General features: G+C 32.5%; 1 protein-coding gene across 4 annotated transcripts; it reads right to left on the reverse strand.

Annotated features, from left to right (window-relative positions):
* Positions 1–4205: 4205 nt before the first annotated feature.
* Positions 4206–42303, reverse strand: LOC113403877 (gamma-aminobutyric acid receptor subunit beta). 4 transcript variants are annotated; one of them, XM_064220421.1, is made up of 10 exons: positions 42169–42303; positions 14144–14244; positions 11031–11098; positions 9182–9408; positions 8239–8321; positions 6889–7026; positions 5846–6130; positions 5466–5644; positions 4880–5011; positions 4206–4520 (listed from the first exon to the last, which is right to left on the reverse strand). In XM_064220421.1, exons 1-10 carry the CDS (start codon positions 42246–42248, stop codon positions 4356–4358), a joined length of 1458 nt encoding a protein of 485 aa, XP_064076491.1. In that variant the 5' UTR covers positions 42249–42303; the 3' UTR covers positions 4206–4355. The 4 variants fall into 4 exon arrangements, with proteins under 4 accessions (XP_064076491.1, XP_064076490.1, XP_026500286.1 ...); XM_064220420.1 differs by lacking the exon at positions 11031–11098 and adding an exon at positions 11399–11466 and having other exon boundaries at positions 4207–4520; XM_026644501.2 differs by lacking the exon at positions 6889–7026 and adding an exon at positions 6491–6628 and having other exon boundaries at positions 4209–4520.
* Positions 42304–72089: the final 29786 nt, after the last annotated feature.

Consider the following 72089-nt stretch of genomic DNA (forward strand, 5'->3'; position numbering starts at 1 on the left):
CACTTATTAAACAGACTGTATGATATTATATTTACCTAATAGGTACATCAAGATATTCGTTAAAAATCCTTTAAGTAATAACTTTGCGCTATGGACTTATAATCATAATACGTCACCTTAATAATATGACATTAAACGATTATTATTAGCCTTATAAAAGTAGACTGTTAATTATGTCGTTTTACAATGGAATGGTCATATCGAATTGAAATTTAGATACTTATACGCTGGTACAGGTAGTTTTTGGTTGATTTTTATGTATTTTTTTTTTTACGCCTATCCTAAATTATAGCTGTAATCGTACTACCTGATGATAAATATTTGTGCTTTTATTTAATGTAAAGTTTTAAAGTGAGGTATTCGCAAGAAATAAATGATTTTAACGACTATCGACTTTATCGTTTGATTAATGTTTAGAGTTCGATCAGTTAAACAAAAAGTCCCTCATCTTCCTTCGAATGTCAAAGGAAGCTAGTAACGTCACTATTAACCTAAACACCCATAAACGTTTTTTACTAATAGAGCCGATAGTATCTATACTAAATGCATTTTATAGTGAAATGTTAAATTTTCCTTATTTAAGTTTTATTTATCTAACTATACGAGTATACACATTCAGAATTATAATTCATAGCTCAGATTTAATTATATATTAAATACTTGAGTGACATTGGATGTTATCACCAATATGCCAAGTAATTACAAAGGTTATTTAATTACTCACTCGATCATGATCAATGAATTTTGAATTTCGAATATTCTTATTTAACACAGATGTCCAATGAATTTCGTTATAATTTCAATTTATATACACAGTTTGTCTTACACGTACCTTATTCAGAATAAATTCACATCGATTCTAATTTAACTTCTTACAATGTCTAATAAATATTAATTATTAATATATATAAAGACCATTTAGTTACCATGTATCAATAATATAATGAATTTATTACAATGAAAAGGTTTTATTTTTGCTGAAGTGTGTTAGATCATAATGGTCTGTATATTAAAAGTATCAACCAATCACTTAAATACTAATCACTAAATGTTTATTTTAGAATTTCGTTTCAGATAATATTATTAAAACTACCACTTAGTACTCTAACGATATAATATAATTCATATAAGCGAATGTGATCTAATGTCCGGTTTCTGAAATTAACGAATCGTTACCACAATAACGTTATGTACCAGTCGTTATTGAGTTACGACCCGTTGATCAGTTTCTTTAAATCGCATACCCGACTTTGGATTCAGAATTTCGCTTCATACGAAATCCGGCATTTCTTAAGCGAAACTAATACTTTCTTGAATATAGTAACCGGACATAAATTGATTCACATTAATTACCAAGTACATTTACGATTATATTGTAATGACAAAATATTACAATATAATCGTAATACGAATTCAGTTATTCTACGAGTATTAACATGTTTTGTGATGGTATTTGTTTCAAACTTATTAATTGGACATCAATTTTGAAGAAAAAACTGATAAACATTATCAAAAAATATAATATATATGTGCTATTTAATTAGTCCGTTTCTATAAATGCAGAACATATTAAGCTATTTCACGTGACATTGCCATAAACGCAACGTTTTTACGCAAGTCAAGTTTAGATATAGTTTTAATTGCACTACATTTTCTAATATAGATATTTTTAATTTTGTCTTCTGCACTTATAGAAAAAAACTGATATTTCAGTCATTTAAAAAATTAACTTCTATAAAATTGTTATAAACATCTACATGTTTTGATAAACAACGAATCGTTAAACAAATGTATAAATAGTTAAATATTTATTAAATTTTTAAAATGACCGTGAACCTCCCTGCGGGTTCCGTAAGGTTACAGACATACTTAACGTTAATAAACATTTTAATTCAATACATAATAAATAATATCGCTTCTCTAATAAACTTATTTTTTAATATCGTGTCATCGATTATGAATAAAACTGTTCAATGCATTCTTATTTGTATCTACATTCCTACTCCTTAAGGAACCCATTTATTCAATATATCATTGAATTTTGTGTTGACACTGTCGTAGCTGATGACAGGAGTTCTGCATCTCAGATAATCGAGGGACAAGAGCGGTTGTTAAAATAGGGAGTGTTATACATAGTTCTAAAATTTTGAATTATTCAAAATAAAAGAAACTAGTTGCTAACATCCGAAAACGTCAATTGACAATATTATGTGATCGTGAATCACATATTGTCGACAAAAATGTATGTGTAGTGACAGCTAGTTTAATTGCGTTTTTAAGCCGCTATAGAAAAAAACGCTGCGGTCGCCGTTATCGTATGATAACAACCTCATGTATTTTGCTCCCCATATTAACAACTAAGGATCTAATGCTCAAATTGCGGAGTAACTACTAGAGCATTTGTAAGTAGGGCCAACAAAATAAGCTTAATTGTCTAATTTGAGAAGCCTTGCATGATCTACGTAACTGTGCAGTACTATTCTATTCAAACAATTAACTTCTTAACCAGTATCTCATCTACTGCACAATTGCATTATTTATAGGTAAATATTTACGACTAACTTTATATCTAATATTAATATTAAAATCACTAAATATTTTTAAAATATTTGCAAAATAATATTTTGACTAGAACAAGCAAGGAAAAATGAAACTAATAGAATTAGAAATTAAAAATAATTTTACAATGAGTGGATGTATGCCGGGATGATTTAAAATGCTATTTATTTTTTTTCGTTTTTTATTTTATTTAGAGAAGATACTACGTCGTCCATTCATTAAAGATCAGATATTTGGAGAGGAATGTGTATTCTATAGCTGTTCTAATATATATGTACATTGATTATACAGAGTGTTTTTATTATTATGTGTAATAAAAACAGATCGTACATGCTAGAGGCTTTGCAATCGTTCTTCGCTCATGCAAGCTAAAGTATGAAATGAAGATCATATTTAGACATAATTTATGAATCTCGTAGTGAGTTCGTCATCGTAGTCGTAGATCTTTATATGTATATACATTATCATTAACTAATTAAATGCATATGACAATATAGACGCAATCATTGTTACATCTATAAAACTTTTTCACTTGTCTAAGGCTTGCAAAAATCCTATTCTTAAACAGATAAAGTTATATTTATTTTATATGATATGCATCTATTGTGCATTATCATATTCTTAATTTAAATTTTTTTATTGAAGAATCAATTTCGAATGTATTGACTATAGCCGCCTAGAATAGGATGAGAGCAAACCCAGATAGTTGAAATATTATAGTATGAAAATATCATGCATATTTCCAATGAGAAGCAGTATCGATCGCTTAATCAAAACATTAAATTTATAACATACAAAATAACATATACTCGTAATAAAGCTACGATAAGAAATTATTAAATATAAATGTTTCTGAAATGATTTGCGACAGAAATTAAAAATAATAATACCTAGTGACATAATAACAATAGTATAGAATTTGCAAAACAATAAACAAGTCGCTAATTATTTAACAAAAGTACATACATTTCTACTAATTAATAATAATAATAATTTAAGCGAAAAAGTTGAGCATCAGACTTATAATTAATTTGATTTAAGCTCCACTCGTTTAACCGCTTTTATAATATATTTGAAACGTGTTATGTTAACGTTTTTTAAGAACTATTTTATCTGTGATAGTCTTAAATTCAATATCTTGGATGATTTTTGTATTAGGATACATTTTAAGCTTGGATACAAGGATGTTATGTCTCTTGTGCATGTTTACTCACCCTTCAAACCGGAACATAACAATATTAAGTATTGAGGTGTTACGGGCTTGCATAAAGCCTACCAAGTGATATTCATAGTTGCATATTTATAGTATAACTGGTATTTAAAAAAAAAGTGTCTTGAATACATTTTTAATTTTGGAATTATATCCAAAGGCGTGACGCTTCAGTACATTGTCAGCTTATTCTGTTCAAAGTTTAGTACTGTAACATGCTAAAGGACTACCTTCGAAAAATTTTAAAAATATTTTAGTATTTTCAAATATCTCCAAGTTTGTTAGCGAACTCGTATTAATGAAATGTTTTTTATTATTAGCGAAAATAAATCGTTATTTATATTTTTGATAATTTAAAATAATAAATAAAATAAAATTATCATTATTAAATAATAATTTTATTTCTGCTCATTAATTTTACCAAGTTATTGTATTTAAGACAAAACGATCAGAACAATAGCATCTTATAACGTTTATCTTTAAACTTATTAACATAAAACCATTACGTTAAAACATTGTTATAGTTTCAAATATACTATACGATTTTTAATCTGTGGCCAAACAAGTGGGCTTTAATAAGCCCCCTCTATTTATCCTCTTCCAGAAGAACCAGATCGTCAGCCACGACGTCGGATACATGAAGGTATATAATCCAGTACATAAGATTAAAGCAGACGAAGCAGACGGGAAATACTATGCGCGAGTATTTGTCGATATCGGATGGCGTCATGCCCAACAGCTTGCTTATGTCCTGAAATTAAGCACGTGACCATTAACTGGTATAATAAAATAGGGTGGCTGCCATAAATAAGTACATTCGCGTTTATAAATCATTTGATAACATCAGTTAGTTTTAACACGAAACCAATTATGGAAGTAACCTTCGTCATAGTAACAAGTAAGTCCTATTACAATTTAGTACTTAAGTAATTCGAGACCCTTTCGCGTGAATATATTATATGAAATAATATGGACTTAAATAATTTATTTTATCGGAAGCAACACGCAACAGTTAGTTCGCAGACCATTACACAAACGCAAGCATAAATGATCGCCCAGCAAATTATTTATAAGAGTAAGAAAACCTTGTTAAGGATTAGCGAATTTTACCTTTCCCGGGTGGATAAGATGAGAAGGGGGCCCAGGATTGTCTTCCTCTGCACCTCTGCCGCCATTAATGGTATTTTCCAGAGTTCCCCCCTTTGAGTGAGCTTTTGGGTCATGTACCTTGAATCGGACTTCCTGTAAAGTTAAAATGTTAATTCAAATAAAATGTTATCGCTCCGGTTTTACACGGGTGCATTTATTAATAAATAAAATGAGTAATAGGGATATTTATTTTACAACGCTCCTCTATTTATTAACTTATATAATTGTCAAGATCAAAATATTATTGTTACAGTCAAGTTACCGACCACCTGTTTAACAGAAAACGTTTTTTTTCACGTAATATGGAATCAGTGATATCTTCTAAAGTATTAATTCAAAGTGTAAATGTCCAACTTTAATTGACCAAGGTAACATATATCTGGTAAAATAAGGATTAATAATGAGTTAGAGAAAAATACTTCATAAATAACCTTTAGATAAACTCACTCTTCAAACTGGAACAAAACAATATTAAGTGCATTGCTGTGCACCAGCAAGAGTAGGAATAGAATTGATATAAATGAGAATTATTCCTTTTTCGACTTACTGATGGTCTTGGTGGAGGACACCTTCCCAAAGTTCCCATCTTAGATAGGGTATGAGAATCTCCAACTGAAGGACAATCCACGGGCATTTTTTTGTTCTCCGAAGCAATTTTCTGAATGGCTACAAATCTTTGTTTCCTCATCTGAATCCTCTTTGCCATATATCCAACCGTTGCGTATTCTGTAAAAATGTAGAACTCCGTTCATATTAAAGAGTTCCATTACATATAATTTTTCTTCGCCTTAAATTATTATTATATACATTATTCGCTTTGCTGCTATGAAATAACGCACATTTTCATATTGGCACATTGCTATATTGACATAAAAATTGAATGTATACAAACATTCGCTTAGCAAAAGTATTCAGTGAAATAATTACCCAGTAAACTGGCGAAGACCATCACGAAGCAAGTGCCAAGGTAAACGTCGATCGATTTTACGTAAGAGATTTTAGGTAAAGCAGCGTTTGTTGAGGACATAAGAGTAGTCATCGTCAAGACAGTTGTCACGCCCAAAGCAACTCGAGCGGGAGTCGCATTCCGGTTCAACCAGAAAGATACCCAGGATATAATGACAATCAAACCAGATGGTATATATATTTGAATCAGATAGTATCCCATAGAACGAACAAATTGTATTTCACAAGCCAGTCTCGAGTAATTTCCTGTAAAATTATTCATATTTTTTAATTTTCTGGCAAAAAATGCTTAAATAACAATATTTTGTAAACTTATCAGTGAATCGTTTTAACTAGTACTTCTAAACAACTCAATACGTGTAGGACAACAAATTTTAAATTTACTTGTGAAAGGATTTTTATTTAGTGTTAATTAATTAATTATTAATAGGGAATCACTTATAATAAATTGACATTACTAAAACAAACAACTCAGTGTTGTTAGTGCAAAAATACAAAAGCAGGACGTGAAAAGAATCGTGGCTGTTTATGTTCAGTGTTTCACGTTTTGTAAATTTGTATTAAGTTTTTCAGTCGCCTACTTTTTGACTTCCCCGTTTATAGTACCTGTTGTGAGTGAGATCTCCATGGCTCGCTGACGATGGCCGAGCACCTTGAACTGTGGTAGCGACACCTCGCTCGATACACCAACAGAATTGGGCCCCTCGTTCCATTTGTATCGGATGTCCCGCATGGTGTAGCCGACTGTGCGCAGCGGATACATAAATGAAAAAAACCCCAGGCCCATCGCAATGGGTTTTGTAACTCGAGTCGTTATTCGGTCGGGGTAAGAGCGGGGAGTCGCGAGCTCGGCGTCGCGCGTCTTGTCGTGCGGTTGTCATGTCGTATTTAGCGTGTGTGCTAGTGTCGCGGGTCGAACGTCTGCACACGGGCTGAGGGAGACGGGGTCGGATGCAGAGCATGGATGGACAATGCTTGGACAGCAGGCATTGCAAATTATTTACCTGTAGTGAGAGTTACAACGGTTGCGCTCTGGCGATGTCCCAGCACTCGAAATTGGGGTAGTTGCACCTCATTGCTCATGCCGACACTCAATAGCCCGTCCTTCCAGTGATACCGAATGTCTCTCATTGTGTATCCGACTCCGGAGACATGCCAAACACACAAAACGCTATCACTTACGCTGAGAAGCATCGCGTACCCTCACGCGGCTGGTGTCGGTGGGACTCGCGGGATCATAGGGCGAGACTTATTGAGCTGAACCGAGTTGAGTTTATAATATAGCTTCCAAACTCGAATCGGCTCGGTATGGATGATAGAAAAATATAAATCTACTAGTTCTATCTATAGGTGTCATAACACAAAAGAAAAATTCTAATATTAAAAATAGGTGTTAAATCTTATAAACATATAATATCGAGAAAATAAAGCAGTCAGATGTGAGAGGCATGCAAGGAAGATCGGTCAGTGTACTGTGATAAAAAGCGTGCGTAAAGCGATGTTTTGCGGTGCGTGTCGCGTGTTGCGTGGAAGGGATTTCTGGCGGGTGCGGATGGTGAGGAGTGCGGGGGTGCGGGGGTGCGCGGGTGCGCGGGTATAGTAGGGTCGGTCGCGTGCGTTCCGCGTCTGCGGCACGGCTCTCGGTGGTTGAGCAGACCCCGCGGTTGCCGTACCCCGCCTCCTTCGGCCCGCTCAGCTATCGCAGCGTCGATGTCTTGATATCAGTTCTTTCGCTTAATGCACGTGAGGACAAAGGCTTACTATTTTACGAGTCTGCCTTCTGCGGGTGCTGTATGCGAGAAGGAGACATTCCAATTTATGAGAACACGAGGGTAATCACAGCACGTGTCGACGATTAGGTTGTACGCTTGTGCTCACAGGGTATCCCTGAGTAGCATCTGTGATACAAGAAAGTGGTCACAACACAATATCGGTAAGCCTAGTGATAATTTGCATTGTGGTAAGAATCAAATCAATGATTGCTTTAGGTGAACACACACGCATCTCTTAAATAGAATTAATTATTATTTTTCTATCATCATAAATTCTCTTTAGCCTCGCATTTCGAACGAGTTTTCAAATATTATTTAAACGTTCTGATTTAATTTACACGCGACGGAGACTCCACAGCCTTACATTAGTTAATATTAGACATTTGCACGATACATATTATATTAAGCGTGTTATTAATCACTTTTATTGAACAGCATATATAAAAATACGATAACAAACATTAAAAAATCACAGTATATATTAAATTTAATAAATATTGTGTTATTTATATAATTAATATGGTTTTTGTTGCATATTATACACAATATCATAGTTATTCAAACTATTGTCCAAATACTTACAACTCTCGATTTCAATATGGCAAAGCTGCCGATCCATTGGGAAATATTGAAGATTCATTGGGCATGAAGCGGTGATAGTTAATCTGAAAGAAAAATCAAATCGAATGATATAAAAAATATTTTATTAACTTTTCAGCATAAAATTCTTCACTTTCCAATAAAATTAATACGTAAATTAATTGCCGTCATCTACACTTTTGTCAAATAAAAAACCGCGATAAACATAAAAACAAAAGCTGGTATATTCAAGTAATAAAAAAAAGAACATAAAAACCACAAGATAAAAAATTAAACATTTTAAACAAATGCTATCTACAACTATTTTGATTTGTTTGAATACTAAATTATTTTTGAAGAATCTACGAACACGTACGACTGAACTGGTTTCTTAGTGGAGTTGGCATATCGTATCGAAGCACTGATGGATCGGTCCGAGGTATACGCACGCTTTTTATCGTTGTTTTATATTAATAGCGTATTTTCAAGCCGCTAATTGCTAATGCTAATTGATTAAATATACTTGTTATTTATTTTATAAATAGACGTTATATTAATATATTGAAATTAATCCATTAATCTGTTTTAAACAAAGTGAATTATTAGCCGACCTGATGTATTTACAGGCTTGTTTGTATGTAAGTGTATTTAATTTTATATCGAATACAAAATGAGACAAACCGCAACCTGGTTTAACAGCACTTCATATTTATTGTATTACATATTATTATGAGAATATTTAATGTAATTAAATATATCTGCGCACATATTAATATTTAGTAATATATTATAACGTATGTTATTTTTTAATAAAATATTATTGAGTTAAAATTTTATTCAATACTGCTAGTATTTTGACATCATTTCAAGTGTGTTTATGCGATAATTTAAAATTCGTTTGTGATATTTTTTAGAGAATATTTAATATAATTAAGTTCGATATTACCTGATGCTTCTAGTGATAGACCCTGAATAATGTATACGAATAAATTCGTTGCTGGTAGTCGCAATGTGGAAATACGATTGCTTTTCATTTACGAAGAACGTATCTGGTACCCATATGTTCTTTATAAATTCGGAGCCAACCGATAATGTCTCAACACCAGGTCTCTTTTTGTATGCCAATCTAGGGTCAGTCCAAAATTGTCTGAAGTAAAAATCCAGCGTGAAATCCTGAAGGAAAAATACACAAACGTGATATAAATCGTTGAAAATAAATAAATAATGAAAATGTTATTAGTACATAGCGATCAAAACACAGATCTCACTGATTAATGTAATTGATTAATGATATTTCAATGATAGGATAATTAAAGTATCTGATGTGAGAACTATGAATTTAGTAGCGACAGTTATAATGGGTTGAATAATATAAAATTAATATATATAATATAAAAACATCTAACACTTGCATGCTTTGATTTGGTAGCTGATACCCTACGTGAACCAGTAAAGAGCATTTGTGGGTTTGCTAATACCGTCAAATCTAAAAACAATCCCGATGCTAGTGTTGGAACTTCAGTAGATATTTTACAATTAATACAAAAACACGCACCTCGTATAGTCTTACTACATTGAATTGACAAATTGAGCGAAGCTTGGAACGATAAAAAAGTGCAGTGTTGTGTGTGACACGAAGCCTAAGTAAAATTGGTGTGGTCTAATAATGAAATGGGTGCTTGGTGGTGGGATAGGGCGAGGTGAGTGGGCGGTGGCGCAGGCACCCACGGCTCGATAAAGGTTATCTCTTAATCGAAGCTAACAAGCCGACAAATACACAAATTGCCACGTGTAAATAATTGGATAATGTTTGAAGAATAAAATATCATTTATTGGTGATATCGGCTTATTGAGATTTATGTAACAAAATAGACAACCTCTCCATGGCCATGGGTCACGTCTTACTGTGACCTTCTGAGCTTTGATTTGGTTTCCACTTCGGGGTCTTTACCCAAACGCCTAGCAGCTCGTAAAATTCCATATTTTGGAAGACCGGATAAAGTGGATTTACGAGTATTATTGTTAGTATCTACATTAAACTAATATACAAAATATTAAAATTAATTTAAGCGAATAGAAAAATTAGGACTATATCAACCGGTGTTCCAAATTACTTGAGAGCGTGAAAGGTAACGAATATTTAGGCAATTTCAGTAGATACACACATACGTACATACACATCAAACTACGAAATGAGTTACGAAGAATTAAACAGTCGTCGCAAATCCATAGAGTATCTTTCGTTTGCACCGATGTTGTATTAAAGTTATTGGTGCATTGCTGTAGTAGATACAAAAAGCTATTTACGAACGAAGTGTTGATGTTACTTTAGTATTAAAACTTTAAATTTATTTTAACGCGTTATAGAATGATAAAATCGTTACCTTAAGCGTTCCGTACCTAAAGCCTGTTTAAGAATCTAGCTTAATGTTGTACTTTAAGCTACATTCTTAACCTTATAACCTTAAGCTTAATGTATAATCTGAGGACCACCATCACCACTTCGCGTTAAATAGATTGATTTGTCTTTGGAATTACGAATACTGCTGGACACACAACCTGATAACTTGTAAGGTTAAAACGGATTGCTGTTCTTATTATGACGTCATAAAGCAATTTTTGCTTAACACAAGTTATAGGGTCTGGGGACACACAATAAGAAAGCAGGTTGGCTGACAAAGGGCGTTTGCTCCACGAAACGCGGACATGCTCGCAGCCTCGTATCTGGGGCTGCTCGGTCGCAGCGGCCGTGGCCGGAGAGACCGAGTCAAGCGTGAGCTGACAGTGGCGAGTACCATGAGCACTTCGGAGACGGAGCTGATAGAGAGCACATACATGGTGACGCCCACCTCCACTGGCGGACCTGCAATCAAGCCCAATTGTGAGTCGCGCGCGCGCCTCGCGCCGTGAAAACCAAACCAGAGGACAATGACGTGCCCCATTGCCGGAGCGGGGCGAGAGGCGCGGGTTGCGTGCGGAAAGGAACGCGTCGATATCGCGTCGATGCGATCGCAACCTGGTCGTGATCGCATCGTACCGCGCCTATAGCGATCGAACCGTGGACACGGGTGCTACGATGAACGGTAATGCTGGTGATTATACTAAAGGACAAATTTTGCTATGTATGCGCTGTGTCTTTAATATTGCTTTGAGTATGAGATACCATTTTCACTTCAGAGAGAGAGCTGATGGAGAGCACGTACATGGTAACCCCCACTTCCACGGGTGGTCCTGAAAACGACACAATACACACATGACAAGTGGTTCTGTCGGGTGGACGTCGCTATAATTTCCGTGACTGACGAATAAACTAGATGTTATTGTATTTTTGTTGTATCGGTTCGAATTATATCTAATATTACTGATGTAAAATAACTAAAGGAAGAAGTTTCAAATTTGATCTTATTTTTAAACAGAAATTCGTACACGGTATATTAAAGTTAGCTTATCATTGATTATTATTGTGATAATTACAGATGATGTTAGTCAGCGTAAATTGCTAATGATTTATGAAAACGGATACCTTCGTGCACGTAGCTTAAACAAAGACTAGACTGAAATTAATTGGACCGAATTCACTCTACGAAAATTGTGAAAATTAAATGAAATTCGAATTTCAAATTTGTTTATTTGATTATTAAAACGATGCCAGTTCCAAACGGAATATAAATTGAAATTAATTCAGATTTTCTCTTATTACGTTTTATAAAAAATCTTATCTGTTTTTTTATATCTTTTACTATTTCTGAGTTGTTTATATAAATGTGAATAATAAATTATTTAAAACAATAGCCTACACTAACAATGTTCAAAAGACAACGGCACCTTTTGTATATTTTAGGCTGCACTGAGACTATAAACGAGTTAACTAATTACTTTTTGAGCTGCTTTTTCATTTTATAGTCGAATAATATGTTTTGCATAATGGCCTACCGTTTTAAAGCATGATGTTATATTGTTGTGTAAGAAGAAAAGATTTTATAATGAATGTAATTGAAATTAATAATAAATTTGAATAGACATAAAGAAGATAAAAAAAAAAAAATAGGTACGGCGAACATGAAACGCACGACAAACAAACCCGTACACCGCATTTTAAAAAATCAAGGTTTATATTAAAGAGCCGAAAATTTGAAAGATAAACTAACTACGTATTGCAGGTAATTTAATTGGTGCTCATATTTTAAGAGACTGAGTAACAAAGAAAATGATGTCGTTTCTATATCTATATAATAAATTATATATGTATATAACTTATGAGATTAGTTGGAGCCTTAATTGCAAGTGTGGGCATTTTAGTCACGATGCAAATGAAACTCCAAGAGATATTAAAAGTGAAATTACGTTTAAGAATGTAATCAACAGTTTCAGAGATGATTTTTATTAAATTATATATATCATATATTGTAACTGGTTAGATGAGTCGAGATGGCCCAGTGGTTAGAATGCGTGCATCTTAACCGATGATTTCGGGTTCAAACCCAGGCAGGGACCACTGAATTTCCACGTGCTTAATTTGTGTTTATAATTCATCTCGTGCTCGGCGGTGAAGGAAAACATCGTGAAGAAACCTGCATGTGTCTAATTTCAACGATATTCTGCCACATGTGTATTCCACCAACCCGCATTGGAGCAGCGTGGTGGAATATGCTGTAAACCTTCTCCTCAAAGGGAGAGGGGGCCTTTAGCCCAGCAGTGGGAAATTTACAGGCTACTAATGAAAAAAACTGGTTAGATATCGTGAAGCATCATCATCATCGTCTATTCCCGCAAGGTAATGATCGGCTGGGCTTTGGTTTAGAGAATCGGTGGTCGATTATGAGAATGATATATTTAAACATATGTTCCATATTAATAATTCGTAGTAAATTCAAGTCTGGTTAAAAAATCTCAATGATAAATGTTCTCACGAAGCCGAATTAGTCTCTAAATGAGGTAAATTATAAGGTAGCTGATTGTGATATTATATTATTGCTTCGGGCGCCGTTTACTAATAAATATCGAAATTGTTTAAATTAGTCTCTGATCCAATAAGCAAAAGCTCGTATGGGCTCGTGAAGAATTTTAAGTTTAGAAAACATTCCAAATAAATTATGTAAAATTCATGTTTAATTTTTAAAAGAATAATATTTTAATGTGGCAATTTTTTGTACCTAAATTATTGAAAAATACATACCTTCAAAATCCGTGTGATCACTTCAAACACACATTTAAAATATACAGTGGAAAGTTATAATTGGACATTTATCGTTAACAAAAAATATAATACTAAAAATAAATAACTCTCAATGATAAAAAAAGTCCAACGATCTTCGTATTTCAATTTTGAAAATAGAATGAAATTGTAATCTAAATAAGAAATGGTATATTGAAAAGCAAGAACAGTATTAACTATTTGTGTGACGAGACTTAAATAGTTTCTTTATTTTAATGAATTGTCATTCTGATAGCGGAGACGGTACCAAGTTATTGTTATTTCAAACATTCGGTCTCTATCGTATTTTATTTTTAAATGAATCGTATCGCTAGGTATTGTATTAAATATTAAAAGGGTCGAAGTAGATGACCGACGCAAGGGAAATAAACCCTCATCGCTATAAAAAATATACACATAATTATATTTATCCGTACTGTACATGTTATGACATGTTTATACAGGTCCTTACTATTTCTTATATTTCAATGTCATTAAATATTAAATAAACTTGTAATTGAAATATGTAATCATTGAATTAAAAATATATTTAATAAGATACTGAATATTTTTGTAATGGGAAGTTACTTTTTGTTCGTCTGAAGCACGAAAATTTATTTTTAATTATTTTTTAATCTATTATCGTATTCATGATGATGTATAAAATATTATAGAATTTACTTATAGTGTTCTTATTTATTTCTTGTTACTAACCTCCATAGTTTGGTCTTACTCTTTTGTCGTAACTGATACTGAACGAGTCCAAAATAGCGGATATGTTGACATCACCAAACATTCCACCTCCTCCTGCGGCCCTGCAAAAATTAAAATTAATGAATTAATAAGCACTTATGAAACTACACCCTAATTATATTATAAATATTATTATTTTCGATTCACTAGTGCAACATTTTATGGGCCACCTAGTGATGAAAAAAGTACTGCTCTTTGACATCACATCTTGTGCTAGGAATGGTGACGTCACACCTAAAGGGGCTTGTAACGTCTTTACTCCTAGCACAAAATTTTAGCTTACAGTGAATAGGAGAATGAGTAATTCTTGAAAATGGGACATTGGTAGCATCCTTTAAAAAAATGAATCATCGACATGAGCAATCAAGAGTAAGGATCACTAACTAGCCTAACTAAATTGAAGCATCACGAGATTACGAAACGATCATCCTAATCATAATAGCGAAGAGCAAATTGTGTGTGCAGTGTGTAATTATGCACATGTATGCTTGCACATATATGGCTTGAAAACGGATTACAGGAGATGCGTGGAAGATACCGTTGACAAGGGCAATCCGATCCGATATTATACGATGATTCTATCATTAACATGTCGGTCGAATACCGTCTAATTTGAAGGAGCGATCTGAATCAATCATTCAATTATTCTATTATCTAAATTGATATGATTTTCCATTTTGCTCAGTATGAAACATTTAACGTTACGCATAGTATATTAATTCGTCGAAACTTTAGATATTTCGTCTAGTTTCAAAATGCATTTGACTTGAAGTTTTAAAATAATTTGAATATCTCGATCGGATAAGGAACGTTTAATATATTTTGCTCTTTGAATACCGATTTAATTTTGTATCGCTCGATTGCTTAAACGTCTGTTAAGTTTGGTAACAATTCTGTCAAACTTCAACAACAATGCGCTTTGAGTTCCAATTTTGATCTTCCTTCTATTTGTCCATTATAAAGTCAAATTACTGGCGCTTCGGAATTTAATATTTGATTTAACGCATGCAATTTTATTAGTTTTAGGCTTAACTAGATACGTATATACTTAAAAGGTAGACTTACGCCGTTATACGTAAAAGAGATTGCTTGTACTGAAATAGTCCAGCTTTTTTCACTTTACCGATTCGTACTATACAAACGTATACAAATTGTCTGATTTATTGATGACTCATTGTCGTCCGCGGCTTCGCTCGCGTTTTAGGGGTTGGTTGTCATGTGTCAGGCAAAAAAGTAGCCTATGTCCTTCCTTAGAGTTCAAGTTTGCTTCATATCAAATTTCGTCAAATTCAGTTCATTGATTTGGCAGTGATAGAGCGTCAGACAGACAGATAGAGTTACTTTCACATTTATAATATTAGTATAGATATAGATCAAACAACATCGCAATAATGATTATAACACAAACACAGCTTGAGTTTGTGTCATAAACATTACAAATTAATCGATAAACTAAACCAACAATACAACACTAAATGATTAGTTTGGAAGTACCAATATTCCTAGTAATCTTAATCGCATGATTTGGCGTTAGATATTTAATTTATTGATAAAAGCTTATAGACTACATGGCGTCAGAGCGATAATAGTTAAAGCGGGCTCAAGTGCACTTTCTTTTTCGATATCTTTATCCGATGGGACAATAAGTCCGAGATGATCTGAAATATTCAGCGACTTTGTAGCAGTGGCAGCTAGCAGTCACAAAATTTCAACAGAGTATCAAAGCATGTATGTTTTTTGACCATTGTCATTTACAATACTTGACAAAAAAATCCAAATTACTTTAATGGCTAGCCGCTTAAACAAATATACTACATATCGATAAAATTTCGTAATAAAACATTTTTGTACTAATAATACCTCGTGACGTGTTTGACGGTATTCATGAATAAACCTGTTGTCTTTAACGGTTTGTTGTAAAACTGATATCCGGTGAATAAATTGATCTTTGAAAAATGAAAAAAAAAAGTTTGGCGCATTTAAAATTTGCATTGATTGAGTCCATTGTTTTATTTAATCTCAATCGTTCCTTAAATTTCTAACAATTATTTTCAATCCAGTGAAATATATTATTGAAAGTCAAGATGATACGAGCTCAAGGTCCTTGAACTCTTAATGTTTTTTTTTAGCATCAGCAGCCTGCAAATTTCCTACTACTGGGCTAAGGCCTCCTCTCCCTTCGAGGAGAAGGTTTTTGAGCATATTCCTCCACGCTGCTCCAAAGCGGGTTGGTGGAATACACATGTGGCAGTTGTCGTTGAAATATGACACATGCAGGTTTCCTCACGATGTTTTCCTTTACCGCCGAGCACGAGATGAATTATAAACACAATGACAGTATAAAGGAAGTGATAGCAACGAAATTTGATGAGAAGAGGTTCTTGCTAACGTGATTGTATATTATATTATTGTTCTTTACTTTACTATAAAATATATGTAATAAGTCCAAACCATTAGTATATGACGATGATAACTTCACGTTTTCTTAACTTCAACTTTTTTATGACCTACTGTTTTCACTTCACTTCGCTTCTGATAATTTCAGATCATACCTTTATTTTAATATTGTAAAAGTTTTAAAAAAATTAAAGATTCTTTTTAGAACTGTGTCACAATGCAGTTATTTAAAAATAGATTTAATATTATTAATAGTGATACACACTTTAACATAATTTATTATTCAAAGGCAATTTGAGTCAGTTGCTTGGTGAAGTTGGAAGTTAGTTCGCTGTTTATTTTAATATTTGATACACTTATACCTAACTGATTAAATGATACAAAATTTGAAATGAGATACGAAAATAATAAATACAATTTGTTATTACATCTTAGATGTGATTTACATTTATTTTAGTAATAGAAGTTTTATTATTATTCTAGTGTAAGGGAATTCCTAACCGAACCAGGGTTGGCTTGGAAAGGAATTCCTCACTGGGAGCATTTAATTTAGCAGTTCAGATCCGAGCGTTATAGTCAGTGAGAAGAGAAAATTTTAATGCGGAACCTCGAAAAGTTCACCGAATCTAGAATAAGTCGCCACGCCAATATAATTTCATTTGTTTTAAAGTAATCGAAAAAATATGAATGCGCTCAATGTTACCGGTTCATCCGATATCGTAAAAAACATTCACATTAATGCAAGTGAATGCTGAAAAACGAATCTTTCATTGTTACATTACAGGCGAACGCTTGCCATTCAGTGAGGCGGTACTGTAATGTAATGCAAAAATCTGTAACAATACCTTGCCTTCGTTTTTACGAAGACCACTATTATGTAAAAATGAACAATATATTTGGAAAAAATATATAAAATTATTAATATAAATCCGAATTGTTTTTAATGTATATAATTCACACAATAAAAATAGTAACACTATTTTCCGGTTTAGATCAATTAATGTTGAATAGAGACTAAATTATCTTAAATGGACTTCCGAATTGTGGTTAAATTTTACCAATAGTATGCTGTTAAATAGTTCGACGCAATTCCCTTTAGAATCTGATGTTCAAATAATTGAGCGAAAATTCGGATTAACAGTTGGTTTTATGCTACCGTATTTGCTTTTCATTTAAGTGTAACAAATTATTTAATTTGTTTAACTGGGGATAAAATTGATAAACATTTTAATGAGTATTTTGCTAAGTAAGCTTTTATATAATTAATCAGCCTTACGTCCATTTTTAAAACGATATTACAGTGAAAATCAAACTATTATTTTGTTATTTTTATCACAGAGTGATCTGGTGGTCTCCTTCGTATAATGGGACTTTAATACCATTTAAATTACTGTAATAATCAATGGTCTGCCAAAGACGAAACTGCGATATTGTATATTCTGTAATAACACTGACTCAATCAGGAACGCAGCAATAGCTTGACATAAGATAAGTTAAAACGAATCGCTGCTTATTCTGCTGCATAAGTCACTGAAGGTACGACAAAAAATTTTCGCAATGCATTACTGACGTTTGATCGTAAGTAACACGCAGCATTAGTCAAAAAAGTCTTGTGTGAATTTAGATTTTTTTTATAGATTTTTTAACAATATTAACATGATATACAAACGTTATCATTCCTTATTCAAAAATAAAAAAATGCTTGCGAGAATCATTTGGAATTGCAATTCGCATTCGATTTTGCCACTGAAAATTGACAATCGAATCGCTTTGATAATAATTCGGCTACTCGTCGCTACAACGTCGTCTACTATTAGGTAGGTTACATGTACTTGGGATTTCAGATTCAATTCTTCAATTCCCTTTTATCAACGCTAGTAAATAATGACTATTCGAAAATATACACATATATTTAATCGATTATTTTAATTAAAAGTCAAAGGAAAAGAAGATATCATGGTTAATTATTATTTCGATTCCTATATGGCAAATAATTAAGGAGAATCTTGAAGTAATATTTTAATGACTTTAGATCTAAACGTGACGGAATAGACATAATTTTTTTATGATATCACCGGTCACCACCGCCCATAGAAAATGGCCCTGTAAGAAATATTAACCAATCCTTACATCGCCAATGTACCACCAATCTTGGGAACTAAGATGTTATGTCCCTTGTGTCTGTAGTTAGATTGGCTAACTTCCCCTTCAAACCGGAACATAACAACACTGGGCATTGCTGTTTGGCAGTAGAATAATAGAAGACATATTCTCACATTAAGAAGACATATTCTCACTGCCTTCTGATATGTGTTTTCTATAGATTGCATAACAATGGCTAAGGAAATACTTTCAGGAAAAATGGATCTATAAAACTCCCTAAGCGGCTCTTTCTCACGGAATTGGGCGTTCGGTATGGGAAACGGTTCCGGATGAATGTACCTTTAGATACTTGAAATGGGTAATCGGTTTTTTATGCAATTTAGAGTTCTCATTTTTAATAAGGAGTAGCAAGCAAATTACAACGACAAATTACGTAAGCTCTTTATGATATAATATAAGTACATTAAATTGTAAAAATACTTAACAAATAAAATTAAGTATTACTTAATAGAAAGCAATGCATAACTTAGCAGAGCGGTTAAAAGTGTCCGAGACTTTGACTAAAGTATGTGGAGCTTGAACAAGCATTTTCATTCCATGTTTGATTTTAGAACTACCACTTAACTTAAACAATTATTTTCATTACACTATTAGAAAATTAAGAGGCATTTATAAATAAAATTAAACGAACTTTAAATATAAGTAACAAGGCCGTTGCGCTGAGCGTAAAATAAAAAAAAAAGTGTGAGAGATCTACGGAAATCAAAGAAATTAACAGTGTTGGTTTGTCATATATACATAATATGACTCTATCGTCTTATATATGTACATAATATGAGATTTTGTTTATTTTTAAATAAGGAGTGTTAATGTTTGTATACCATGTTAATATGTTAATGTTGATCGTGGTACGAGCACCATTTATGGTTTAATTAAATTGCAACATTCTATGGTACATTTGAAACTTTTTGATGCAGAAATATCATGTCTATTTTGTGTTGTCTTTTTTTATTGGTATTTATTTCAACTTTAAAATTTCAGCCTTCAATTAAATATGAATTTGAATAAATTGAAAATATGAATTACAAAGTAAAGTAAAGATTATCCTGCTCTCTAACACATGAATCCAACGTACGATGTTATATATAACATATTTAGATCAACTGAATGCCTACGTATACAAATATAATATGTTTACAAATACTTTATTCTGAATGCTAACATGATCAAGCGGTCTGCTTATGACGGGACTGTTCTGGTTTTAAATAATAATATGTTCCGCTGTCACAGAGTATAAATGACAGTTATACATTGAGGTTATTTTTTTGTATTATACGTGAAGTGTCTTTCGAAAGTTTTTCATCGCGATCAAATGAAATTATCAATTTGTAACAGTTGTTAAAACCATTTAGAAATACAAGTCACGTAATACATGGCGCTTAACCGATCTACCCCATTCACGCTGTCCCATTCTAACTCAATCTAAGGTATGTACCGTCTCACTCGTGCGGTTGTACCGCAATGAAGGAACGTGAAATGAAAGAATGAGATAAATATATACCATGCCGATGTGTTAAAACGGGATGTGTATAAATTGGATTGTGTGAAGTAAAGTCAACCTTTCATTTAACCAAGTCTGAAACGTCGCTTTGTATTTGCTCAGCAATCCCCCAGCGTTGAACAAACTCATATAAAATATTGCATTTTTTCCAGTGGGAATCGACATTTCAGGATTACGTTTTAAGAATAGTGGGATGAACCGCTTTTGTTCTGGTATGGAAATTCAGATAAAATATTCACTCATTTATATTGCCAGAATAAAAATAATTATTCGACTATGACGGTAAAACCAAGATATTTTTCCTTAAATTTAATCCATCGTTGGAAAATGGATCATTCATCATGAAGAGTCTTTTCAAGATGATTCCTTCATGTCGAGCCCGTGATAAATTATAAACACGTAATATTGAAACTTTGCTTGATTTAAAATTGACTAATATCCATCTCATCAATCAAATCGCATTGCGAATAAATCAATATCGAATATATCTTCGACAACATTTTTTTAAATTCCGCGTTAATATTACAAATAGATATATTTGGTTATATGGCATTTTCAAAGCCCGTCTGATTAGGTAACACCTACTTATCACATATAATATTATACCGCCAAACAGCAATACTTATTGCTGTTAAGTTCCAGTTTGAAGTTTGAGTGAGCTGCCAAGATTGGTGATCCATTGGCGATGTAAGGTTAATATTTCTGTGGGCGTTGGTAACCACTTACCCTCAGTTGGCCCATTGATCCGTCCCCTTACCTTATAGTAAAATAAAAAATAAATATAAATGCAAATATAATAATAATATTTTAAACGTGCTTCTAAACCAACACCAATATGCTCATTTTAAAATTAAAACCACTAAATGTTTTAATAAACTAAACTGTAATGAATTTTAGAGAAGAGCCCTTGTTTATTTTTATAGAATCGTAATTGCAATGCAAATTGCAATTATGATTCTATTGATAAAATGATGTTAACATTCTTGACACTTAACGCGCCTTGGATTTGTAGAGCAATTATAATTAAATTTACATTTATGCAAAATATTTACTCAACCATTTTAGCATAATAGTAACGTTAGTCACGTTACTGTAATTTACATGGAATCACAATGAATATTTAACGTTTTAACATGATAACATTTTAAACGAATTGTTTGTTGTTTTCAAACTATCAATAGAGTATTTTCAATTTGTCTTTTAACTTAGTAATGTATAAATAGATCCATTAGTATCGATATAATCATTGTTTTTTGTTTGTCCTATTGCGATTGGCGCCTTGTTTTCTTTTGTTATAAGATCAATTAATGTAATAATAGGAAAATTTAGGTCTTCATTTTTATATACGAAGGTTTTTGGTAAGGCCTTGTGCAAGCCCGTATGGTAGTTAGACCGGTTCCCTCGCCCTTAAAATCGAACCCACAGCATGACTTAGTATTGCTGTTGGCGGTAGAATATCTGATGAGTCGTCGTCTGATGGTCGACACTAACCCAGAGGGGCTTGCACAAAGCCCTACCATGCAGGAAAAAGTACCTCAAGTTCAGTTTGAAATGTAAAGGTAAGGCTATTAAGAGTATTATGTAACAGTAAATAAATCTGAAATCATTAATATTTTGACTCAAACATAATATTATTACATATTAATATAAGGTGAAATCAAAGCATTTCGGTGCATGTAAGTAGTTCTAGAAATTGTACTTTGTATTAGCGCATCTGACTAGGCTTAAATTTTACTCGTCGACGTGTAATGAACTTTACCTTGTTTGATGTATTTTGTTTCAAAGCTTGTTGCTAAAGCCGAAGTTCTACGTCTGCGGTGAATTCATCACAGCTTATTTAATTGTAATAAACAGATACCTTGGATTTTATTTGGTTTCTACTTCAGTCTCTAGATTTTTATGAATTTTAAAATTAACACTAACTAGCTTCGCATATTAATCAATGTTTGAAACGAAGAGTTTGTAATAAGTTATTTTCAACGTTTTTATACCGAAACATCCCAATGGTTAGCACACGTGAGACTTTATAATTCAACCCAAAAAAAACAAATGTAAATTAGCCTCAAGTGTATTTAATATTTGTGTTCATTATGTTCCACCAACTTACATTTAAACAGCGTAGTTGAGCAAACTCCAAACGAAAGCAAACAGATATTTGTGCTTTTATCTTTTACGTAATATATATCAGTTTAGAGGCGGATGATTTCTTAATACAATATTTTTAGCAAATTTATGCGGTATTCATTTTAATGACTTAGCAGTTCTTCGTCATCGATAGAAGTGATTACCGACCAACAGTTGGAAAAATCGCTAATTATTAATATATTAATCTAAGATATAATTCAAGAACTGTAACAACGGTAAATTGAATGTGTTTTTGTTCTCAAGATTCTGAACAGTTTTATTACTCGAATAATCACATAAATTACATAATTCGAAGTGCTTTCGAATATAAATGGCTGTTTACTGCAACGTAATTATAATGGTGATTATTTCATTCTACAGAAGATTAGTCAACTGCAGTAATATTATCTTTCTTCTTCTCTCTTATAGACCGATATCTCTGTTAGAGAGAGATATCAATATTAATGTCAGGAGATATCAGGTGCAACCTGCTAGCTCCGCGTTGCCAATGAAGATAACTTTTTATTGAGCCCGAGAATTAAGCTCAGTACCATATCTAAGGATCAACATCTACAAAACCAACGACGCAATATCTTTGTTCAGTCATAACACCGAGCTTAGCTGGATAAAACCTGTTTTTTTTTATTATAGTTTAGTATAACTGGCCTTTGAGATATTTAAATAAACTTTGACTGCAGTGTAAAAAGTATTAAAACTAAGACTTGAGGAAATATTAAACAAGTTTTATTATAGCGTATAAAATGAGCAACTGAAGGATCTGTAGAACGTAATAATATAGACTGAAAAAGGTTCTATGTGCTGAAGTGACGTGACGTCACGTTACGTACTTGTTTTATGAAACGTTACCTTTACTTACTATATTTCTTGAAAAACCTTTATATCCGTATAACGTGACTGAATTAAATAATTTTATGAAGAAAATTGTGATGTCTTATTTTTTTTTTATTTTCTCATTTTGATTCCGTGTTCTTAATAACACTGCTTACCGAGATGGCCCAGTGGTTAGAACGCGTGCATCTTAACCGATGATTTCGGGTTCAAACCCAGGCAGGCACCACTGAATTTTCATGTGCTTAATTTGTGTTTATAATTCATCTCGTGCTCGGCGGTGAAGGAAAACATCGTGAGGAAACCTGCATGTGTCTAATTTCAACGAAATTCTGCCACATGTGTATTCCACCAACCCGCATTGGAGCAGCGTGGTGGAATATGCTCCATACCTTCTCCTCAAACGGGAGAGGAGGCCTTAGCCCACCAGTGGGAAATTTACAGGCTGATTATGTTATGTTTATGTAATAACACTGCTAAATATAAAAGTGTATCGCATATCTTTCGACCTGTTTGACGACATACTTAATGAAGACTTTTAAAACTGGATGAGTTATAATTAATGAAATTCGAATTTAAATATATATTGCTTATTATTATATACTATATAACAACAGAGAAGTAGAGAGTAAGAAATGACATCGTGTTTACATTGACGGTATGAATATACGAATCGGTAAATAGCGGAGGCACCAAAAGATAATTTTCATCAAATAGTTAATAAGATTTAAGGATTAACTCAAGAAAGATATGATACATTTGAAGTTGAGCTACCGGCATGTCATTTTGAGGGCATCATACAATTGACTGCCTCGTTGATCTAATGGCTTGATATAAGGCTATAGATCCTGGTTCATGAACCAGATCAAACCTCAGCTTAAGCTGATAAAAAGTTAATTGACTTGTCCATCAAAAAAATCTCAGTGATAGCCTTAACTATGAAAGTTGCAAGTGTGGAGACTCCCGTTCCTCGGAAATCGCGTAAAGCCATGGGTCCTGCGCCTTAACTTTTTCCGTTAATTTCATGACGGAGAGAGTGTACCTGGGTTGGCTCACACATGTGCACTATTATTTGGCCTGCGTAGTTGTTTGGTCTCGATTGAGATTGGGCGCCATGCCCGTAATCGGCCGAACGACATTATCATTGTACTATAAAGAACGGCTGATAGATTGATTCGATAAAACATTTAAGGTAGCTTGCATTAATCATATACAATTAAAGTAATGTCCTGCAATACTTTTTTATGAAATAGTTAGTCGGATGGTTAGTCGGTTCTGACGGTAAGTGGTCATCAAGGCGCATATACATTACGCAGACATTTACGTGTATATCTCCGATGCGCCACTAATCTTGGAAAGTAAGTTTCTATGTCCCTTGTTCCTCTAATTAAACTGGCTCACTCACCATTCAACCAAACTACTGTTGCTTGGCGGTAGAATATCTGATGTATACCCACACAGACGGGCTTGCACAAAGCCCTACCACCAAGTAACTCCACAATTTATTATTACGTATATAATACTTTACAGACTTGTTTTATAATGTTAAATAAAACCTTCTTCACCCCTTATAAGTTGAGTGAACTTATCACCATACCGCGTACCTTGACGCGTTAATTTATCTAAGGTAAAGTTTATTGTAGAGCTATGTTTAAATTTGATCGATACGTAGTCAATTTATATTTATTTAAAATAGCCAAATCAACACGAGATACATGGACATTATTTCTATTGGTAAACTGCCAAACAATAACGTTTGTATTTTAATGGGGGTGAATAAGATAATTTAGTTACATGCAAAAACGACCCAACATCTTAGATCTGGTTGGTGTCGCATTGCCGGTGTTCGAAGCTATGTATACTTCTTACAATGTAGTTTTATGTGGGTTGATCTGAGTTAATACCAATTTATATTCAAAATTGACGACTGCCTCGTTGGCCGCAGATCTCGCCTGCGTTCAAGATCCGAATTCTTATGATAAACAGCGATCTCACAAGAATTATCTTATTCAGAATATAAAAATATCATCTCTGTTAAGTGTAAAATATCATAATGCGAAATTTGAAAATGTTACAAGAATACAAGGTTATATTAATAATAAAGGCGTGGACTTCATTTGTTTTACTTCTGTGACTGCATTTGTTGATTTCAAGGCAGGATATGGAAATTTAATTGTACTTTATGGACACATTCTGGAATTAAAATGCTGGAAAAGAATAAATACTGAGTTTCTTTACTTCTCGGCAGAATCAAAATGAATCGGTGGTAGTTTTACATTTAATTCAACAGTGGGGCGTGACGATTCAAATGTGTTTTTATGATGGAATGAAGAATGTTTTAATTTGATTTAACTTCCTACTTATCCATGGATTTATTTATTTCGTCTTTTTTTTTTTTATAAAATCGGTAGTCGGACCGGCGAATGGGCCACTTGATATTAAGTGGTCGCCACCGCCCATAGATATTGGCGCTGTTAGAAACATTAAACATCCCTTATTTCGCCAATGCGCCACCAACCTTGGGAAGTAAGGTGTTATGTCCCACATGCCTGTAGTTACACTGGCTCACTCACCCTTCAAAACGGAACACAAAAATACCAAGTATTGCTGCTTGGCGGCAGAATGTCTGATGAGTCGGTGGTACCCACCCAGACGGGTTAGTACAAAGCCCTACCACCAAGTGGATTTATAATATTAGTAAAATAGCACGTTGATTATCAAATCAGAGTATGCTAAGTGTTCATATTAAAAAGTCTTACATTTGCTATTAAATAAATTCTGTACCTACCAGTGATGTTAAGTATGTTAAGTATGGAATCGCGTGGGCTTTTGGCCTCCAACATTGAGATATATCGCTTATGTAAATTAACCCTGTCTGCGATAGAAACTACAGTAAAGTAAAAAATACCAATCTCTCTATTCAGACTTTTAAATTGCATTCAGGGAAAATAGTTTATTTTTTGCGTTTTGGTTTTGCATGCAATAGTTTGCACTCGGGAAGTTAGGTTTATTTTACAATATAGTAATTGGAACTTCGACGAATGCAAATATAGGAATAAAGGAAAAGCGACCGTGTTAGCTCAGCTACGTGTAGGTTAGCTTTATTTTTATATTGACAAATGGTTATTAAAAACATATGTGGCCAGCTTGTTTACTAAAGGTAAATAGCGGTTTTTTATTTATTCAATTAAGAGTCAAAAGTATTTGTTTTATTTTCATTTTATTCAATTATTCCGTTGCTGAATTTTAATAGAACATTTTATCGAGATGTTAACTTTTAAGGTTTACTCTCTCGTTGCAGTAACTATGTAGTTTATGTGGCTACAGATCTTGAGGTCTTAAGTTCAAACCCCGATCGTGCAAATAAATAACAATAGGAATCGAGAGAATAACGTCAACCTTGAAACTACACGACCAACAAAGCTGAATCTGAGCAGGTGTTTTCACTACATAACTAGCGATCGCTTGAATGGCAAGGAATTTGATCTTTAGCCACCCCATGGGATATTTATGAGCACATTATGAATACCACTTTTGATGGTAATTGATCAAACTGTATCGAACTCTATTAATTACAAACAGACAAACCAAAATTTTTTTCTATCCAGATACGTTAAACATATCATCGTGGTTACTAAGAATAGATTTTGTGGTAATAGACTCGCATGAGTCATAAATTTCTGGATTTTATTACAAGGGGATGTTATAAGTGAGATATTTTTCGGAACTATATAATATATATACAATAATATATAAATAATTCATAAAACTGACCGTGAAATGTTCTAAATCTATACTAATACTATAAATGTGAAAGAAACTCTGTATGTTACGCCTTCACGGCCAGCGACTGAACCGAATTTGTGAAATTTTGTACGAAGCAAGCTTTAACGACAAGGAAAGACATAATTTTTATACCTAAAACCGGACGATCAACCCATAAAACGCAAGTGAAGTCGCGAGCGATAACTAGTCAAAATATATGTATCAATGATTTTTTGTAAATAATATGCAATATTCATCATATAAGTTGTTACATATAAATATATATATAATCCACACAGCGAACACCTATTTAAATTACGTAACAATTAACCCTTTTGTATTGAAGACCAAAAATATATTTTACAAACGAAACAAACATCGTTTTCCATAGTATTAAATCCACGCGAAGGTTTATTTGCGTACGTTACTATATAGTAAACTTTAACTTTCGCTTTCATGAAGGCTATTTCTGTTACGATTCATTTCCTAGAATTTATTACGATGGTCTGAGTATTTATTTGATAGTATAAATATTACCGCTTCAAAGGTTAGGTTAGAAACTACTCAAGTTTTCAAATTGAAAATTGAATGTTTAATATATGGAATAACTGAATAAATATCATTTGCCTATCGTAATAATTGTATTTCTTATCGTAAGCATTATATAGTATTATAATAGAGTCTTATACTGTACTATTGTTACTATTTACTTTTCATTTCAATAAAGAACGTCTTGCTTACCATCGTCACGGTAGCATGATAGGTAAACTTAAAAAAAAAGTCTTCTATGCCATAACACGTATTGTCATCGATACCGAATCACTATGTAAAATTTTAACCCCGTAGGATAAGAAAAAGTGGTTCTAATTCAGCTCGCAAGATTTGACCTTGAGAAGTTTGATAAATTATCTTCAATTGGCTTGTATTTTCGAATGATTTTAGTAATTAAAAATTCGCAAAGGCAATCGAACACTTATACACACACTACAGTACACGCATCACTCACGACTCTATACAGACACACACAACGACATGAAGATGATAAGAAATATTAAACTATTCCGATTGAACAAATACGAATTCCAAGAATGAAACGCTTGCGAAAACTAGTCACAAATCTTATATTATTTGGGTTATTACACAATCACGTCCCGATTGTAGGATGAATTCAAATGAAATACCGCATAAAGGTAATACGCCTGAATGAAAAGTAGTTTTATTTTTAAGTAGTATAATAGTTAGTGTTTTATATCAAGGAATAATAAACGTAAAAGCTTTGAGTGTATTAAAATGGCGGGAGTATTAACACTGCGGTTCTACAAATACCGAGAACTTCTTTAAGAATAATTTTTATATATTTTAGTTTAACTTTTATTATAAAATATTACAACCACTACCTTTCGTTAACGTATAACAATTTTCTTTCGTTATGAAATAAAATACTTGCGGCTAACGTTTACGTTGGTTTAATTAAATCACTTTATAGTATGATTAGACATTTTATGAAGACAGCGGCGTTGTAAAAAATACATTAATGCTATCTCGGATAAATCTTGCTTCTATAAAACGATCAAGAGTTTTATAATAATAATTTAAAACATTTTATATTTTAAAATAAATTCCTATCAGAATCTTGTACTCTTATTTATATAATGACAAAAATTACAATATGATGTAATCGCAGCGCCACCTACTGGGACCAGTCTAAGCGAAACAGGACCCACGAAAAATATACAAAAAAAAAAATCGAAATCAGTTCAACCGTTTCGGAGTAATTCAGTTACGGACACACCTACAGAAGAATAATAAATTATGTATAATAAACATTAGCGATACCAGTATTTATATTTAAATGTAAACTGTGGAATTATTACAATAACGTTTAGTTTGTCAACTAAACTAACGAATTGGATTACTGTAATGTTAGATATAAGTTTTTTTTTTGTTAATTAAAAAATAAATAAATTATATAATATGAATAGTCCGTAAATGTACATGCCTTTACACGTTAAGGCTTCTTTCTAGTACTCATAGCTTATTACACCAATGTGGCATAATATTGTGCTCTACATAAGGCTTTTGTCTCACGATGTTTTCCTTCACCGATAAGTGTAGGTTGAACTATACACATGCTAAATAAATAAATATACAGTGGTGTCTTTTTGGATTCAAACATGCGAACTTCCATTACGATTCTCATATTCTTACCACAGTTCTGATGGTATTTTTTTTATGATAGACGGGTTAGAGAATGGGCTACGTGTCCTTTAGTCTACCGCCCATAAACATTGGCGCCATAAGAAATAGTAACCACTCCTTGCATCGTTAATGTTCCCCACCAAGTAAAGCCGAGCCATTGGACTATGAATGCCAATTTTCGAACACCGTGCTGCTACTGAACATTTTTGTGTTTCTGTCAATTGAACTCGTAGTTCAATATTTAATAAGTAGTAGTCAACTATATTCATAGATATATTGTGGTCATGATTTATATTTACTCTAATAGCAATATCTCTGCTGATACCGATAAGTCTTAAACGAAGTAAAATTGAATTTCACAATATTGTGCATGTATGTACGTGCACGCATATTTTAGTAATAATTTTGCAATGTGTTAATACATAGATAAAGTGAGCTTTTTAATTTCTTTAAAGACCGAAAAAATGGTGGAATATGCTCCAAACCTTCTCCTCAAAAGGAGAGGAGGCCTAAGCCCAACAGTGGTAAAAATTACAGGCTGCTAATGTAATGTAATGTAATATTATTATTTATTCAAACTGGTTCTTATAAAAATTATGGAATTGTCATGAAGCTGTATAATATTATATGTAAGACGGCAAAAGATTCAATAGTTATGTTGTTCATTAAATTACATATTAATAAATTAAATAAAACTAAATACTCATTTATCTTGCAATAAAATCAACGAATTCTAATTCAATTCGACTAAAATATACCATAGTCATTAATTTATGTGTATAGGAAATATTTCTCTTTGTTAAGTGGTTTTAGTGTTGTAGATAAATTGTCTTGGCGTCTTTAATCCTATTATGGTCTCGGTGTACTTCAAAGAGGCAATAGAGAATTACATTTACGGATGTAATCTTGTTTGAATTCAACCTGGTGATGGAGACTAGCTTTGCTACGACCGAAACATGTAATCTATTAAATGATCGTATTTGGGATTTAGTAGACTTAGTAGACTAAAGATAATGTATTTAAAACATAGAGTTTAAAGCTGTGTATTCTGATATATGAAATATATAAATTCTAGAGCACAATATTATATTTTAACGATAAGATACTTTAAAGAATATAATATTTTTATAGGCTATTTTGTTGATATATATTTTGTTTTTCTAGTTGTAGTGCAAAAACCTTCATTAAAAGTATAACATCTCGCCTTGCCTCCACTGGTGACAGGAGAAATGGTTCTCGTTTGCCCAGAGAATCGAATATGCGATTCAACGGGGAAATGCTGCTAGAATCTTTGCCACCATTCCACGTGGTCATCATTTCTACAGTAATCATTTTTTAGTTCTTATTTGTATAAGATTAAGGCCTTGTATTTAATTATTATTAAAAAATAAATAATGAAGACAAAGATACTTACTGAAATAGTAGAAATAATTTGAAGTTAAAACATATTATGTGAGAAAGAATTACAAATATTATTACAAGTTTATAATTCCTGCCGCGTTGACGTCATCAGCGGGCGAAAGCTACGAGGCCAATGACCTTTCAAAAGGCAACGAAGCTGTTGTATATAATCTATTTTCCCTTTATAATTCAACTTTATACAATCAATGTCTGTATTAACAGCAATTGATTACGTGTTGTCTCATTTTCGGTGAATATTTTTTAATTAATCACAATTCAACATTTTTTTTTTATTTAGATCGTGTAAGAAAATTATGTTAAACAATAAAATAAAAATATCTCTTAAATCGATTCAGACTAACGCAGAATAAATACCTCTCTTTAGAACAAAGAGAGGTATTTATTTGTGCTATATACAGATATATCCTCAGCAACTGAAAAACTGCGCGAATACCGCGTTGATGTATCAATTTAAGGGTGTGGTCCTGCTGTATGTTGACTTAAACACCTTGAAAAGTTAAAGTTATTATTAAAAAAGTATACCGTATTAAATGTATAATAATAAACGAGATAAAATTTCTGGAAATAAACCGTGTGTTTGACCTCTATTAACGAATATTAATAAAGACTCCCTTGAAAAAATATTCCATGTCAACAAAATTTACTACAGTTTTATTATGCTTACTGTTGATAGTCTATCCGATAATGTCACTTTTTATAGTGAGCACCTTAAATTATTTGTATAAATTATAATTTCGAGGTCATAGACCCGTTGTAATGTTGTTAAAATTTTTGTGTACACTCACATTTATTTACGACGAATAGATATAATTGATTGATATTCTGAAGATTAAAGTTACATAAACGATCACATTTTAAATTTTATAATATTGTTAAATTTAATGACCGTGTATTTTGTCGTATATCTTCAAAAACGGTAGTTTAAATCATGTCATACAAAAGCTACTTTCTTCCGTAGAGTGGGGACCTAGTAATACGGCCATTCTTATGCTTTACTGATATACCAGCTCTTCATACATTTTAGACTATGATTTTATGAATGCACAATTTCGTTAAATATAACATATATAGATAACTCATCACATACACACACAAAATTTACAAAACATATTTATTATTATAAGGTAAAAAAAAGTTGCGGTGAGTTGCAAGGATTCTCTTTACAGCTAACTCTTTTTTTCTATACTGAATATGCGCAGCTCCTGGTCCAAATCTGGGGCCTAAATCCCAGGCCCTAGGATTGGATGAAAATCATTGATGTACTTTCGACTAAGTTACTCTGGAGATGGCCAGTTAACCAGAATATTCCAGATTATGACGCTAGTAAGCCACAAAAGCGTTTTGAACACCTTAGAGAATATCTTGTCGACATTGATATTACTTAGTAAAGTCTTAAAATATTTTACATTGGAACACACAATACAGCAATACAATACAATCGACATGTTTGACATGAACTACGAGGGAGTTAGCCTTTTACCTCTATTATATTGATATAATTTAAGCCTTTATTATTGCAAAATGTTTAATTATTCATTTTCATTTAATGACATGTGTATATTTCACACGGTTTAATACTTCGCACCTGAGTTTATTTGCTATGCCCGTGCCAAGTACGGGTTGATTGCAATGTAACCGAAAATATTAAATAAACTTAAATTTTATACGGAAAAGTTTACATAGTGATTATTTAACGGAAAACTTTACAAATGTATAAGGACAAAGTTATTCTTCAATTATTTTTAATAACGTAAAAATATGTTTAAGTTCAAATATAAGCACTGGTTATTACTAATAAAGTAATATAAGTAAGATTTAGTTTGCTTAATTTTGTAGAGCTTAGGTCCAGTGGCTAGGCCAAGGGTATCTTCAGACCGCGGACTTCAATAAATGTACCGTGAGATGTTGAAAGAAAATATCACAAGGAAACCTGATGTGTCGGATGCAATTGTCATATGTTCCTATATAGTGACTCGAATTCTAGCAGCGAAGGAGTAGATAAAGCCCTTAATCAGCAGTTTTAACTGAGAGAAAATATAGATATATTCGTTCGATTTTCACTTTTAAATGACAGTATACTTCAGTTGTGTATGCTTGACGAGCTCTGTTAAATCGTCTACAAATTGGTTGTTACAGTTCATTGTTATGCTACTGTTGATACGGAATTGAAATTTATTAAAAAGAGCCGAGATGACCCACTGGTTAGAACGCGTGTATCAGACAAGCACCACTGAATTTTCATGTACTTAGTTTGTTTTTATAATTCATGAAGGAAAGTGAAGTGTGGTGAAGGAAAATATCGCGAGTAAAGCTGAATGTGTCTAATTTCAAGGAAATTCGGACACATGTGTATCCACCAACCCACATTGAAGCAACGTGGTGGAATATGCTCGAGCTTTCTCCTTAAAAGGAAAGGAGGCCTTAGCCCAGCAGTGTGAAATTTACAAGCTGTTACTGTTGTCGCTCTGTTGTTGAAATATGAACTATTTCTTAAACCGCCTGGTGTTCACTACGTACACTAATATGTTACATAGGCAAAAGTATTGCTGTTTGACTGTAGATTAACTGAACTGTGGGCTTTTACTATCAAAACGAGCCTTTGCAATTTTGCGAAGCTCTGTTTGTTGTAATATCTAAAGGGTTGTAATATCTCAAAAATTTCTACACGATTACAAAACAAACGTATAATACCCAAGCATTAAAAAGAACCCAGTTAAATCGAGCACAAGAACAAAATACATACCTTTTTAAAATGTTTAACCAGTTGGTTTGAGCAATCAAAAATTTAATCTCGACCAATTAAATCGTCCCCCTAGGGTGATCTAACGCTATGCAGAGTTTACGAATTTAACGATGTGAAAGTACTAGATATTAAAGGGCCCTTAACTTTCTAATTTACCTTTGAAATACAAAGCTGATTAATTCAAACGATTCTTAGGTAATGGTTACAGCGCTCTGAGCTACGAAATTATGCTTGTGAAGCTTAAAATATAAGCAAGAATACAATTGAAATACAGGAAGTTGGAGTAAATTTTATACTCTATTTTATTTACTGGTTGTACGTGACAGAAAAAATGTTCATGTAACATAATATACACGGACCTATTTGTGTGCTTGTATGAAGAAACCGAACTTTCAGCTTACTATCTCCACAAAAGCCGCCTACACTCCAAACCATATCTCAGTCAGACACATGCCTACTTCAAGGAACTCTCCAAACATCTGAGCGTCTCTAACATGAGAACGTAAAGAATAGAAACAAATTTAATGTCTGCGTGAGTGTGTGTGCCGCTTAACAATTTATTTTAACAGATACGATTTTTCTTTAAAGAGAATAAATATCGTGATAAATATGTAATGAGCGTTCTCAGTAGAATCTTTTTTTACACGTGAGAAAATTATTAAAGTATTATCATACTCTACTATCTCGCCTAACGGAGCGTAATATTTCTTCCATTATAATAAGAAAATGTTCAGTGCGATATTAACCGCTTTAGTGACTTTTATGAACATATACAATAATTTTCCTTTAATTTATTTTTTTATAGTTTTGCAGATATTTTAATTTTCAATTTAAATTTGTTTTATATATCGGAATGGTATTATTTATAAATCATTTATATAAAAAAATTGCTTAGAAATTATGAGCTGGTAAAACGAAAAATTGTAAATTGATGGATAAAACATGTTTCTTCTCTTAAATCAAAAGAAAAATATCGTAAAGACTTCAGCCCTATTTATACACCAATCCACATTTAAGCTACGTGGTGGAAAAAAAATCACAACTGCTTAAGAAAGAAGCCTGTGCTTCGGAAAGGTATTATATGTTTACATTCGGTGTTTATTAATATTACTCTTAAACGAATTGTCCTGTATTAAAAATAACATTTAAGTATAATCAATATTTATCAAACAAAGGGGACATATATATTGATAAAATTAAAAACATCTTAAAGTTCGCTAGAAGAAAACTAGTACGAATTTATATAATAAATTAAACTGTTCATCGAAAATTTTACTCAAATCACTAACCGAAGTATATAAAATCAAATCCTAAATCTAGGATTATTCCACTTCTCTCACCGTTAAAGCCACAATTGTACAAAATTAAATTTATAATGGTCTTCAATTTATCTCTCTGTTCAAAAGTTCAATCAGTTAATACAATTTTGGAATTCAGTACTGGTTTCAGTATTAACTCCTGTAGAATATACATTTTGTTTTTTAGTTACATGTCCTATTAAAATCGTGGTATCTCAGATTTTATACATAATCAGTATATAATAAATTTTGTGCTTAATAAATAAGGAAAACATCGTAAGAATTCTATTACCCGACATGAGGCCAGCGAAGGGGGTATAAACTCAAGCTCTTCCTCCAAAATCTTCTTAAAAGGAGGGAGCGTGGGTCCTTATCCAGCAGTGGAAACTTATATGCTGCTGTTTTGCTTTTTATATGCAAGCATTGTGTTTTTTCCTCCCGTAAGAATTCAAATCATGAAGCAATAACATACGTTAATGAAAAACAGTAATTTGCCTTTCTCATTATCAGAACGTAATTTAAAGCAATATTGATATTATATATTCGTATCGAGAACGAATTTTAAGTTGTATTAATATTTTTTTTTTTTCAAATGATATAGGTATTCATTTTGAAATTGTTTGTAGTTCATTATAGTGTGTTACTTTTAATAATGATACTTTTATTTCTGAATTCGAATCGTTCGCATTTTTTCAATATAGGGCGATGCGCGTAATTTATCAATGTTTTTGATTCTAAATTAAGTTATGCTCCTTTTGGCACGTTATGAAAAAATATATGAGAGTATTTGCGAGCACATGTCATGAAAACTAAACGATGAAGTTGCTCGCTAAACCTCCAATCAAATGTCGCGTTATTCAAAATAGGCAACTTCACATCTTATCTTATTTTACAATGTTTATATTATTACAAATTCAAATTGTCAATCTTTAAATTTATGAGGGATTGTTATATTTATCGTAACAACAACTACAATTTCCGTATTCATAAATTGATTATTATTATTTGATTGTATATAAGTAGTTGCATTAAATTAACTGTTTTAATAATCCCAATAATGCGCCTACATAAATATACGTACCTTTTTTTATGTCAAAAGAGTTCTAAATCACCAACTTATTCGCTAATAGTAGTTGTCCATATTCAAGTTTTGTAAGATTATTCGTAACGCGCTTAAAACGCTCAAACGTTTTAATAAAACCCTCGGTTTATCGTTTACCGTGATTAAATGTTGTCCTATTAGATTTTCAAGTGAGGGTAAATATTAATCACAAGTATTGACGTAGAGAAATGTACACGATAATACCTCGTTGACAGTTTGCTAATACTCGAGGTTGGCTCCGTGCAGAAAATCAGAATTATATTGTTAGACATACAATATACGAACACAAATATACAAACTAATACATTTATTTCACAATCAATATATTAAGCCTGTTATTATTATTACAAAGAAGTATCGATGTGATACTTAAAATTTGTACATAAATGTAAATAATTGTGTCAAGTCTTCCGCGAAGCGATTTGCGCCTATACGCTACGCTGAGTGCTACGGAACGCTACGGATTGCTACGAAATTTCAGGTACTTATTCTTTTTAATCTTATTAGAGCTTCTGAAATTATTAACTTGTATTTATTAAGATTAAAGTGTAAATTAAAAAAATAATAATATATGTTCAATTATATTAGTTAAAAAATATATTTTAGATAGCTTTAAATTTGAAAACTGTACTATCGCTACACCGTGATATTCATAAAACCCCGTAGTTTCTCTTCATAAAAATGTTATTACAATAATATTATTTTACAGCATCTATCGTGAAAGCAATTTCGAACCATCAACATTTATCCAACTTACGTCGCCATAATTAACTACAATTTTATCTTATAAAGTATGCATTATTGATAAAAGTTATGTCCTCCATAAAATTTTATTGTCGATTCATAAGATACATTGTCTATTGTGTATAATTTTCTCTGACGGTATAATGACACTGACTATAAAATAACCTTTGCAACCAACAATAAAACTGTCATATAATCTTATGTTACGTAAACGCTTTTAAATTACATAGACACTACGGTAATAAATCTTCTATTTTCAATTAATGGCAGGGTAATCTACGTTCATATTCTATAACACACGTTCAATGAAATATCTGTTTAATTTTACGTTTTTGCTCTACCTACTACCCCTAGTTAGTAGCGCGATAGTATTTAGTCTAATATTTTGTTAATCAACTACTTACTTATTGCAAAAAGTTTCAAAATTTTAAAACGTGAGATAAGCGCGATCAAAAAAATAAACAAATTCTTTGGCTTTAAGACTATAGACAGGTATAATATAATTATAAAGCGATTGCAGTAGAATACTTTGCAAGAAAAGAGAATTATCGAGGGATTATTTTAAAAAACTGCTATTTACATTGGGAGGAGCGACGAAAATAAATCTTTTCAAAAGCTGTAGACATTCAGTTAGTATAACGATACTTGTAAGGCACCGAATTTTCTAATTGTGCAACAAATTAACTATTTCATAGTCATATAAGAATAATTACAAATAAATTGCAAACAAACTAGTAGTTTCTAGTAAACATTATAAAAAATCATAACCTTAAAATTATACACCGTTAATTAACAGTTAGTTTCCGCTCCAAGCCCATGTTTCGTGCCAAGGCCAACATAGTTCGTTTTAAAGTTGATTAGATCTCTCTAATGGAATGGGAGCATGAATGACACAAAAAGTATTCATTGCACGCTCTTTGAAATGTACACTTTGCTACGTAATTTTTCCAAGAAATCTTCACTATCCATGAAGATAAAGATCTCATAAAGCCATCTCTCTAATGAAATATTTTTAAAGGGATTTTAATATTACGGGTATTTCTTGAACCTCAAAGCATTCATCCTCGTAATAAGACTCTTTGATAGTTTATTTGTAATATACAAAATCAAACATTTTTAAATTCAGTTAAGACTTAATATATGATTACATATTATCTAAAAGATTAATTCAGTATCGATTTAAAAAGAAAGCATCCGATACCGTTTTTTTAAACAAAAAAAATCTTTATCGAAATACTGACATACCAACCGATACTAGCGCGTGATGAACGAAACATAAAAATTGCATTGCTTGCTTGGAATCGTACCCGTGATCTTCAGGTATTCTTTCCTCAGGCCTATCTCTTCTCTGAAGATATGTTAAAACGCTTTTATTTAAATTATTGTATAGCTTATAGTTTAACATTGGATATAATAAACAAACAGTAGTAATTCATTTTAATCGCATGTCTCATCAAGTCCAGTAAACATTTCCACATTTCGAAAAGAAAATGCACCCTTTTCTTCGGCTTATCGTCATTAAGTTGTCAAAACGGAATATAAACGACTAAAACTGGTATTTAGGTTGCAGGAAACGTCCACCATTACTCAAACTTTGAAATCTATAGTATTCGTAAGCATAAAACGTTTTTAATAATAATATTTAATGTGATAGATTTTTTTTATATTAGCTATGCATATTGTTATTGAATTTCCACGGAATAAGCGTCCATGGACTAATTCAACGTCATTGGTTTGTTTTCGTGTATACTCACTCATAATAAAATTTAAAAAAAGAACGAAGAAACCCAAGCAGTATTTATAATATGTACATGGTTACCGCACATAATATGATGATTGTCGTGTTATATGGGATAGGTTATGTTATCAGAATGACTATTAAAGACGTGTACTTGGTTGTAGGGCTTTGTGCAAGCCTATCAAGTAGGTACTACCCACTCATCAGATATTCTTCCGCCAAGCAACTATACTTGGTCTTGTTGTGTTCCGGCTTACGAGGTGAGTTAACCAGTGTAAGTACAGGCACAAGTGACATAAAATTTAATCTCCCAAAGTTAGTGGCGCATTGGCGTAGTAAGGGGTAGTTATTATTTCTAACAGCGCCAATGTCAATGAGCGGTGGTGACCACTTAACATCAGGTGGCCCATATGCCGGTCCGCCTTATTACGTAAAAAAATATATTTTCTTAAGAACAATATATTGTCTTTCTTCTGACATGTAAGTTTCAGTACCAGCTTGGAGTCGTGTAGTTTGCGGGGTTAATAAGTTAATAAGTGCGCAATCCGGATCCACCAGATAAGAGTGCAGGTGACCATTGCAAATTCTACAGTAATTTGATCCACGATCCTCAAAGAGCGCCTTCTCCGTATTCTTAGTTAATAATTGGTTAGATATCCAGTAAAATTTCAAAGGTCATCTTATTATGGAAGCAACGGCAGCATTGAGCCGTCTGCTGCCGAATGGGGATATTCCGAATGTTGGATGTCACCTTCAATTTTCTGATGTGTATCTATAGCTCTATGTGAATTCCTAATATGGGTCAAAAATATGCCTGCGCAGGCCGTAACTGGCAACGGTCGGTAGGAGTCAGCTTGTAAATTTGGTGGAATCCATCCCGGGACGTTGGCAGTGGGTCCCTAGTAAGTAACCTACGGACGAGAGACACTAGAATGTCAGCTGTTCGATAAAAAACAGCGATGGCGATACAAACGATTTGAAACATACGACAGTATTCCAGATCGGTTAAAACATACTAATCCAAAAAAATATATCCGTCAAGCAGTTTTAAAAATTATCTCGTAAATACGATTTGAACGCAACCTCCAGTAGCAGATTTTCTGTATAAGTGAGGACATACATACATACATACGTACATACATAAACAGCCTGTAAATTTCCCACTGCTGGACTAAGGCCTCCTCTCCCTTTGAGGAGAAGGTATGGAGCATATTCCACTACGCTGCTCCAATGCGGGTTGGTGGAATATGTTGGTGAGGACAAATTGCTGATAATAACATATGAATAATAAATTTTCCGGTTTCACTTTAGCTACTGAGAAATGCTCGACATACTTCGGAAGACTACAGTTACCACCGACGCTGAGCGGAAGCGTCGCATCGTCGTCGGCGGATTGATTTCGTGATAACGAAGATAAAATAGGAGCATTTCATAATTATTTCTAATATACTATGCTCATATTCTTCTGTTCCAATATGCAGCTTGTATTAATTTGAGGAAACACGACGGTTGCCTTTGCTTACGTAACGTGGTAACGATTGGAAATTATAATAGTTTTACTTATAATTTAATAACAAATATATATATATATTTAAATATCTACATCGCTAATGCGCCGCCAAGGTAATTAAGATGTTACCTGTTCTAAACAGCAACCCAAGATAAAAAGTATTGCTGTATGGCGGTAGCATACTTAATACGCGTATGATACCTACCCAGACCACCAAGCCACCATGATTTAATAATAATAAACCCCGTACTATTTTAAAAATGCCGTACCGGTATGTATTGTAATAAAAATTATAAAATAATTGTATCAATTCCATATAATATTTAAAATATTTATTATAATTAATGGCAATCATAAATAAATATGTATTTATTGCTTATTTTATTTCATACTTTCAAATTAGGTGTTACCTCAAAACATGATGTATGCAATATTTAGATTGACCACATGAACTGAAACTGAACTACGTTGTCGTAATTTAAAACATTTTAAAACCATCAAACCGTGTCATAGCGAATTTCGTGTGTCTCTATTACGTATCGGCTTAATTATTGGGCGCACGAAATACCATTAAATTTTAAAACCAGCTGATTGCTACACAAGTAGGTCAAGTTACGAGCGTTTTTTTAATCAATTCTTCTTCGAAACAGCTTAATTACAGAGATAATTTAATTTAAAAAAAAATGTTAACTGTATTTTTTCTGTGTTTATTCATAATACAATGTTCGTAATGTTTAGTCATAATTTACTATTTTCGTAAATTTTTTAGCTCCATTTATTTTGTAACGGTAATAAATCTTACTGCTACGCCCTAGTAGCATAGTATCCAGCGTAAAAGCATATTTTCAAATTGGAATGATAGATACTGATATTAGGACATCAAAATAAACACTCACTCTCTCTCTGTATATTAGTACAGAAAATAAATATGTATACGATTTGCTCGGATAATGTCTGAAATAGTACTACGTTTGTAATGACAAACGAACGCACCGTTCATAGTTCAATCATTTATCCAATACGACCGTACTACAAAAGGGAATTTTACTTTGTACGGAATACGTGTTCGATATTCAAAATAGACAATTTGAATGAATTTAGTCAAACTTGGAATTCGTTACACTTGACAGTGTCAGCTTGAAATTTTGTTAAAGGAGTTTGTATAGTATTATAAAATAAAAATTAATATTAATAAATAAATAAAAATATTGAATGATTATACAGAATATAAAAAAATAATAAATTAATTAAATATTAATTATTAATATAAAAATAGCATTAATCTAAAACCTACGACTGCGTATCCAAATTATCAAAGTCTAGCCAAAGCTGATTATTATTTTTTTAATTTATAGTTTTATGTTTATCATTTCAGTTTGCAAATAATTAATTAGCAAACTGAAATATAATTAATCTTAATTTCAAATAGAAACGGCAACTGTTTTAATCGTTAAAACATTTTTATTTCTATTTTATGCTTTACTACATTTTATATTTAGAAAATCTAATGTTTGACGTATTTTTTTATACGCAATTGCGATTTAATTATAAAATATATAAACAGCACAAATTATAGAATTACAGCGAAACATAATCTTTAGTTATTCTTGAAATGACTGTTGAAAAAGTCAGATAAGATTGTGAATTGGAAATTTTGCCTTTATTTTGATACAATAAGTGTTTGATAAAAAAAAAACAAAAAAAATTATGAAATTTCAACACAATTTTATAATTAATTTGAAGAAGCAGTTTTGACAAAAAACCATTAGAATAAACAGAAACGCTCAGATGAAACAATGAACGCTTATGCCAAAATCTTAGACGAATCGATAAATTCAACTCCACATCAACGCAACTGCTACGCTTTTTCTTAAAACAGTTTAATCGTCGACACAAAAAAACCAAAAAACTTAATACAATCGTCATAGTGAAGTAAATTACATTTCAATCGCGTATAGGTTTTATTTCCATATAATTAATTACGAACACTGTAATATTTCGTCTTTGCGCATGTGACCTTCTAAACTACGTAAAGGTAAACCCGAACCGCAGCCAAATAATAAAATACAGACATTACGTCACTTTATTCCATCAGAAAATGTCGTTAAATTTAAAATTCCATCCATATATACGATTGCACTCGACGCACGATGCAATAGTTCGCTGCAAACTTTTGAACGGCAAAACTTTTTTCGATGATTTATTAACCATCTTTAACCACTTTAAGCACAATTTATGCATCACAGATCGGTAGAGGAATAATTTAGCTATTATTTTAATTCAATTTAAACCGAAAAAAAGTTAATTTTAATTCATGATTATATTCAAATAAGTACGTGAAATCTCTTTGTTTCGTGGCTGAAACTTCTCATTTCCAGAGTTCGAAAAAAGTTTTGCTCGCTGAAATCGCTTTAATAATTCAAATACTTACGCGACATAATCAGCTTGTGGGAGGAACCCTGCCACGAGCGCTATGAGAAGCAGCGGCGCGCTGCGGAAGCGGCCGTTCATGGCGGGATCACCGGGCGCATGAAGTAAGGAGATAAAACGCGTGACACCGCCGCCGCGTCAGTCGACGGACTGTTCGCTCGACGCGCGCCGTACTCTAGTATCGATTCCTGTGACCCGGACACTGCCTGCCCCGCTATCGACCGTAGCGCCACCGCACGCCCGAATATACTACACTCCTAATTACGACACGGGGCGGTCGCATTAAAACTTCACGTGCGCTCCCAAGTATATCTTCCAATCGGCGATTTTTTAATGTCACGCCTACCCCTTTTATAGAAAAGCGCCTGTTTGTATAATATTGCCTGAGCAATTAAAACTGTAATATGATAAAACCATTATAAAGCCTCTTATTATAAGCATATTTTGTTGTTTATTTTTTATGACGCTTTCACTCGGGAGAAATAATGAAATATTATCTTATTTTATGTTTAGCTGGAAGAACTGTAATATATTTATCTTAATGATACGCCACCCATCAACAAAAAATATCAAGGAAAACTGTGCTATCGAATAAATTCTAAATGTTACCTTAATATTAAATATTTTTGTTTATATCTTTCGATATCTTGAAAAAAATTACTAAAAAAAATCATCGTTAAAGTGTAGGTATTTAATTAAATGCCATCAAATAAAAATTACATATACTTTATTTGGTATGATAAATGAAACCGTGTCAAAAGGGGTAACATCCGTGATGCAACTTTTAAAGCTACGTCTAAACTGTTAAGCAACTTTTAAGCAACGTCTAAAATTTTTAACAGATCCTTATATTTATTATGTAAGTTATATTCGGATTAAATTTAACGATACGATAAACTTATACGTGATGATAGAAATTTTCAACTTTTTGAATATTCGTTACTAAAGACAAATCATTAATATTTTTCCGTACATGCATAACATTACAGAATATATTTTGACAAGCAAAAGTTAATATCTTGATTTCTTTAAATTTATGCCTGAACAATTTCTGCAGCACAAATATCGTATGGATAGCGATTGCGTTACCTTAACGCACTGTAATAGTCAAATCAAATCAAATCAAAAATCTTTATTCAATATAGAAGTGTTTACACTTGCTTATTGATTGTCAAAAATCTACCACCGGTTCTGAATTTAGCACCTCGGACCTGAGAAGAACCGGCGAAAGAAACTCAGCGGGATATTTTTTTTTTTTTCATTTTGCATGTACAATAATAATTATATTTTAGTTATTTGAAACAGCCTGGAGGCGATCATTTCATTCCCAAGGTGTGCAGTCAACTAAAAAGTCATTAGTGTTGTAATATCCTTTAGCACACAAACGCTCTTTAACGATTCTTTTGAATTTTATAATTGAATAATTTTGAACGTTTTCTGGGATCCTGTTGTAAAAACGTATACATTGCCCCAAAAAAGAGTTACTAACCCTGTGTAATCGGGTACTTGGAGTAACAAGTTTATTCTTGTTCCTAGTGTTAATAGAATGTACGTCACAATTTCTGGGAAAATCGTTTATGTTTTTGCGTACATACATAACATTATTAAAAACAAATTGAGAAGCGACAGTCATTATTTTAATTTCTTTAAATTTATCTCTTAACGAATCTTTTGGGCCCAGGTTATAAATTGCACGAATAGCCCTCTTCTGCAGTACAAAAATAGTACAAAAATAGTAAATAACTGAAATATATTAAGCGAGCCGTATTTACATCAGTAACTAGATTTAATATATACGACAGAGCTTGGTCTACTCGCCAATCCGTTCACATGGGGCATCAACAAGGCCAAGAAATTCATTTGACTCGACTGGATTCATCTATTCACAATTAATAAGTACATTCAGCTTTTACGTTTGGTTTACTAATTTAACCATATTTTTATTATTTAGCCTAAAATTTTGTTATTGTATATGTACTATATAGGCATTTATTCTTTTTTCGTTGCACAAATGAGAACTACTACTAATTCAGTTGATATGAAACGCTCATAACATGATATAAAATTATTTGTATTATTCGTATTAATAATTAATTTTATCTATGATAATATTTTTTGTGGTAGGCTTAATTATACATACCTAATTAATAACTATGCTTAATAATATTACAATATGACGTAGTTGAAAAGTTTTTTTATGTTAAAGGTACGCGAACATTAAGTTACATCACGTCATCTAGTGACACGTTAAGGTAATATACTGATAGTAAGTGGTCACCACCGCTTATGGTCATTGACGTTGTAAGAAATAATTACCATTCGTTAGATCACACCCATATGCCAACAACCTTGGGAGCTAAGATGTTTCGTCCCTTGTGCGTGTACTTAGACTCGCTCACTCATCCTTTGTTTGTTTATCTACCGAGACGGGCTTACTTACTTACTTTTGAAACAATCGATGTTCTAAACTTCCTAACAAATATTACAAACGGAAAATGGAATTTCAGAATCAGAATCAGAATTTATCATATTAATTTATGTGATGAATATTAAAGTAACATACCAATAACATCAGCCCGTCTGTGGAACCGATGTGTTCGTGACTAATATAATAACAGAGATTGACATCTGTTATGATTGCTAATTTATCAAATTATGATTAGTTCAGCGCTACTAATAATGATAGATGTTATTATAGATATGAATTATATTATTAAAACAAGTGGAATACATTTATAAAGTGTAAAATACACTTTTAATCGCAGATGTACTTTACGGACGATACGGTCGCGATTTCGTCCGCTTCGCTTAGTCACATTGGTGTATTGAATGCTTTAATAGAACCATGTACCCGACATACGCTAATGGACCAGCATTTTACTTCAAAACGATAAAAGTGCCACTTTACAGGATAAATGATAAGCCGTTTTATATTTTGAACTCTGAAATCGTTTGTATCCTTTTTCCTAATCTTGCTAATAAATCGCCAATAACTTTTTGTTTTTTCCCTATTTCTGTTTCTATCATTTGCACCTGACTCAACTGGATATAGTTTTAACCTTAAATAATTAATTCGATGTGATGATAATTCGTAAGCTGAAGTGGCAGTGGGCTGGCCATATTTGTCGTAGAACCGATAACCGTTGGGGAAAACGTGTTCTAGAGTGGAGACCGCGTCTCGGCAAACGTAGTGTAGGACGTCCTCGGGCACGGTGGAGTGACGATTTGCGCAAGACGGCTGGCAGGAGCTGGATGCGAGTTGCCGAAGAAAGACCACAGTGGCGTGCATTTGGAGAGGCCTATGTCCAGCAGTGGACGAATGCGGGCTGATGTGTGTGTTTGTGTGATAATTAAAAAAAAATATGTTTTTTTCTATCTGCTGTTTTTTATATTCTAAGGCTATAATGTAAAGTTCTTATGGTTGTCATTAAAATTACAAGTCACTCTAAACCTAAGATTTACCGATTATGAATGGTAAATGTCCATAAAACTTTGGGATTCGAACTTTTACCATCATTCACTTGGTAAATCTTAGGATTTACATGTTAGGTTAGGTTAAGTTCAAATGGTATAAGTCCGAAAAAGTCGTCCCTTTATAATAAATACTTACATTTACCAACTCCTGTCGGTAAATCTTAGGTTTTACTGGAAAATCTTAAGATTTACCTTAGTTCGAGCTTTTACAGTAACATATACAAAGCGAAGATATCCGTGTTATGGACAAACAGCACTAATTATTCAGCTGTAAGAACAAATAAGGAATCTAAGGGATGTGCGTGTGTAGGATGTGGTCATATTATATGATCCACCCGCTATAGCAGCTTTGTGCAATAGTAAACATTTTAATTATCAGGAAAATAGGTCTTTTTCCAGTATAGTTTATGGACAGTTACGTTTACTTTTATAAAAGTCGATCCACATATCCGCTAGATAAAAAACCTTTTCCTTTAGTTATAATGCCAACATTCTATTTCTCCCTTAATTCCCTACACGTACACGAGTTATTGCAATTTATTTCACTTGTTTAGTTGTCAAGTTGATTAAACAAGATGTTATTAGTATTTAGTGATTACAAGGAATATAAAAATATGTTTGTAAATATTTACAAACATATATATAATATATGTAAAAACAATATAGACTGTATTGTGTCTTTGTAACTCAGGAGTATCATAAGGAGATCAAGTCGGTCCTCTACTTTTTAAAATTTTATATCGAACATCTCATAACCCATCCAATTTATTCGTGGAATATGAAAATAAAAAGAGTAAGTTAAAGATCTTGCCATTAATTCATAGAAAATTGTTCGAATTTATAAAATTAATTTGAAGTTATTTTTTCTTATAATTCGATGCACCAATAACATTCATAAACAAAAATACTTCGGGTTCCCGAAATTCGATGTATTATATTGTTCTGTAAACGAATTCAAAAACTCACCCGGTACTTCTAGTATTATAAGACTACGCTGTCACATTATTTACACTGAATAAATAAATGTCTAAGTAATTACTGTAATAAACGATATCAACAAACCAAAAAATAATAGTATTAAAATCTACGAGTGCACATAAATTATTTTAAATACTTTTTATGACGTGAATTACTATTTTATTAGATGTGAAGAATCTGTGAAAGACCCTCTAGGTAAGTTCTATACTACATTCTACCGCCAAACAGCAACACTTTTAGTATTTTTGTGTTCCGGTTCGAAGAGTGAAAGAACCACTGTAACTACGGAAAAGGATATCTTAGCTCCCAAAGTGGTGCGTTGGTGTTGTCAGAAATGATTAATATTCCTTAGAGTATATTGTGTATTCCATTGCCCATTTGCAAGTCCGCCTATCAACGTTTTTTAAAAAAGTAGAACCAATATGATTGTTCTAGGTTGTCATGCGTCGATATTTTAAACATTTCAGCTTAGACTGGCCGTATTCACAATTGCTCTTCAAGTAAATATACAAAGTGAAGAATAAAAAAACATATATTTTTTCATTTTAATAAATTAATAGTAATATTTGTTTATAATAACAAAAAAAATGTATTTAATGTATTAAAGCTAGGTTACAACTTCAATGTTATAATTTTATTTGTTTCATAGCGCTAAACACGGGATCTATCAATCTAATTAAAAAAAAAAACCGTTTCTCCTTAAAGAGTAGATATAACGTGTTTGTTTCGCCAACCGAAATGACACGTCTAACGCGACTGAAATCTTCACAAGTAGCTTTCAAGCAACCTAAAATTCCTTACTTTACAAAAAAAACAATAACCTTGCATTACGCTTTTGATACGCTCCAGCTTAATAAAAAGTGAAGTATTTTGATCAATGAAAATGTTGTATTACTTAAACATAAACGAAATACTTCGAAGAATACTGCCATATTATTTTATACTTATTTGTAGAATTGTAATTTTTTAATAAAATTAACAGCTAAACAATGGCCTCAATGTGTAAAGGCTGCGAGTTTAAAAATGAGTGATTAGTTAAATAATGCTGTATTTTTTTCAAGCTTGCTGCAGATTGACAATTTCTGTCGAGTCATCCGCGTAAAGCGATGGATCGTTTTAAGGTGTTGTCGTAATATGTGACGTAGGTTTAATTTGAGTTATATAAAACCTTTATTCTTGGTAATCTTTTTTTTTTTTAAATCTTAAACGAAATATATAATCTTAAATCATTTAATCGGTAACATCCAATCGAGAAATCGAGCAAATTATTAATTATTTACCAACTATAAATATGAAACATAAATATTCTTATTATAGTTCTTGATATGTTTATTTACCGAATTATATTCTGTATGTATACCACGAACAAGGCGTTCCGCCATTCTTATGGGTGACTAGTCTAAATCTGCGCAGGATATAATATTTTATCGAACAAATACGTGCAAACGTCACTCTGATAATTCGATGAGACGTTAAAGAGACTAGCTAGAGGTCAGACGCAGAACCAACAGAGCCGATAGACTGGAGAGTGATCAAGTGCATGTCAAACAGATTTCAGTACTATTCCAAGTGAGAGTAAATACAGAAGAGTTATAACTTGAATTAAGTTTTTTATTATTACTTTTTACGAGTTCAATGCTCATACTAAATATACTATAGTATGCCTTTATGTTATGTCAACGTTCACAGTTTTTCAGTCATTGTACAATATAAACCCCTACGTCCCTGCGTTTTAAATCTGTAATATCTTCGAAAATATTCGTTTAAATTACATGCTGTAAAGGGCCACATTGCTTTATATTTAAGTATTACATAGTATTTAAAGTAATTAATGGGATAAGGATTTTAAAGATCAAAGCATACACAGGGACCGACCGGCAGCGGTAAGCGACTTTGTTTTATACAGTATAATGATAATTACTGTCAACATTTTTCTACTTACGAAGAAATATTAAATTTGTGAAGAAATATTTAATTATAATTATAATAATACGGATTATTGGCTTATTATTTAACAATTAAAGTAAACAAAATTATACTAAAATAACACCTGATAGAAGCCTGATTATGACATAAAATTGAAGCTACAACTTTCACGTGATGAACTTCATAACCAAGTTAACGTCGATGCAGTTTTCATCACGTTCAGCGTGGACCATACGGGTAATCTTGTTACGTCTCCTATTTTAGGTTCCTGCTATCGTATTTCTCACACGTCAATTCGTAGTAACTTATAGTAATTGAATATGGAACGAAATGCCAAATAGAATTCTCGTCGTTTCAAAACAATGCATAAAATTGCAGTGATAAAAAGTTAAAACAAAAAAATTAACGCGAATAATTAGCATAATTGTTCCATAGCGAGAATTTTCATTTTGCGAAAAGAACCATTGGTTAGAAGACTTATATTAGCCGAATATTTTGAGTTCAAACCAAGCAAGAACCACTTGCTAATTTGTGTTTAAAGTTTTGTACTCGTATTTGACGGAAAACATCATGAATAGCCTGTGTTGGATGAAATTCTGCCACTTTGAGCTCATTTGAAGCACCGTTGTGGCACTATGCTTCAAAACTTACTTCTTAAAATATAAGAACGCCTCAGACAAGCGTTTGGACATTAAAAGACTGGTATTTTTACTCTCATAACACATTTTATCCATATGGGTACGAATTATATATAGAATATTTGTATATATAAAGCAAACAATACATTTCTCAATAAATGGGCTATTTAATGAATTTGCATGAAATAGCCCATTTATTTAGAGTCGTATAGATTGATAAATTAACTTGTTAAAATAAACAGTCTCTTCATTTCGCTTCAGCTTTATTAAATCTAATATATATGTTTGCATTTGAATTATTTCAATGGACGTAAATTGACAGTAAATATTTAACAAATATGTTTTAAGCAGAAAGCCCTCAATAATATTATCGAGGGATTACACATTCCTTTGTCGTCCAACTATTGTATATATGTTATTATATTATTATAGCTTTATAAATAATGTAATTGTGAATGTTTATGTGTAGTTTAATTATATAGATATTATAAATTTTGTTATATATTTCTGCATAAGCGAAAAGAGAAAGACAAAAGGACAATACTTTACCACTGTAACAAAATCGTTGTTTTTAAAAACACAAATATGTGTAGCTTATTATTTAATATGTACCTAGATGTTGCAATTGCTGTTTCACAACAATGTATGGTCCAGTTGTACATATAATCGAATGTAATTATAGATAGGACCAAATTTGTATGGCTTAACACCATACTGACGCAAAATTCAATACAATTCTATTGCCATGATCCTGGTGGTGAAGTTCAGGCGGTATTATATGCTGGCCACAAATTCAACGATGCATTAAGATTGACATATATATATATATATAGATATAGCTGTATCGTTAGGCGGTATAAATTAAGTGTAAGTGCATCCCTTTATAGAGGCTAGTCATGCATTTATGGGATGATTGGTTCCCTTCGTTTGAGGAGATACCGCTTTGTATGCCATACATAATGGAATATGTATTCATCGATTGAAGTCTAAAACAGTGCTAATTAATAATGTATCTAAGATTTCGAAGTATATTTATTCATCTTTTTTTTTTTGCTTAATTTGTCACAAACATTGACTAGGGTGTAACGTAAACTGCCTTCATCTTTTATTAATCATTTTACTGGCTTAGAATGAACACAATATCAACATTAATGAAGTCTATAGACTTTAAAACGACACTAAATAAAATTTAATGTGATATACGTCGGGTGTTTGAAATGTACGCGTCAAACCAAATTGCTTTATCTACAAATATACGTTTGTTTTCGTTTCCAAATACACTAAAACAGCAGACACACACATATAAAACAAAACAAATACCTGACAGTTGTCAACGGAAAACTATATATTATATGAAATGTTAATAATACCAAGAGATATATACCTATTAAAAGCGTGATATAAAGGCTATTAAAAATAAAAATATAGTAACAAAGTGGAACAATGTAATAATTCTATATTCAAACGATAAACTATATTTAAACGTGCAATACTTTATCGTGCGTGACGTCATTGAACATCTAGAACAATTCTTTAATAGGTCACAATATAAATGAAATGGATTTGATAATATAATTAATCCAATTATGGCTTTCACGAATGCAGGATTTACCAGGTCCAGGGTGAAAGCGCCGGTGCTCCACTAACGTCAAAATGGAGTTTCTAAATACAAAATTTTGACATGTTAACAATTTTTATGTAATATATTGTATATAGTGCCTATTCAAACCACAAGAGGACAAAAGCCGAATTAACCACATCTACAATAACATCCATGATATTCACTAAAGTTTCTCGAAAAAAAAAGGGGGTTTTGTTAGGTGACGAAGCAGTCGTGGGAACGTTGGAATTCAAAATTATAGATAAAAGAATAATTATAGATAAATAATATAGAAATAGAGCCGAGATGGCCCAGTGGTTAGAACGCGTGCATCTTAACCGATGATTTAGGGTTCAAACCCAGGCAAGCACCACTGAATTTCATGTGCTTAATTTGTGTTTATAATTCATCTCGTGCTCGGCGGTAAAGGAAAACATCGTGAGGAAACTTGCATGTGTAAAATTTCAACGAAATTCTGCCACATGTGTATTTTCACCAACCCGCATTGGAGCATCGTGGAGGAATATGCTCCAAACCTTCTCCTCAAAGGGAGAGGAGGCTTTAGCCCAGCAGTGGGAAATTTACAGGCTGCTAATGTAATGTAATGTAAAAAATCAAGAAATGTTAGTAGTGTACAAAATAGACGAGCCATTAGAAAAGCGCATGGTTTTCTTTATCATTATTCTTATTTTGACAGACCTAATTCAATGGCAGCCCACTTGTCAGTTATACTATACGCCACACTATACTAAATATGATTACCTAAATATCCATATGGCGTACCGCTGCAAACTGGAATACAGAGATTCAAATGATTGATTATAATACTTAACAATTATAAGGTGGTATTTGGTGGAATACAGCAATGAAGTATTAATATTTGTACTTGTATGATTAACCCATTTAATTGAAGGTATTTTGTCAATATTGGCCTTATATTTTCCATAGTGATAGTTGCTGTGTAACTAACTATGGGATGGTTTAAGTATTCGTATGTATTCGTCACAATACTTGTGTTGGATAGTTAAATGATTATTGTACTATGAAAAAATTATGATAAATCGCAAAAGGTAATAAGGGATATGGTAATTTATATCTATATTAATATTATAAATTTAAAGGTAACTCTGTATGTTTCGCTTTCGCGGGTAAACTACATAACCGAATATGATTAAATTCGGTATGAAGTGAACATGAACCCCAAGGAAGGACATAAGCTACTTTTTATACTTACGACAACAACACGCAAGCGAAGGTACGGGATTAAACTAGTATTTTTATATAACACAAAAGTTTGCTTTGTTCAGTTTGGCCTATATAGATCTGAAATAATTAAAGTTACAATTTTAAATTAAAATTGCTTTTCGTGTCTATTTTTAAAAATATGATCGATTTTAACGCTAAGCCGCAATACTTAGTGATTTTTCCAGTTTGAAGTGTGAGTGAGCCGATGTAGTCATAGGCACAAGGGACGTAACATCTTAGTTCTAAAGGTTTGTGGTGCTATGACGATGAAAGGAGATATGTGGCTCACTTAGTAAAATAAATAGTATATACATATAAAATAAAATAGTAATATGTATTAAACAAAATACAAAGTTAGATATTTAATTTAAAAAGAGTAGATAATGTCTGATGTTCTGTAATAAAATCGTTAAAAGGTGTTAATGGGGCGCTAAGGCGGCTTACTCTGAGTAAATTGTAACGATAAAAAAAGGCAAGGAAGGCAAGGAAAATCCGCTGTATAGGTCTTAATGTCTAGGTAAAAAAAAAACAAAGTACCAACAGCAAGATGTGTTACAATTGAATCTGGGCAAAGAGAATGCACTGACTGTAACATAACGGTGAAACACAATTCATATGTTACATTTTTAGAAAATTGTCTTTCACGTGAAAATTGAGACGAAAGCTAAATAAGTAACACAAACCCTAGAAAATATTTTGTAATTTATTTGAAGAAAACGTGTATGGACTGTCGATAGTAAATAAGTTAGGTAACTGTTTTTTTTTACTTTTAGGACTCGAATTGGATATATTTTTTAACCAAAGTAACAAGACAATCGGTAGAGATATCGAGAATCAAACAAAAAAAATATGATCTATTAATAGAATAATTTTGAAGTCATAATAAAATAATAACTCGTTTGTTTCCTATTTCTGTATAAAAAAGGCTTATCTACTTTAATATAAGCCGTAAGACTGACATTCTTCCCTCGAGGAGAAGACTTGGATGTTATTACTCGGCTCAAAAGCAGACAGGCAGAGTCTTATCCAATACGATGCTTACCTTTAACAAGATATCAATTCTTAATATAAATTAAGCAGAATATAAAAACTTCGCTGAATTTGATGTACGCAATATTTCGATTACGATCCAAGTATTGTACCCACTGAGGTATCTTTATTAATTTAGATATGTTTAAAATAATATTTATGTTATTGAAATACCCTTCTCTTAATAAGATTTATAACGTGAAAGTACGTGAACTAATCACGTACTTTGTTCTGATTGGAATGACTGAATAGTTTTCGAGACAAACAGTTGTACGTCTGGTATGAATTAATCAAACTCATCAAATCCTGCATTTACTTAAAATCCAAAACCTCCAAAATCAAATAGTCTACATAAAAGATCAATAACGAAAATTTACAGTGGAACCTTTTAGTGGAGATAACAAGTTATTTGTCAGAATTCTAAGTTAAAAGCTGTCTACTAATTATGGATAAGATTTAAATTGAAATGAACTATGAATGGATACTGTCTGGCGTTATATTGTTTGAATCTCAGTTGAATTTTGATAAAAGCAACCGATTAGTTGCGTCATAAGGCAACGGACGATTTTCAATATTACATCAATCGTTTTACAGTTCCATGTTAAGAATTACTCATCTTTGTTATAATACACAGTGTATTTGACGACCTCCGTGGTCGAGTAGTGTGTACACCGGTTCTCATGGGTACGCCACTCTGAGGTCCCGGGTTCGATCCCCCGCCGAGTCGATGTAGAAAAAGTTCCTTAGTTTTCTATGTTGTCCTGGGTCTGGGTGTATGTGGTACCATCGTTACTTCTGATTTTCCATAACACAAGTGCTTTAGCTACATACATTGGGATCAGAGTAATGTATGTGATGTTGTCCAATATTTATTTATTTGAAAAATACTCTAAAATTGTATCTCAATTAGCTTTTAACGCAGGCAATTTAAAAGGAAGAAGAATTTAGAAGGAACATTTAAGTTCATTTGCATATGCTACATTTATATTTTCGGCACTCTTTGAATTTCAAATAGACATCTGCATTTAAAATGACCTCAAACTGCGATGTTGAAATCTCCAATTTCTAAATCAATCTCTAAATTAGTCAAATATTGACCTAATTCTATCTAGATATAGAAAAGTTCGTTTTGCATTTGACATGAACAAGCACCGGCAATGTCTAATGGATAATCTTCAATTAAATGTGATTATGTATCATACTGAATTATGTCCATGATTATATCTAATAATCATCCCTATCACGTATCAAAAATAGTGTTTTATCTTAACACTACCAAATATCTCATCTTTGTTCTCCTGGTTGCAATGCACTGCCATACTATACCCATAATACGCGTTTACGCTACTGTTCATACTCAACTTTCCTTAGTTCTTATAAAACATTTTTTTTTTGACCCATTGTAATTGGGATTTCGGTACACACCTGATGTTAAATGGTCACCACTGCCCATAGACATAGGCGCTGTAAGAAATATTAAACATTCCTTACATCACCAATGCGCCAACAAACCTCGGGAACTAAGATGTTATGTCCCCTGTGCCAGTTACACTGGCTCACTCACCCTTCAAACAGGAACACAACAATACTGATTACTGCTGTTTGGCGGTAGAATATCTAACTGCCATCAACATTAATGAAGCCTTGAAAAATAAATGACTTATTTATTATCCTTGACTTAATTTCTCTCAGCAACGCTTTTAATACAATTGATTATGATTTTTTGGCTTGCTATATAACTTTGAATGATACGATGTGCTCTTTCATCAGAGAGTTCTTATTTCCTTTCGAGGTCACTGAAAGGTCATTTGCACTAAAGAGTGAAATTTTCTTTGGTATATAGTCGATGGAAATCCTCGCGGCAGTCTTTCATCTTGCTTCTTATTATTTTCTTGTCATGAACTCATTAGCATGTTCGTTGTGAGGTTGTTAATACCACTTTTGGGTTACGCGTTTGCATTTAAAGAAATATATGAATAGATGTAGCTGTTCTATATAACGTATCAATGATTTTAAAGAAATACTTCTGTAAAATCAAAGATACGTTTATAAATAATTTATTGACACATTAATGTGATTACACACATTCAGTTCGTATTCATGTATTGAAATACATAAAGACGAATACATATGTATGTACCAACTATTTAAAATAACATGGTATACTAATTAATTATTAATTAATTATCTTATATTATGGAAATATATGATATCTGTAAGCCCCCCGGTGTTGCGGATGTCCATGGGCGGTGGTAGTCACTTTCCATCAGGTGAGCCTGCTGCTCGTTTGCCACCTAAAACATAAAAAAAAAAAAATATATATATAAGAAACTTTTGCTTAGTTTTCCACCCCTAGTTTAATCCTTTTGTTTGCTTGACAAAGTGCTTTGTTCGTCTGGTAATTAACTATTCAATACTCCATTTTACTGGTACTTTCATACGATTTCGTCGCTTTGTCAGTAGTTCGGCTTCAGAACAAATTAACAGAGTTCATAAGGAAAACTAGTTCACGCAACTCCACGATATAACTTATCGTGAGTGAGAAACTGTTTTAATCTAATACTTAATTTCTTAGTATACCATTTTATTTTAAATAGTTGGTACATACATATGTATTCGTCTTTATGTATTTCAATACATGAATACGAACTGAATGTGTGTAATCACATTAATGTGTCAATAAATTATTTATAAACGTATCATTGATTTTACAGAAGTATTTCTTTAAAATCATTGTTACGTTACATAGAACAGCTACATCTACCCATTCCTGCAGTTCATAAGGTTGTCTGTAATATAATGTTTAAGAATGAAGTCCGCTGTTTATATCGTATCTATTTTGAGTTATGTAGTACTAAAAAATTAATATATTATTATGCCAGGTGTCTTAAATCGTATATATATCATATAATATATATAGGAGCCGAGATGGCCCAGTGGTTAGAACGCGTGCATCTTAACCGATGATTTCGGGTTCAAACCCAGGCAGGCACCACTGAATATTCATGTGCTTAATTTGTGTTTATAATTCATCTCGTGCTCGCCGGTGAAGGAAAACATCGTGAGGAAACCTGCATGTGTCTAATTTCAACGAAATTCTGCCACATGTGTATTCCACCAACCCGCATTGGAGCAGCGTGGTGGAATATGCTCCATACCTTCTCCTCAACGGGAGAGGAGGCCTTAGCCCAGCAGTGGGAAATTTACGGGCTGATTATGTTATGTTTATATATCATGCAATGCCATTTTTGCTAGCCTCGTGAGCCAATCAAACTACCAAGATATTTTTTTGTTTATTGCATCGATCAGTCCATTATAATATAACATAATAACTTTTTAGTTTGTTGTCAATTCCTTTGTTTTAAATTAAAAATTACTTAAACTAGGAGTGGTTCTGAATTTCGTAAATTTCCTTTTGGACATCACCTCGTAATTTGACGGTTGATATTCTTGACTAATGATAATTAAAACATGCTTATAAATATTTACTTGTACAACTTATTTTAAATTTATAAAGTAGCATATTTTTCCGTGATTTTTAGTTTATAGATTAAAACGTCTAGTACAGTATACAACATCACGTCATTTAAAAATATCTTTAAATTTATCGGTCGGTAATCATTCGAAGTAGTTTTTAAAAATATTTTTTTTTAAATTTAATATACACCAAAAGTATCAATTTTATTTAAGCTGAAAGTTTTTAGAAAATGCGAAAATAAATAAACAGGACCAAATTGTTACCAATATTAAAGTTTTATATTAATATTAAAATCTTGACACTTTATTAAACCAGACTATGAAAGCGACAAAAAACATACAATTTAGAAATTCATTTAAAAAAACTAGTATTTTTGATTTAGCTCAAAGCGTACAATTTGTTTGGCGAGTGGTTTCCGCAAATTAGTATTTTGATTGGTCTGGGTTAGCTATGTTTGTCAAAGGACGTGTATGCTAACTGTGTTGTTTCGATTGGTCCAATCTATTTGAATAGATGTAGGTTGTGGGATTAAATATGTACAAATGTATTTCCAATCGCTTGTTTATTTAAATATTCTACGATATAATTTTTAATTTAAAAGCAAACTACTACTAACTAAACTACTTACAAATTGCATCGAATTAATTTTGAAGTAAAGTTTTGTTGAAATAGAATTATATCTTTATGACTGTTTCGGTTGTCTAGTGGCCCCTATATAAAGCTGCATACCCAGAGGTCCCGGGTTCAAGCTCTAGGTCGGGCTGATAAAAAATACTGGATTTTTCTATTGAAAAATTCTTAGTAACAGACGGTGTCTGGAAGTTACAAGTCGCGCTGCGTTTTGGTGTTGCAATTCAAAATTCGAAAGTAAAATTCAAATCCAAGATATTATTATTCAACATGAAAATGGAATAAGATCATTTTCATGGAATTGTGACGCAAGGAATTTGCATGAAATGTAATAGCTCGAACCTTTTCCACATACGAATTCCATAAACCCTTCAGAGCAAATCGGAGATTTCTCATCGTACAACTTTTAACATTTTTATTACATTGGTAACATTTTATAGCGGTCAACGAAATTACAAATATTTTAACAATATATTTTATGAATAATTAAAAATAGCATCGTAGATTGATTCTATTTCATTAAGTTAAGTATATTATGCTGATCGAAAATTCATTTTAAACAATCATTAGAAAAAAATAAGCTTTAAAAGAATAATAAAATTAATATATTTTTTAAGCAAGATTTTAATACGAAATTTCGTGTCCGATTCTGGATATAGAATTAAGTCATTCTTATTATAAAAATGCATTATAATTCTTACTTAAACAAACTAACAAACATTGAAATTAGTAAAAATATGTTACTTATACTTATCCTGACTAACTCACTGACTGATTCATCATCGCCGAAACTATTTGGTGAGTGGATTTATTGAACAGACACCCACTAAGGAAAGAATTTTGGAAATTCTACCCCTACGAGGGTGAAATATAAAATTTGTATGGAAGTCCCTCATTTTTAAGTTAGAAACTTGAAACTTTATTTTTGATAAACTGATTAAAAATAAGTAAATACGTATTTAAGCGTTTCTGGATATTCTACCGTATAGGGTGAAATTCACACCAATATGGTATACAAAGAGGTCTTAAATTAACGTAAAATTTTAAGTTAGTCTGCAAATATATCCAACTTCGCGGTGGCAAAGCCGCAGGCAACAGCTAGTAGTAATTATAATCCGTCGTTAATTCTGCAAATGGTTTGATCCCAGAAGCTCACTACCGGAGGCGGACAGTGTTTTATGGCAGTTTGCTCGCAGCAGATACAGAAAGCGGTGGTTTCTTAACCAGTCTCGCTAACCCCCGGCAGTCTGCTCTTCACTAGTTTAGTTTAGTCCTACATCCGTTAGATATACATATCTGAGTAAAGCGTAGCCGATGGGATATTTCATCGGAAACATTATAAAGATACTTGTTGTATTTTCTCACGAATAAGAGTTTTTTCGAATTTCATCTACAATTTCATCTTTTGAAGTTAGTCGTAGTAATAGTCAATTAAGTAAGTATAAAATATTACATAGGTTTATTCTTAAATTTATTACATTTTTAAAAATATAGTGTATTTTATAACAGTAAGTGGCTGCTGATTTTAATTCGTGCTATAAGCCGAGAGATTCATTACCCCGTATCATACTAATACGTTGTACAATATACGTATATTTTATCACGCGTTCATTTTAAATAATCAATATTTTCATAACTATAAATTAGAGCTGCAAAGTTACAGGCTGTATTTATGTAGTATTAAATAAAAATGGTATTTATTGTGATAACGATGGAAGAAGAAGAAGAAGAAATATGTGCTTAAAAGCTGAATAGTGGGTTAAGACCTCCTCTCCCTTTGGGGAAAAGGTTCAGTGCTTATTCCACCACGCTGCTAAAATGCGACTTGGACATATGCAGGTTTTCTCACGATATTTTCCTCCACCAAGCTTAAGATATATTTTACACACAATTTAAGCACACGAAACTTCAGTCGTTCTTGTCTAGGTTTGAATCCGCGATCATAGGAGAAGAGCACGCGTTCTAACCACTGGGCCATCTCGGCTTGTTGTTGTATGTTATCGATAAAAGATAGCTATATGCTATCTCTAACTTTTAGATAGATATTTTGCAGACCAACATATGTTTCGTACAAAGTTTTTGTATTTGTATTTGAAAACGTCTGGATAGACAATTCTCTCTTCGGCTACATTCGTATATGAAACTAGGCAGCATATTATAAACTAAGTACATATTCCATATTCGTCATGAAAATATATCACGGATCAGCAGTTTTTGCGAGAAAGCGGAAAATTCTGACACTAAAAACGAACACCTTTGAAACATTGATATCCTTTAGTTCGCTTATTTTCAACTGCCTCTTAAATATTGGTCTTAAATGTATTCGTGCTTGTATAAACGTTCGGTGCCAAGTAACATTGGTTTAAGATATTAGTTAATACAATTAAAAACCATTCAGTCACTTTTTTCGTTGTACGTATGAGTGACAATAACAGAGGTCTACATGTTCGTCTGCCTTTTCAAAACAAAAATTCAATTCGTATTCATTAAACGACTAAACGTTAAAATGTGTTTACATTTGAAAAGTAGCTACGATGTGAAATGCATTCAATAACTTTTCTGCTTTCAACAATTCTTTGAAACAAGTCTTTGAAAATTTCCTTCATCACGCGAGCTTTGTCTTTACGTCTTATGTTCACGTACACAACGTTAACTTTGAACGTGAAACCTCGTGTTATGCACCGCAATGCTCAAAACTTATCAATATTCAATCTTCCAGAAAGTTCTTTATATGTTTGAAAATATATTGACTGTTTATTGTGACAAAATGTATAATATATACTCTCACAGCTTTAAATATTATTATGAATTATAAATATTAAATAATATTATTAAGTCAAACATCTTGATGGACAGATTATGAGCAGTTGTTGACTTTTCAATACAAAACGCGAAAAACGCAACATAATACATAATCAGCCTGTAAATTTCCCACTGCTGGGCTAAGGCCTCCTCTCCCATTGAGGAGAAGGTATGGAGCATATTCCACCACGCTGCTCCAATGCGGGTTGGTGAAAATACATATCTGGCAGAATTTCGTTGAAATTAGACACATGCAGGTTTCCTCACGATATTTTCCTTCACCGCCGAGCACGAGATGAATTATAAACACAAATTAAGCACATGAAAATTCAGTGGTGCCTGCCTGGGTTTGAACCCGAAATCATCGGTTAAGAAGCACGCGTTCTAACCACTGGGCCATCTCGGCTCGCAAAAACGCAAAAGAAACATATATTTCTCTCTTTCAATTTAGTATATACTAAACATTGTAATTAATAACTGGATCGTATACAGCGCACACACAAGGAAGTAGAGATAACGGCTCAAGAGAACCTGAAACCCAAATGGAGGGAACCAAAAGATTTTTCATATAAAAAATCGAAATACAATTTAGTACAAGTGATTGAAGTGAAATATTTTTGTGCAATAAACGTTACACGTAAAACTCAACACTCAAATTTGAATATAGAATTTCACGCTCGCGCACAAAGAAGTTTTACTTCTATAAATATCATAGTAATATCTCCATGGTGTTTGCTGAGACCCAAAATGCAAGCAGATTACACAGAATCACACACCAATGTGGACGAAATATTAAAACAACTTTTTTATTATCAGAAGCAAAGCGGAATAGTACTGTGATTTCAGTACCACCGGTTAAATCACAAAGCCGATTATTTGAGCGTAAAATAAGCTGGTCTGTAACCGACGATGGAACTAACATCAGACGTGGTATCTTTAGTAGATTTTACTTTCCGTTTCTTTTCCTTTACAATAACATTTTCAATTCGGAACGACAAACATTTAATAAATATATATTTATTATTATTATTATTATTAAAAACTGGGATAGTTCAATCGCTACAATATGTAAATAATTATAATAATAATTTGATAGATTACCCGTGGGTGGGTTGTTGGCCGATGAAAGAAAGCATTTTAAAGAAATGTATGTGTCGGATAGAATTTTGGGCAAGTGTATCCATCAACCAGCATGGGAACAGCGTGGTGGAATAAGTTTTAAGCCTTCTCTTCACGAGGAGAAGATTTATTTGCCCATTAATGTGCCAGTGATCGGTATGTTTTAATATTATAAGCGGAAAATTACGTGTTTGTTTGAGCATTACGCAAAGTATCAGTTGTGTTTAAACAAAAAATCTGTAAAAACTTACGATTAGAATCTAACAGTTCGGTATTGAACCGACGACCACCACATTCTCATGTGACCAATCTTTTAGTCATGACGCATAATTTTATAAATAGATGAAATAATGAATCAACAAAACAGATCTGCAGTTCTATTCAGTAAGAACACTTCGTATTTCACTAGTGAAATGTTGTAACCGCCTCACGTTGATACGCTATTTTGATTCCTATGTCCTTTATATGAAATCAATATTATAATCAATGTTGCATATCACTTTCTGACATTACATGATTGCGTTCTAGGTTGAGTTTGATACTGATGCTTAATGTAAGAGTTCATTTCTGACATTCGAATGACTAAACCCCAGTGAAGCTCAGTACTTGTATATTCGCCACAGAGCTCATCATTAAATAGCCTTGTTTGTTTGCCCTAAATCTTCCGGACAGAAAGCCCTCAGTGAATATAAAAGTAGTGGATTCACTCATTGCTGCGTCACGTGTATAATCTTTTGCATATGTACTTATGTTTATAATAATAAAGTGATAATCAAGCGAATAGGGTCGGACGCTTTGTTGGATAATCTCGTTTTATTCTTTTACTAGCGACCCAATGCAATGCTGATACTAAATATACAGTATGTTTATATATACAACGTTCACACATTTTCAGTCATTAGACAATATACCGCTATGTCCCTGCGTTTTAAATCTGTAATATCTTCGAAAATATTCGTTTAATTTACATGCTGTAAAAGGCCATATTGATGTATATTAAATGCATAATGTACTTAAGGTTATCAATTGGATAAGGATTAATTCTGTATTGCTTAAAGTCGCGTCGAAATTAAACCATTATTTCTCGTAAAAGTATAGTATAAATAATTGTTATTGTGGGTTATTCCTAAGAGATAGACATATACCATCTACTTGTTTACTTTTATGAAGACCTTTTCAAGGTTTACAATATTGTAGTACATTATTTTGAACTATCTCATAGGGTTCAGCTAGCGTTTGCATTCTAAGCGCAAAAATGCGTTTATTTACGACATCACTTTAGAAACCTCTAAAATTATCAGTGTTATACATATTATATAAACCTTTCACTTGAATTAATCTACCTATAAAAAAAAAACAGCATCAAAATCCGTTGAGTAATTTTAAAGATCAAAGCATACACTCGGTCAGACAGTGGTAAGCGACTTTGTTTTTTATACTATGTAATAATACTGCGTATTTATTTGTCTAGAATTCTTATAACAAGAAAAATAAAAACAATATATAAAAAAATCTGCCGCATATCTTGAAAAGTAGTCAGTCAATTAGATTGTCTTGAAATTTTGACACAAAGTTGCATTAAAAAATGAAACCTGCCAGATCTCGCATCATATTTTTCGACTACCTTAACTTAACTAAATCGATATAAAATATCTACCAAAATACAATATCTTATAATTGATATTTAGTTATTTAAAATTGTTATCAATAATACCCTGAATAATTGATGAAACATGCTCTAAATGCTAATGACAATGATGACTATGAATAAGCATTTTTTTCAAAAACATAAAATACATTTTTAAACAAATCTACAAAGACAGCGACTACTAAAACTGAAACGAACGAATAAAAATGAGAATTAATTTTAATGAAATAGCGCAATATCAAATCGTCAGATATAATATCAGCTACAATAAAAATATGTTTTAGGATTTAAAATCGACGTAACGTAATCAACTGTCGCTCATCTTGTGCAATTGAAAAACGGACAGAGAGTATCTAGGGTGTATCTAAACAGGGCAATAATCCACCGAATATATAACTATAAACGTTGGTGCTATTACTTCAATGACTATAATAATATTTTTTTATTTTGTTTTAGGGCCTTGTGCTAGCCCGTCTAGGTATATACCAACCACTCACAGATACTTTAGAAAGTAAGTAATATTTTTTACAAAATATATCCATTTGTATTGGGAGGCCCGTAACCTTCAACGTAGTTGAAACCAAGGGAGACATTAGCAGCGAGTTCGGATAAAGCGAAGGCCTTCGTTTGCATATGGTACAAACTGGTTCTTTCAAAGCTTCCTTCCTACAGGCTTCTCGGAAAATAATGTAACTGGATCACTAGCTTCTTGGCAAATCGGAACATAAAATTCGTCAATTCTGGGGTTTCACAAGGCTGGTACTACATTCCTACCCTATTTATTCTGCATATACTTGACTTGTTGCAAAATTCACTGCTATACGGACGACAGTACCACAGACACCTTATACAATGGCCGTGCTTATATTTATCGAGAACACGTCGATGAAAATCTGAACAAACTTGTATCTGAAATCGAGTTTTTTTAAACAAAGTCACGGACTAGGGCCGCCTAATCCTAGTCCATTTCAACCCCAAAAAGGCACAAATTTCCGCATTAACCGCTAAAAGTCACAATTTGTCGTATTTCTACGATTTGAGATTATCGTATCGATACCACTGCTAATATCGGAATACTTGGCGTTGATGTTTCGAACCTCGTTCAGTTCCGCCGCCAATTGGAAAGTAAAGCCAAATTAGTATCTTAAAATCTCGGTTTTCTCAGCAAGGTGAGTCAGTACTTCATGTCGACCCATCACCTCAAACTAAAGGCGCAAATTCAGCCTCACTCGGAGTACTGCTCTTACCTCCGCACAGGTGCTTTGCGATTTGCTTTGTTGTTTTGTCTATGTGTAGAGATGTTGGATCACCCACATCTCCTTCCGCATTTATCACGGGGAATGTTTCGAGGAACTGGCTGGATCAATCCCGGCTGCTGAATTTCACCTTCGGACATCGCGTTACAATTCGAAGTTTCATCCGGATCACCTAGATGTCCAAAAATCCACAAAAGCGTGATTATATTATTTAAAAGTTATTTTTTGCCTCGTACCACTACTCTGTGAAACCAGGTTTCGCTGGCGGTTTTCCCGAACCAAACGACACGGGAACCTTCAAGAAAAGAGTTTCCTAATGGCTGGTAACGTACTCGCGTGCTGCCTGCCATCCTTTGCTGCAGATATCCATGGGCGGTGGTTGTCACTGTCAGCTGAGCCTCCTGCTCGTTTGCCAACTATACCATAAAAAAAAACCTATTTTGTAATTATATAGCAAAAATAATTTATTACTACTTTAATTGAACAAGCATTTAAATTAAAGTCCACTATTAATATTAGACTCTATTTTTCCAACGCGTAAACTATCATTAAGAAAAAAAATCACCTCTGTCCGTTACACAACTACTAAGAGAAACTAACCCATACACTTTACAATTTATAATATTACATAAAAACATAACATAATCAGCCTGTAAATTTCCCACTGCTGGGCTAAGGCCTCCTCTCCCGTTGAGGAGAAGGTATGGAGCATATTCCACCACGCTGCTCCAATGCGGGTTGGTGGAATACACATGTGGCTGAATTTCGTTGAAATTAGACACATGCAGGTTTCCTCACGATGTTTTCCTTCACCGCCGAGCACGAGATGAATTATAAACACAAATTAAGCACATGAAAATTCAGTGGTGCCTGCCTGGGTTTGAACCCGAAATAATCGGTTAAGATGCACGCGTTCTAACCACTGGGCCATCTCGACTCATATTAAATAATATTACTATTTTAGTATTCATTCGTAGTTACTAAAAGCTGCAGTTCCGTGTTTCAAAGAAATAAATGTAAACTATAAGGAAAAATCTCTGTGAAGCCTTTAAATGTAATTGCTATTTCGATAAATGTAGTTTAAGCTGCTATGGTACAGTCTTTTGACTTTATTATATGAATATAATGTTTTACTTAGAAATTTATGGATGGATATTTTCCGCCAGCGAATTTGAGCGTCAGCGTTGCAGGTACTACGTTTTATTTACTTCTGAGAACGAATTTTAAGGACACTTGATGATTATCGGTTGCAGAGGAATTTGTTGTATTTAAACGGTTATTATATTTATTTGGTGGTAGGGCTTTGCGCAATTATTGCGTAGATATTCTACCGCCAAAAAGCAGTACTCAGCATTGTTGTGTTCCGGTTTGAAAGGTGAGTGAGCCAGTGTACAGGCACAAGGGACATGACATCTTAGCTCTTAACGTTAGTGGCGCATTGGCGATTTAAGGAATGGTTAATATTTCTTACAGCGCCATTGTCCATAGACAATGGACACAGTCCATAGACTGTGGTGGCCACTTACTATCAGGTGGTCCATTCGTTTATCCACAAAATAATAATTATTACAAAATTCATTACTTATTTTCAATTATATGCTCGCCTCCTAGCTGATTTTTCTGTTATATTGAAAACATTGAGAAATAAAAAAATAATCACTGAGTTTCTTTCAACAGTTCCTTTCAAATCAGAGTCTTTTCTTTTCCAAGTCTAGGGTAGTTTTACTTTGATTGTCAATGTTTAATGCTTTTACATAGAATGACCGAATTCGAATATAAGACGCTAATTAAATATTTCATGAAAGCTGAATGCTGGTCAAATATATTGAGGTTACATGAATGATGGGAAGGTTTTTCATTTTTTCAATTACCATATTTGGATTGATTGATACTTATCAACGTAATCGTATACTCATAATTAAATCAAATTAAAGTAGAATTTTTTTTTTTATTATTCATTAAATACTATTTATTAACATAAGAATTGATAACATTAAGTGCTTAAAATTTATGCAAATATGAATTTAAAATAGTTACTGTATAAATCTTGACTGCGTGGAATGGTGACAAGAATGTCAGCAGCATTTCCCCGTTGAATCGCAAAGTCGATTTAATACAGTTATCGTGAAAAGTATTTAGCATCCGTCTCTTCACTGGATGCGATCAAATAAATATGATATCCGATTGAGTAGGATGGAAAGGTAAAACTTTTATATTTATTTCTTGAGAATATTTTATCGTGACGGAATACGGATGAAAAATGGATCGCGATGATGAATAATGTATGAAAAATGACCCAGACGCATTTAAACTGAATTTAATGGATTCCTTCCTTTTTATACCGAATAGTCATGTCTGAGAAGATTTAAGCCTGTATATTTTATAACTTTAATACACCGTTAAGGTACCAAATACATAAAATCATATCGTATACAACTTTACCCTTAAAAACAATTGTCTTTGTTTGTTTATAACACGTTGATAAAAAGAACCTCAAAAAATCACAAAATACATTTAAATAGTTATTGGGATAAGCCATGGAATTGAAAACACAGTCGATTTAAAAGAAAGATACACTAAAACTTGCCGAGGAACATCTGTGACTTGTTGGCTAAAAGAAAAAAAAAGTATCACCATAACCAGTAGTCATGACTGCTCATATAGAGCTACTAACCATCACGTGTTCAATTTGCCCGTTGTTGTTCGGCTTCCTATTTTAAATAATTAAGAAGGTAGTTTGAATATTATTTACATAACACTTACGATACAGGATGGTCTTAGAAAACATCCAGCTATTTAACTCATGCTACTTTAGCAATATAGTTCTAATGGAAAACATATTATAAATCTTTAGATATAAAATTAAAAATAAAGTAATAGCTTGCTAAAATTTCACTAGCTAAGCTTATGTTGCATCTCCTTTTGATTCTCCGAAGTTTATTTGGCTTACTCCGGTCGGCTTGGTATATTACATTCGAAATATATTCCTAACGCACATAATAAATTGAATACAAAAATTAAACATGAAAATTCATCCAACTAAGATTAAGTTACATAAGTTCTATATTGGGCCACCGCAACTTTCTTTTTAATGGTAAAACAATCACCTACCGAAATTGTACTCAGTAATAATTCACAACTAACCTAATAAATAACATCTTTAATTAACTTACTTGTTGGTCTAGAAATTATAAGTGCACAGATCCCGAGGTCCTAGCTACAAATCCAGGTTCAGTTTGATAAAAGACGTTCGGTTTTTCTGATGAAAAATTCTCTGGAAATTAGAAGTGTGTCAGTACCGTGCCTCGGAAAGCATCTGTATTCTTTCCGGTCGTATCGTGTCCCATTGGATTATGAGAGTGAGGGAATATATAGTGTACCTACATTACGCACTAACTTGTGCACTGTAATAATATGTCTTGCGTATTTGTTCGATCCGTTGATACTGACCACTGTGACCGTAATCGGTCAGGATGACAACCTACGTAAACACATATCAAACATAGTTTCAATCTTAAAAAAAAAAACCTTTGTATAGGTATCTGACAGAAATACAAATTAATAAAATTACGAGTGAATTTTATATTTTTATGATAATTATAACCATCCAAAAAAAAACTATTAAGAAAAATTTCAGGCGTTTAAAATCAATATTATTTTGTTTTTTTTTAAACTCGAAACTTTGCTTTGATGAATTAAATAAAAATTGTCTTTGAAAACTGATAACATTAATGTGCGATGATACTTCTATAAAATTCTGCATTAAATATTTAAATATTTAAATTAATTCATATAACATATACCTGTACTAATTAACTATAATAAGATAATAATAAAATTAGTCATAGTATATTCATGTCTACTGTCACGCAAGACCGCAATGACAATTAATTTAAAATATGCTATGAATTTGTGCTCAAAAGGAGTACCTATTCAGGGGGCGTGTATTATACTCATAAATTGAAATGCTGATACGTGAGGATATCTGTGTTGATACTTCAGAAATAAATAACAAAAAATTTAAACTGAAAATAAATATCTTAATTAATTTTAACCTTTAATTGCAAAATAAAAAAAAACGTTAATAAAAATGTGTGTGATGCTATCCGTACTTGACAACGTTGCATTATGAAGTAAGGTTTTTGTCTACTAATTGTTGACCAGCGGCATTCGGTAAAACTAATTTCACGAATGCTAAAGAAAACCGTAAAGTAGGGCGGGGAGACGCGCACCTATTCAATTTAAACGAAGGATTATTTCGTTGGTTATAAAACATGTTTTTTTTGTTGTTATACAGTTACTACCTGACTTTTACGCCGCGTCAGTAAATGGTATGATCCTCTCTTATGCTGTCATGCCTCATGTGCGCGTACTTCGTAACTATATATATTTTACCCCCTCACTAACACTTACTTAGCGGATGTCTAGATCATATAAGGAACCTACTGAGATTTTAAGTCCGATGGTGTCCTAAATTCCGTTCTTAGCGGATGTCTACACCCTATAAGGAACCTGCCTGACAAATTTTAAGTTCGTAGGTGTTACAGTTTCTGAGATTTCGTGATTAATCAGTGAGTGGTATTTCGCTTTTATATATGTATATATTATAAATCCGTCAAATTTCCATCGCATTCGAATACGAACACTGGAATAGTTCCTGTGGAAATTAAAAGTCTCCGTCTCTGAGAAAAAATCCTGGTGTCTGAAATCCGTCAGGAGGATATCAAAATATTACTTATATTACTAACTTGGCGGTAGGGCTTTTTGCCAATCCATCTGGGTAGATGCCATCCACTCATCGGATATTCTGCCACCAAACAGTAATTCTATTTTTACTATTTCTTAAGGAACCGATGTCTGTCGGCTGTGGGGAAGACTTATCATCAGTTGGTCTATTTGTCCGCCTACCTATATCATAAAACTTCATTATAAAATCTATAAAAAAAAAAGTGTTTTTATATAAAAGATATTATTAACCATTATTATTTATTAATAATGTCCAGGTTCGCAGATATTAATTTGTTCCGACGTTTCGACGATATTATTTTGCTAAGTTTTTCAATTAAAAGTTGTATAATATTAGTCGTTAACTTAACAGCATTTTACTGTTACACCTTTGACCTCATTTCTCTTGTTCATGTAACTAATTGCAGTGTGTAGCAACCTTTGTTTACAACTAATGTACTATACAGGGTTATTGGTAATTTGACGTATTCCCGTTAAGAGGTGATAGGAGTGACTATTTGCGATAATTTGAACCACCATATGCATGATGCAAATGTGAACCATTTTTGAATTATCATGTTTTTTTGTTTTGTTTCAAAATTTTAATAATTTTAGTAATTTAGCACGTAATAGTGTAAGTGACTTTTGTGAACTCAAAGTCGCATTATTTTTCTAAATTGTGACTTAACTACCGAACTAGTCAAATTATTCCGCATTGTATTTGAAGCGTTCATAATTCTTATTTTGATTTCTTCCGCGGATAACATAGGCAAGACGGGATGGGTCCCCTTCAGCCTAGCCTATAGCCTACGATTAGGAAAATGGCTATCAAGCCATCGCCTATCATTGATACCAAAATGTGCAGGACATTCGTCTTGCTGGTATATCATATTTGCCTAGTATCCAAAGGTACGAGACCAAACATTTTATTTGTCAAAAAGTCTTCGTAAGCTGCAGTATTTAGATTACTTGGTAAAAAATATCCGTCCGATTAAATTGTCGTCAATTATTGCCATCCAGACATTGACCGAAAAACGGCGTTGTGACCCTTTTGGCCTCTTTTTATTAGGATTTTTGTTCACTTTTTCACTCCAATAATATTTATTGTGGTAGTTTAAATATTATTGGAGTATATGGTATGGATGGTATAGTAATACCATCTTGATCAAATTTGAATTCGTCGGTCCTGAGGATTTTTTTCAAAAAAGATTCATCTTCTAAATCTTCATTAAGCATGAATCTACAAAAAGCAACTCTTCTTTCAGCATCCTCTTCGTAAATAACGTGCAGAGGATTAAAATGATAACACAAGATATCTTAATTGTAACTTAGCTACTGAACTGTTTATGTATCTAAATTTTATTTTTTTTAGTTTGTATTAAGTAAGTTAAGTAAATAAGTAAGTTTTTTTACATTGGTTATTATATTAAATCAATTTTGTGGGAATTTTAAAGAGCGACCTTTAGTACGAATTCGGTCATGTTCGAAAACGAATTTCCACCAGCGTTCTTTCTGATCATTTTATTTCGATTGCTTTGAAATAAATTCCTAGTTTTTATACATTTTCGGAAAGCTAAGTAAATGATTATGTTTTTAAAATAATCTGCAGAACAAGTTTCATAATGTTTTTTTTTTTTGTTTTTCAGGCATATTTGAGGGAAAAAAATAAAAAAATATTGAAATAATATTGTTTTCCGTCTCGCATTTTTAAATTTGGATCGATAATTATTGTTTAAATATTAAAAAATATGCAGTGTTTAATCGTTTTTATAAATCAGAAGAAAAAAATAGATTTTAATTGATACTTTTTTTTTAATAAATTTTTGAAGATACAATTTTGGCTTATTTTGAAAAAATCTAAAAAACGTGATAACTCAAAAATGGTTCACATTTACATGGTGCATATGGGGGTTCAAATTATCGCAAATAGTCACCCCTATCACCTCCTAACGGGAATACGTCGAATTACCAATAACACTGTATATAAATGTGTTTTCCCTTTTATTTATTCTATATACCAAAACCAGAGATAACCTTCAACGAGACCACTCACTCAATGTTTGTGATGCGGTATTCTGGTTTGTAGAGTATTTGAGATTCAATTATTTTATGGAGTTTCACATTTGAATTCAGAACCCGTATCAATTTAACGTAGCTGTTGGTACAAGTTTCGAATAATACTGGTCATTGTGACACGAAATATACGTAATAATTATTAGTATTGATGATGTTTAAACTCAATTTGTGTAGCTAGAAAACATATTACGTATATTTCAAAGAACCTTTTGTTGATATAACTAGTGATAAAAATCGTATAAATATATTTGATAATTACTTGAGTATTACAATTTCAATCGTAAGCTACGTAAAAATAAGTAACCTATATTGTCCATAAATATGGTTTTCATTTGGCTATATTTATTAAAATTTAAGAAAATCAATAAGTTAAATAAATTATAATTATAAGGAGGCTTAAAGATTTTAAAGGACTGTGTTAATAGATTAGTATTATTTCGTTTGGTGCTTTGATGGCGATATCAATTTAAGGTAAGACTATTGTACTGATTATAATATTCATTGTATTAATTTCAAATGAAATAAATGTGATAATGTTAAAATGTGATTTGTTAATTTTAATATACTCACAACACACACCTAGATGTCCGAAAATCCACAACAGCGCGATTTTTAAGACATTTTCTGCCTCGCACAACCACTCTGTGGAACCAGCTTTCGCCGACGGTTTTTCCGAACCGATACGACTTGGGAACCTTCAAGAAAAGAGCGTAGTCTTTCCTGAAAGGCCGGCAACGCACCTGCAAGCCCCCCGGTGTTGCAGATGTCCATGGGTGGTGGTAGTCACTTTCCATCAGGCGAGTGATTTTTTTTTTTAAAAAAAACTCGGTGATGTGTGTTTTGTTTTATAGAAGTAAATGTTAATACAATAGAAGTATAAAATTCTATTTAAATTATTGTTTAAACAGAAATAATAGCTGAAACATTTTTTATAATTCAACTTAGAAAAGTAGACCAGCATATGGTTGACTACGGTGGAATTGGTCTACCATAAACATAACCAATGCAACAAGTCTAAATATCGTTTATGATCGTAATGCATCCCCATTTGATGTAAAACAATTGATTATACCCTGTACAAGATAGCTTGATCTTTTTGGCAGATGTAAATTTTTCTGATCGACATAGCTTTGCAAAGGCTAATTTAACGATTTTAAAAATTTTAAAAAATACATATAATAAATAGAAAATTAATTTTCTATTATATATTATTGCTTCAAAGTAAAATTTAAATAGAAACACTGAAAATATTAGACGCTTGTACAATGTCACATCGTTCGGACGGTAGGGACGCGAAT

This window comes from Vanessa tameamea, chromosome Z (assembly GCF_037043105.1).
Source record: "Vanessa tameamea isolate UH-Manoa-2023 chromosome Z, ilVanTame1 primary haplotype, whole genome shotgun sequence".
In the NCBI taxonomy this organism is placed as follows: Eukaryota; Metazoa; Arthropoda; class Insecta; order Lepidoptera; family Nymphalidae; genus Vanessa; species Vanessa tameamea.

Excerpts from the sequence above, each read along its gene's own strand:
- LOC113403877 (XM_064220421.1), bottom strand. The coding sequence starts at position 42,248 with ATGAACGGCCGCTTCCGCAGCGCGCCGCTGCTTCTCATAGCGCTCGTG. Across the intron at positions 11,099-14,143 it reads AGTAAGACCAAACTATGGAG|GTCCGCCAGTGGAGGTGGGC; the intron begins GTTAGTAACAAG and ends GCTTGATTGCAG. Across the intron at positions 5,012-5,465 it reads GTCCTCCACCAAGACCATCA|GAAGTCCGATTCAAGGTACA; the intron begins GTAAGTCGAAAA and ends TTAACTTTACAG.